This window comes from Neovison vison, chromosome 3 (assembly GCF_020171115.1).
Source record: "Neovison vison isolate M4711 chromosome 3, ASM_NN_V1, whole genome shotgun sequence".
NCBI classification, from domain to species: Eukaryota; Metazoa; Chordata; class Mammalia; order Carnivora; family Mustelidae; genus Neogale; species Neogale vison.
In genome coordinates this window covers 72,750,923-72,823,011 of record NC_058093.1, presented here as the reverse complement: position 1 = coordinate 72,823,011, position 72,089 = coordinate 72,750,923, and the positions used below count along the sequence as shown (strand labels likewise).

The 72,089-nt window shown below is 42.0% G+C and overlaps 1 pseudogene; it reads left to right on the top strand.

Annotated features, from left to right (window-relative positions):
* The first annotated feature begins 40,279 nt into the window (after window positions 1-40,279).
* LOC122903522 lies at window positions 40,280-41,746 on the top strand (annotated as a pseudogene).
* The last annotated feature ends 30,343 nt before the right edge of the window (window positions 41,747-72,089 follow it).

Below are 72,089 nucleotides of genomic sequence, written 5' to 3'. Positions count from 1 at the left end.
TATGTATCTTCTTTTCTTCCTTCCTCTCTCTCTCTTTCCTTCCTTCCTTCTTTTTAATTCTTTATCTGGTTCTGCATCTCAGCACAAAATATAGTTTAGGTTATTGTTTGATAAGATGGCTTCTGGTAAGATATAAATTGTTTAGTAAATAGCAATAAGTGTTTTTGTTTGTTTCCTGTGTATTTGATACATTGGGCGGGTGGGAGTGGGCAAAGGAAGTACGAGATGGATTGTGTTCCCTGTGGGGAGAGGAGATATCAATACTCATAACATCTAGAAGACAATTCGCTGTCAGTATAAAGCCAGATGTTTGATTTCTATATGGCTAGGTAATCAGGAAGTTTAAAGCAAGCAAACAAACAAACAAAAAACAAACAAACAAAAAACCCCAGTCCTTTTAGTTAAGACAGTCTTTCTGGAGGGAAGTATAACACATTTTCTAGCACAAGAAAAGGGAAAGCATTTGGGATTGAGAGAATGGCCTGAGCACACAAGAAGAAGGACCAAGAAACATGGATAGGGTACAGATGGGGTTCATCTGACCAAAGGGGAGGAACTTCTTTGCTGGGAAAGTCAGATGTGGATGCTACTTATGGAAATCTTCCACTACAGGAGGGGCACAGATTTGAGGCAGTGGTACTGAAGGTTCTTAATATAAACAGAAATTCATGGAAGGAAGAATATGTGGATTTATCTAGCAATAGTGTGCAAGACTCCCTGGAAGAGAAGATAGCAAGGGAACAGAATCGTAGGTATTGGACCAGATGTCCATTAACATTCCTTCTGATCCACCTCAGAGAAAATAATTACATGATTTTGTGCAAAGAAAGAGAGACAGACAGACAGACTTAATTGAAAATATCTAAGAAGAGGTGACATCTAAGTTGGTTTCATGGAGATGATTGGAAGAAACATTTCACACTGCAAGAACAGCATAAATAAGGGCATAGAAGGATTGGAAAGTATGGGACCATATGGAGAATAGCTAGAAGTTCAGTTTCTTTGGGGGTGTGTGTGCAAAAAGGAACCATAGGGTATGTTAATGTCAGGAGGAGTCTGGATGTTGGAGCCAAGTTGTAATTAATCAGATATAATTTCATCCACTTGCCCTCCTCATCTCCATGATAGGAACCCTCTTTCCAATGTTTATTTTATGTCTAGCCTATTTTGAACATGAAGGCTCGCTCAGAGGAAACTCACCTTCTCCCAAGAGAACCATGCCATTGGAGAACAATTCTAATAATTAGAAAACTCATTTTCATGTTGATACGAAACTAGTCTTTCAATATCTTGCTTCTGTGGGTCTCCCTTCTGTTCTTTGAGGCTTACGGGAGAAACCTGAGTGCCAGGAGTTCGAGCTTAAATCTGTGAGCAGTGTATTCTGGAGCAGTGAGTAATTCCTTAGTTTCACTGAAGCACTAGAAGCCCCTAAAGTTTTTTGAGTAGGAGAAGGTTGGGATTATATTTCTGTCTTGAGGAAGTCACGACAATGGTGCAGGAAAGAGAGCCAAGCTGGGAAGAACATTTGGAGACAAAAAGGAAGACAGTGTAAAGGGAGGGCTGGTAAGATCTCTAAAGCAAATGCCTAACTCAGGTATTGACCAAACCAAGGGATTGTCTTGGAGATTCAGTTTCTCATCTAAAAAAAAAAGAGGAGGGTTGAACAGGTTACGTCAAGGGATACTTCCAATCCTACTCTCTTGTGATTCTGAGCTTTTGGAATTTAAAGAGATATTTACAAGTGTAGGAAGAGTTTGTGTGATTGTAGGTAAAAACAGACAGGGCCCGGAAGGGGAATGGAAAAGTGTTGAATCTAAGAAAAGTTCCAGAGAAGACTCAGAAGGCCAAGATGACCGCTTGGCTGTTAGGCCAAAGGGAAAACAAGAATTAACTATAATTCAACTCCTGGGTTATGGGGCAGGGTGTTTCTAAGAGAGGGAGAAGAAGAAAAAGTCAAATCATGGAGGATATTCTAAACATGAAACAGGGGCACCTGGGTGGCTCAGTAGGTTAAGCATCTGCCTTCGGCTCAGGTCATGATCTCGGAGTCCTGGGATCGAGCCCCGCATTGGGCTCTCTGCTCAGCGGGGAGCCTTCTTCCTCCTCTCTCTCTGCCTGCCTCTCTGCCTACTTGTGATCTCTCTGTGTCAAATAAATAAATAAAATCTTTAAAAAATAAATAAACGTGACAACAGGAGGAGCCAATGAAAGGGAAGGATGGTGGTGATGGTGGAAATGGGAGGGAGGGGCAGAAATTGGGATGTGTTTTGGGGGTAGAGTTGATGGGATATAGTGATGGATTGGATAGAAGAAGAAGGAATATATTATGTTTAAATCTTGAAGTCACATTAGTTGATGGAAATTAATAGAACAAATTTAGATCTCTATCTCCAACTCAGTTTGACTAAATGACTAAATCAGTGGAGCCCTACTATGTGTGTTCCAGATTCATTCATTTGATAGACATTTGTGGAGCACCTACTATGCCCATGTACTATGCACGGTGATACTTATAAAATCTGGGGCAAGACAGGCACAGTCCTCTCAGAGGGCTTAGAGTTGTGGGAGACAGAAAACTATCAAATAATCACCCTGTGATTGCATGACTGTACATCATAAGAAGTGTCGAGAGAGAAAGGGTAAGTACATAGTAGTTTTGAACTTAAGAATGGATGGATCTAATCCAGCTTGAATAATCAATAGGGCTTCCCTGGGAGGATGACATTTGAGCTAACTGAGAGATGATGGCAAAGAGAACATCACACCCAAAGTCCTGTGGAAGGAAGAAACGTTATGATTCAAGAACAGAAAGAAAGTCACTGTGGCTGGAGCCCAGAGAATAAGTAGGAGAGTGGTGATGGGTGGTCAGCCAATGGTCAGATCATACAAGGCCTCATAGACTTTTGTACAGATTTTGGTCTTTGTTCCAAGGGTGATGAGAAGAAAGTGACACTGATTAGGTTTTTAAAAAACCTCCTTGGCTACAAGAATACTATATCCAGCTAGACTATCATTGAAAATAGAAGGAGAGATTAAAAGCTTCCAGGACAAACAAAAACTGAAAGAATTTGCAAACACCAAACCAGCTCTATAGGAAATATTGAAAGGGGTCCTCTAAGCAAAGAGAGAGCCTACAAGTGGTAGATCAGAAAGGAACAGAGACAATATACAGTAACAGTCACCTTACAGGCAATACAATGGCACTAAATTCATATCTTTCAATAGTTACCCTGAATGTTAATGGGATAAATGCCCCAATCAAAAGACACAGGGTATCAGAATGGATAAAAAAACAAAACCCATCAATATGTTGCCTACAAGAAACTCACTTTAAGCCCGAAGACACCTCCAGATTTAAAGTGAGGGGGTAGAAAAGAATTTACCATGCCAATGGACATCAGAAGAAAGCAGGATCCTTATATAAGATCAATTAGATTTTAAGCCAAAGACTATAATAAGAGATGAGAAAGGACACTATGTCATACTCAAAGGGTCTGTCCAACGAGAAGATCTAACCATTTAAAATATCTATGCCCCCAACGTGGGAGCAACCAACTGTATAAACCAATTAATAACAAAATCAAAGAAACACATCAACAATAATACAATAATAGTAGGGGACTTTAACACTCCCCTCACTGAAATGGACAGATCATCCAAGCAAAAGATCAACAAGGAACTAAAGGCCTTAAACAACACACTGGACCAGATGGACATCACAGATATATTCAGAACATTTCATCCCAAAGCAACAGAATACACATTCTTCTCTAGTGCACATGGAACATTCTCCAGAATAGATCACATCCTCAGTCCTAAGTTGGGACTCAACCGGTATCAAAAGATTGGGATCATTCCCTGCATATTTTCAGACCACAATGCTCTGAAGCTAGAACTCAACCACAAGAGGAAGTTTGGAAAGAACCCAAATACATGGAGACTAAACAGCATCCTTCTAAAGAATGAATGGGTCAACCGGGAAATTAAAGAAGAATTGAAAAAAATCATGGAAACAAATGATAATGAAAATACAACGGTACAAAATCTGTGGGACACAACAAAGGCAGTCCTGAGAGGAAAATATATAGCGGTACAAGCCTTTCTCAAGAAACAAGAAAGGTCTCAGGTACACAACCTAACCCTACACCTAAAGGAGCTGGAGAAAGAACAAGAAAGAAACCCTAAGCCCAGCAGGAGAAGAGAAATCATAAAGATCAGAGCAGAAATCAATGAAATAGAAACAAACAAACCAAAAAACAATAGAACAAATCAACGAAACTAGGAGCTGGCTCTTTGAAAAAATTAATAAAATTGATAAACCCCTGGCCAGACTTATCAAAAAGAAAAAGGACTCAAATAAATAAAATCATGAATGAAAGAAGAGAGATCACAACTAACACCAAAGAAATACAAACTATTATAAGAACATACTATGAGCAACTCTACGCCAACAAATTTGACAATCTGGAAGAAATGGATGCATTCCTAGAAACATATAAACTACCACAACTGAACCAGGAAGAAATAGAAAGCCTGAACAGACCCATAACCAGTAAGGGGATTGAAACAGTCATTAAAAATCTCCAAACAAACAAAAGCCCAGGGCCAGACGGCTTCCCCGGTGAATTCTACCAAACATTTAAAGAAGAACTAATTCCTATTCTCCTGAAACTGTTCCAAAAAATAGAAATGGAAGGAAAACTTCCAAACTCATTTTATGAGACCAGCATCACCTTGATCCCAAAACCAGACAAGGATCCCATCAAAAGAGAGAGCTATAGACCAATATCCTTGATGAACACAGATGCAAAAATTCTCACCAAAATACTAGCCAATAGGATTCAACAGTACATTAAAAGGATTATTCACCACGACCAAGTGGGATTTATCCCAGAGCTGCAAGGTTGGTTCAACATCTGCAAATCAATCAATGTGATACAACACATCAATAAAAGAAAGAACAAGAACCATATAATACTCTCAATAGATGCTGAAAAAGCATTTGACAAAGTACAGCATCCCTTCCTGATCAAAACTCTTCAAAGTGTAGGGATAGAGGGCACATACCTCAATATCATCAAAGCCATCTATGAAAAACCCAGTGCAAATATCTTTCTCAACGGAAAAAAACTGAAAGCTTTTCCACTAAGGTCAGGAACATGGCAGGGATGTCCATTATCACCACTGCTATTCAACATAGTACTAGAAGTCCTAGCCTCAGCAATCAGACAACAAAAGGAAATTAAAGGCATCCAAATCAGCAAAGAAGTCAAATTATCACTCTTCAAAGATGATATGATACTATATGTGGAAAACCCAAAAGACTTCACTCCAAAACTTCTAGAACTTGTACAGGAATTCAGTAAAGTGTCAGGATATAAAATCAATGCACAGAAATCAGTTGCATTTCTCTACACCAACAACAAGACAGAAGAAAGAGAAATTAAGGAGTCAATCCCATTTACAATTGTACCCCAAACCATAAGATACTTAGGAATAAACCTAACCAAAGGGGCTAAGAATCTATACTCAGAAAACTATAAAGTACTCATGAAAGAAATTGAGGAAGACACAAAAAAATGGAAAAATGTTCCATGCTCCTGGATTGGAAGAATAAATATTGTGAAAATGTCTATGCTACCTAAAGCAATCTACACATTTAATGCAATTCCTATCAAAGTACCATCCATCTTTTTCAAAGAAATGGAACAAATAATCTTAAAATTTATATGGAACCAGAAAAGACCTTGAATAGCCAAAGGGATGTTGAAAAAAAAGCCAAAGTTGGTGGCATCACAATTCCAGACTCCAAGCTCTATTACAAAGCTGTCATCATCAAGACAGCATGGTATTGGCACAAAAACAGACACATAGATCAATGGAACAGAATAGAGAGCCCAGAAATAGACACTCAACTCTATGGTCAACTAATCTTCGACAAAGCAGGAAAGAATGTCCAATGGAAAAAAGACAGCCTCTTCAATAAATGGTGTTGGGAAAATTGGACAGCCACATGCAGAAAAATGAAATTGGACCATTTCCTTACACCACACACGAAAATAGACTCAAAATGGATGAAGGACCTCAATGTGAGAAAGGAATCCATCAAAATCCTTGAGGAGAACACGGGCAGCAACCTCTTCATCCTCAGCCGCAGCAACATCTTCCTAGGAACATTGCCAAAGGCAAGGGAAGCAAGGGCAAAAATGAACTATTGGGATTTCATCAAGATCAAAAGCTTTTGCACAGCAAAGGAAACAGTGAACAAAACCCAGAGACAACTGACAGAATGGGAGAAGATATTTGCAAACGACATATCAGATAAAGGACTAGTGTCCAAAATCTATAAAGAACTCAGCAAACTCAACACCCAAAGAACAAATAATCCTATCAAGAAATGGGCAGAGGACATGAACAGACATTTCTGCAAAGAAGACATCCAGATGGCCAACAGACACACGAAGAAGTGCTCCATATCACTCGGCATCAGGGAAATACAAATCAAAACCACAATGAGATATCACCTCACACCAGTCAGAATGGCTAAAATCAACAAGTCAGGAAATGACAGATGCTGGCGAGGATGCGGAGAAAGGGGAACCCTCCTACACTGTTGGTGGGAATGCAAGCTGGTGCAACCACTCTGGAAAACCACACGGAGGTTCCTCAAAATGTTGAAAATAGAACTGCCTTATGACCCAGCAATTGCACTACTGGGTATTTACCCTAAAGATACAAATGTAATGGTCCGAAGGGGCACGTGCACCCGAATGTTTATAGCAGCAATGTCCACAATAGCCAAACTATGGAAAGAACCTAGATGTCCATCAACAGATGAATGGATCAAGAAGATGTGGTATATATACACAATGGAATACTATGCAACCATCAAAAGAAATGAAATCTTGCCATTTGCGACAACATGGATGGGACTAGAGCGTATCATGCTTAGCGAAATAAGTCAAGCGTAGAAAGACAACTATCATTTGATCTCCCTGATATGAGGAAGTGGTGATGCAACATGGGGGCTTAAGTGGGTAGGAGAAGAATAAATGAAACAAGATGGGATTGGGAGGGAGACAAACCATAAGTGACTCAATCTCACAAAACAAACTGAGAGTTGCTGGGGGGAGGGGGCTTGAAAGAAGGGGGGTGGGGTTATGGACATTGGGGAGGGTATGTGCTTTAGTGAGTGCTGTGAAGTGTGTAAACCTGGCGATTCACAGACCTGTACCCCTGGGGATAAAAATATATGTTTATAAAAAATTAAAAATTAAAAAAAAAAACCAAAAAAACAAACCTCCTTGGCTACAGAGTTGAGAATAGCTTCAAAGAGAATCTTCACATTTAGAGTTTCTAGGTGAATGCATCAGTTGGCTAAAGTCTGAGTCACATGAGCTGCCTTGGGGTGGGGGTGGAGAACAGAACAAGACTGGGGTTCCATTAGAAGGCAAGGAGAGGAAAGTGCACATAGAAGTGTGATGGATTATGGCCTCTTTCTATGTCAGCCCATCTGGAAAGACTACATTTTTCCCAATGGCTATATAACATTCAACTGTGTTGCTAGGTCATTCTTTAATACCACCTCCCTAAGAGTGGACATTTAGGTTGCTCCAATTTTTTCCTATTATACTACAAATTGGAACGTTCTCGAACATTTATCTTAGTTCTTATGAGATGCACAGAAATAAAAATTCCCAGAGTGTACAAACATTTTAAATTTTAATAAATGAGGGTAAATTTTCCTGAAAAATGCAAGTAGTATTTCAAGGTATGATCATGAGTTAGCATATAATACCAGGGTTAGGAAGTCAGGAGTTAACGGTAGCCAGTGAGGAGCTGGTACGGTGATGCAGGGATGAGGTACTGAGTTCCTGATCTCCCATGATGGGCTCTATCAGTGTTTGCCTCAAAGCCATTAATCCCCAGAGGGACAGCAATAGTCTTTTGGCCAAGACATCTTCTTGAATAGTAAATCCCTGAACTTCTGGTGCAGAGATAACCAGGAGGAGTAGGTGCCTTCTGAGAAACTGGCTGCTGAGAGCTACAATCCCAGGCATGTTCTCCTTAGTCCCTCCATCCTTTTTGACCTGCTTTTCTGTTTGATTTCCACAACAGCACACTCCACTGTTTCTCCTCTTCCTTCATGGTCCACTGTGTGAGCTTCAGTTTTTTCTTTACCTTGAATATTGATGCTTCTTAGACTTTGAATCTGGTCCCTCTTCTTGTGCATCTTCAAACCCTCTCCTTAGACAATCTCATTTCTTCCCATGTTCAGTATCTTTAAATGCTAGCAATTCCCCAATTTTTATTTCCTCTGAGTTTCAAAATCATATTATGTGCTGATCTAACTTTCCAAATGGAATACTTAATTTTTATTTCCAGTTTATGCCCTCCCTCATCCAGTCTTTCCCGTATGGGCGTATGGATAAAAGGCACTTCCATCCAACCAACTACTCAAAGGAAGAACCTTAAAGTTATTTTGGATTCTGTCCTTTTCCTCCCCTCTCAATACAGTCTGCTAACAAGCCTTGCTGAATCCACGTCCACATCGAATCAGTCCACTTTTCTTCTTTTTATTTTCCTACCTTAGTCCACCATCTCTTCTCACTTAAACATCTGCACTCTCATCAATTCTTCATGTAGCAGGTAGATTTTTTGCACATGTAAATCAGATTGGTCACTTTCCTCCTTAAGCAGTACTCCAGGCTTTCTGAGGGCTTTAGGACAAAAATGCGAATGAGTTCCCCTTGTCCACAAGGCTGTGCATCACCTGGCTGGGGCCTGTTCCCAGCCACCTCTCCCACCCCTGCCCTCTCCGAGGGCTTCACCACCGTTTCCCTTTCAGCAATCTGACCATGCCAAGTTTCTGCCCATTTCAGGACCCGTTCACCTGCCAGGAATTTCTTCCCCCAGTCTTTGCTTAGCCAGCTCCTTTGCCTCCCTCATATCTGAACATAAGTGTTCTCCTCAGATAAGCATTCCTTGGCCCCCTATGGAACATGGATCTCCTGTATTTGGCCTCTAGCTCAGACTTTTGTTTCCTTCATACTGGTCATTACAGCTTGCCATTTAATTTTGACTCATTGTTTGCCTTTTCTGCTCTAGAATGGAAATACTGTGGAAGATGGCACATGGATGTCTTGCCCACTATGGATTTCTCAGTATTCATAAGAAGGAGTATTTGGTGGATAATTGAAAGAGTCCAAGTCATTGTTCTTATTCCAAAACAAAAGTCTCATTTCCCTATGGCAGTGAATTACTTGCTCTTTGCTATATATCATGTATAGAATATGACAGTTGATTTTCCTACTTTTACTCTTCTCTTTAAGTCTCCAAAGAGAGAGCATCTCCTTTACCCACCTTGGCTGTGAATTACCCATTATTTTTTGGGCTTCACCAAATCAGAGGCTAGAAAATTCAACCAGATCTTTTTCCCCACACAACATAGAAAAACTACATTTCAAATGCTTTGTTGTGCCCTGAATTCATTTTTATTGAGTGTATTTTCTTTGACTCTGGCTCTATATATGCTTTACCATGAACACATTATTGACTTAGCTTGAGGGAGATGTACAAAAGTCTTCAAAGCCTAGCAGAAAAGAAAGCAGAGTTAGCATTTGTGGAGTGATGTTCCCATGGGAGCAGAGTGGAAGTTGGCCCTTTACCAGCCTTGAGGAAATGAGACAGTCCTATTTCTGGAGCTCTACATGTTCTTTCCCTGTAGCAAGAACAGTCCTTTCTCACTTGATTGCTGATGAGTACATTCACTGCTGCCATCCCTCCCACCATTTCAAGACTGGTCAAGCAGTAGGTGTCTGATGAATTAATCATGAGCTGTCAGCTATTGGCTCTTTGAGGCATTGAAATCTACTAAATTGAGTAGTTGGCAGGACAGCAAATATCAAGGGTTCTGTGACTTGTGGCTTGACCTCGTCCCACTTCTGGGGTCTCTTTTTCTTAATCTGTAAACCAAAGGTTTGTATGTTTACCCTGAACTCATGGACTTTCTCTCTCTTTTTCTCTCTGCCCACACACATGGATAGGGATGCGAGAAAGAGAGGCAAAATCCATCATGATCTCAAAGACATTTTGAAAGTACTGTGCTTACAAAAGAACTGTATGAAACCTTTCCAAACACAATAAATCTAGATTTTAAATTTTATCTTTTGGCACAACGTTGACTCCCACCTCAGTTTCAACAGGCTGTAAAATGTCATTTTCCTCCAAAACCAAAGTTCCATTGTTAGTTTAGATGTATGAGGGCTCTGATTAGCCTGATGTCATTGCACATTAAAACATTTGAAAAAAAATTTTTTGTCTTAACAATGGCCTGGCATATTACAAACTATTGTCATTAAAATAGTCTGGTATTGGAGTAGGTCAGATAAGTAGATCAAACAGGACAGCCTGAAAACGGAGCCATACATATGCTAAAATTTAGTTTGTGGCAGAGATTACATTGGTAATCAATGAAGGAGTAGATGGAGCCATCTGATGGGAGAAAATAAGATGAGAGTCCAGTTTTATTCCATGCACAAATATAAATTCCAAATGGATTAAGTGCCCAAGGTATAAATCACATAACTCTAAACCTACATGAAAAAAAAACCTACCCTTGAAGTAAGAGAGGTTTTCTTTAACAGGATACAAAAAAAAAAAAAACAAAAAACAAAAAACAAAACCATACACTATAGCGGAAAAGGTACTTAAATTTGACTATAGCAAATTTTAACTCTTTGATTTGGCAACAGACAAACAAAACCCATTATAAACAGAATTTAAATACAATTGAACAGAACAAATGACACTTTTAAGAAAAGTTTTTATTTAAATTCCAGTCAACTAACATATGGTGTTAAATGAGTTTCAGGTATACAGCATAGTGATTCAACACTTCCATACAACACCAGATGCTCATCATAGCAATTGCCCTCCTCAATCCCCATCACCTCTTTGACCCATCCCCCACCCACTTCTCCTCTGGTAGTCATCAGTTTGTTCTCCATAGTTTATTTCTTGGTCTCTCTCTCTTTTTCCCTTTTTCTCATTTGTTTTATTTCTTAAGTTCCACATATGAGTGAAATCATTTGGTATTTGTCTTTCTCTGACTGACTTATCTCAGCATTATAATCTCTAGCTCCATTCATGTCGTGGCATATGGCAAGATTTCATTTTTTATGACTGAATAGTATTCCATTCATCTATATTGCTTCTTTATCTGTTCATCGATCAATTGGGATGCCTGGGCTGCTTCCATGTCTTGGCCATTGTAAACAATGCTGCTATAAACATAAGGGTGCAGGTATCCCTCTGAATTAGTGTTTTTGTATTCTTTGGGTAAATACTTAGTAGTTGAATGCTGGATCATTGGTTAGTTCTGTTTTTAACTTTTTGAGGAAATTCCATACCATTTTCTACAGTGACTGCACCAGTTGGTATTTCCACCAAGAGTGCAAGAGGGTTCCTTTTTCTCCACATCCTTGCCAGCATCTGTTGTTTCTTGTGTTTTTGATTTTAGGAAAAGCACTTAGTTTTAACTTCAGAGGATTTATTGTGAAGTCATTTGTACATGTATGAAATAATATATGTATAAAAAAGTCGCTGAAGTACAACTTTTAACAACAAGAAATTCAGAGTAGCCTAATTGTCATTTGGTAGGAAATTGGTTAAATAAATCCTGATCCATTAATACAAAGGAAGATTCTGCATTAATAAAAAGAAAAGAAGTATAAACTAATAGAGAATGATCTTTAAGTGAAAAAAGCAAGATACCCAACTAGTGTTACTGGAGAGGAACATAGAAACTATTTTTTGCAAATGTATAGAACTTTTGGTTTTCTCCAAGAAGGCAAACTGAATGGGAGAGGAGAGAATAGATGAGAGAGAGAAAAATTTTCACTATGTACTCATGCATCTTACCCTATGAATATATTACCAATTTAAAAAAGAAGATTTATCTGTGATATATGTAATATGCAAAAGACTACTATGCACAGAACATGTAGGATCCTTATAAACTGGTAATGAAAATCAAATAATCTAATAGAAAAATAAGCAAAGGATATGATAAAAGAAAACTGTTATTGACAATAAACCCGTGAAGATAATTAAGCCTATGAATAGTCATGGAAATGAGAAATAATTATAACCAATACTTAGCCATTATTTTTAAACTGTCAAATTGGGAAAAAAGTTACCTGTCCAGTAGTGTCATATATTGGCCAGAATGCAGAGGAAGTGGTCCCATCACCTGATTTACTGATGTAAATCAGTATAGTCACTTTGGGAGTCTATGGCAGCACATAAGTGAAACGGTGCATAACATAGTCCCATAGATTCTACTACTGAGTGTATTTCCTTTGAAAACCCTTGAGGTGTGTACAAAGGGACATGTACAGGAATGTTTGTTGCAGCATTATAGAAAATGGTGAAAAACTGGAGAGAACCTAAATATCTCTCAATAGTGGATTTAAAAAATATGATGTATACATCATGAACAGGGGTTTAATTAACTAGATCTGCATATTTTAACTCAGATCACCCAAAACCTAATGTTAAATAGGAAGAAAAAACAAATTGCAGAAAATATAAAGAATGACATCATTTATCTAAATACAAAATACATATAGAAGGTAATCCTATTTGCTTCCTGCATGTGTAAGTATATAAGACATATATATTTTTAATAGGCTGGAAAGGTCCACACCAACTCATGAAAGTGGTTTCTCTTTGGGGTGTGTGTGGGGGGTTGGTGAACTTGTTGAGGTTGAAGGGGACGCAGTTTGGAATCTGAAACATTATTTCGGAAAGTATCCGATGTTAACAGTTATTAACTTTGGTAAGTGTGAATGTAAGAGTTTAACTTCGTGTATCTTTTTAAAAAGAAAAGATTTCATTTATTTATTTGAGAGAGAAAGAGATCACAAGCAGGAGGTTTGGGAAGAGGGAGAAGCAAACTCCCTGCTGAGCAGGGAGCCTAATGCAGGACTTGAGCCTAGGACCCTGGGATCATGTCCTGAGCTGAAGGCAGACACTTAACTGACTGACCCACCTTTTTGCATCTTTTAAAATTCTCAAAAAGAAAAAAAAAAGAAAAAGAAAAAAAAAAAAGTAGGGTGAGTACAGACTTTGTCAGGGGAAAAGAATCCTATAGTTTCCCTTTGAGCTTAGGAGAACCCAAGCAATACACCTTTCCCTTTATGAGAGAAAGAAATCCAGAGTGAATGCTTGGTTTCCTCTGGAAGAAACTTTTGCTGATGATGGCTTCTTTCCTCCCAACTTTTCACCCAGCCCTACACCAGAGACAACACCAAGAGCACTCCTAGGAAGGGCAGCTACTTCTAATTCTGGAAGGTTGGTTAAGGGCCAGTCTGCCCAAGTGAGATTGTATTTGAGAATAAGTTTCCGTGAACATGGTTTATAGGTTTTAAATTCTACATTGTGTATACATTATTACTATTATATATTATTAGAAAGCCTGCTGTACATGGGACATAGAAATATAGAAATAATAGAAAGTGGCTTAAGATGTGGAACCCGAATTCCAAAGATTATATGCATTTCAAATGACATTCTGAAGGACCGAACAATCCTCCCAGATTTCTCCAAAAGAAAGGAAAATGCCAAAAACTCTTCCGAAATTTTTCAGAAGAGACAATATTTCACTGTGACCAGTTATTAGTAGGCATATTTGGTAGTCACAGGCCTTCTGCTTTCAAGGGCTCTTTCTGTTGTACCTATGAATGAGACTGACCTTAATCAGCAGGAAAAGGACCCCCTAACTCATGTGATACAATGTGGGTTGGGAGTGGGAGCAACTTGAGTGGTAGGATACAAGGGCCATTGTCTGGGCCCCATGACAAGAGGTTGAACCCATGTGGACAAGAGGTCGACAGAGTCCTCTTGGGAGAGCAGATTTTGGGGTCCTTGGGCATTAAATAATATCTTTTTTACATTTTGATAGAATAGTAGTAACTTATTGCACCAGTTGGCTGCCTCTGAACTCTGCGGTCATTCCTTCCGTGACAGTGGTAGAACTACACATCCATTCAGTACTTCAGAAAGGAGACTTGCTTGTTTTGACACCATTGTTTCTGTGAAAGAGAAAGGAACCAGGTTGGAAGGGATAGTCATGAGTTGGCAGAATGAGTTAAGAATAACAACAGCACCAGTGTGCGTCACTTAGGAGAGGTAAAGAAAGCCCTGATGAAGTGCTGGAATTCACGGGGAAATGTTAGCCCAGCTCTTCCTCCCTTAGCTTGGACAGCATCTGTCTCATTTCTGTGCCTTCTGCGTATTTGAACGAAGCTTGCCCCCACCTGCCAATCACTTAACTTCCTATGATGCCCCATACTAAAAAAGAAAAAAAAAGTATGTTATTAAACGTAGGGATTCCTATTTGTAGAAACAAGTCTTTGCTTTTTTCTTAAGCCTTGATTTATTGTCTTTGGTTGTTTTGGGTAAGGGTGATGGCTGATTTTTAACAAGAAGATAAACTTACAGATGGAAATTCTTTCAAGCCATAAATACCACTCACTTGCCTGGTCCAGGGAAGTTCAAATAAAGACCCTGGGATTTAGCAGCTGCTGAATGTTTTCCTTCTTTTCCCATTGGCCAAGAAAAAAGAAGAAGATGTGCCCCGCCGTCAGTGGTATAGGCGCCAGGCCCTGACCCAGGTCTGGATACGTAAACCATTCAGAGCTTCTCTCGTGGAGAAAGGAGGCAGAACATGACAAATTGGTCTATGCCAGTTGACCTCTCAAGGGGAAGCATAACTTTGCACCACGATCTCGGATGGTTTCCTTATCTGTTTTATTTAGTATAAACACTGTCCTTCTTGAGTCCTCCCTGATTCTCCAAGCAGGCTCCAAGGATTAATTCTGGGGCATTGGCTGAATTCACCACCTCTGCTCTGCTCCCCAGTATTGTTTCCATCTTCTTCTTTCTTGGTCTCATGTGGATCTGGGAAGATACTAACTCTGAGGGCTGGTGCAGCGTCTTGATCTCCTTTGGGGTCTGCCACTGTAGGGAACACAGCATGGACTCCTAGGAGGTAAGCAGTACATGCTTGTCAGCTGGTTAATTCAATAGTCTTGTGCTGCATCCTCATGAAACACATGGGGGAGCTTGACACAGTACACGGTCAACACACACTGCACTGGCTTCGCCCCAGACCCACTGGACTGGGATGTCTGGGCATGGATCCCCAGCCCTGGAGCATTTGTAAAGCTCTGCAGGTGATTCTTGTGCAGGGAGAAAGTTGAGAGCTACTGGATTAATTAGACTGCTGCTTTAATTGGCTACATTCTGTTGGCTTCCAAGTTTAGAAGAAAACTACACGTATTTCTTTGAGAAACAAATATTCCAATGACTGGGAAGATGCTAGTGCTATTTTGTAGGGAGAGGAGAACAAGAAGGGCTGGCCAACCTCTGTGGTCCTTGATGAGACCCTCGGATGCTCTGTGCCGCAGTTTCCTCCTCTGTAAATTAGAAAGATGAACACTCTCTCTTAAGATTGTTGTAAAAATTAAATGACCCGTCCTATGTACAACTCTTAGAGAACATTATCTGAAAATCCAGTATGAAGAACAGGGTGATGTGTCTGTGGTTACTGTTGTTTTCCTCTTTGGTTAATGACTCCAGTCTCCTCCTAGACTAAGCTCCCAGGACTGTTTTTGGCTCCAGCCTCCCCTTTGCTCCTTCCATCTCATCCCTTATCAAGTCTTGGTCCTCCTATCTGCCTCTTCCTTTTCATTCCCACTGCCCCAAATCCAGTCCTCAGGCTCCTTCCTCTCTCTTCTGAATCACAGCTCCCCAATAGCCCCAAGGTCAAGTTGTGATCTTGGTGCTGCCAATCTGAAAACTCAGCCTAGTTCCTCATTGTTACAAAAATCCAAACACAAGCTGTGTGCCTGGGGTGGTTTAGTTAACTCTTCCCAATCCTGCTTTTCCTCACATGTAACTAGAGATCACATTCTACTCAGTAGGGTTGTTGTAAGAATAGAATGAGAAAATTCCTGTGAATAAAGCATTTAGAAATCTATGTGGCACATAACAGGGGCCCCATAAATGCTAGCTACTGCTATTACTATTATTACTTGAAAATTGCCTGCCAGCAGCTCTCTGGCCATCCTAGGTGCTGGCCTTATAGAAGTTCTTGCTGCTCCCAGACCACACTCTGAATCAGGCCTCTTCTCCCACTGTCCTTACCTTAGGAATGCCCATGACCCCTTTCCAAGTGCCTGAATCCTGTCAGTCTTTAAAGGATGTAAATCACTCCATCTTCAGACTTTGTTTAAAAGTCTGTCTTTGAAGAGAGGCTTTCTCAAACTTTAATGGACATCAGATTCACCTGGAAAGCTTCTTAAAACTCTAATTGCTGGGCCCAACCCTGGAGATCCTAATTCCATAGGTCCAGAGTAGGGTCCAAGAACTCACATTGCTAACAAGTTCCTGGGGGCTACTAGTCTGCTTGGTCTGAGGTCCACGCTTTGAGCACCACTGTTTTAGGGCCCTGAACACTTTATGACTTCTGTTTTAGTTATTCTTCAAGGAGATAAAGTTCTCAGTGAAAGGGCCCAAATCTACCTTCCCTTCTATCCAGAGGAGACCTGGGCTGGGACTTGAAGGGTGGAGAGCACTGCAAATGAGAAACCTACGACCAGGACCAGACAGTGGTCTGGGGGTAGCAGGAGGAGGGAGGTGAGGGTGACTGGGTGGGTTACTAAACTATAGTAGGAAAGCAGTCTCGAGAGAGGTGTCAGGCTGGATTTCAGCAGGTATGGGGAAGAACCTTGAAAGGCAGGCAGAGGAGTGTACATTTTGACCTCTGATCTGGGAAACGCAAGGGCTGAACTGCCTGGTGTGATGACAGTTCCTTCCCCTTGGTCGTGAGCTGCCGCAGAGCTTGGCTGGGCTCTGTATTCCTAGCAATGTGCACATCCTAGGTGCACAAGAGATGTTTGCTCTCCTAGCTCCCAAAGTCTGTCATTCTGTGAGTGACTCTTATCCACGAAAACATGGACTGAGGCTCAAGGCAAGCCAAGCAATCCCACATACCTGGGCTAAACCAGAACCTTGAGGGCCTTGTGATTGGTCCCAACTCCCACAAATTCTGGCCCATTCCTTCTCTGAAAACCATTTGTGGTGATCTGGAAGTTGCTTGCCCAAGGATCCAGAATCATCGCTGCCTCTAGAAATTGGATTCTTTTCTCATTTTCTGCATAAGCTTTGTTTAAGGAGATAATCACGAATGAGAAAGGAGGAAGTGCCCTCTCAAAAACAACAGCCCTGGGTTCCGTGAGAAGTCCTTGATTTTGTTCTGCAGGTTTTCTGCCATGCTTGCCTCACAGGGTACTGATGAGGTTAAATAATTAATGTATGTGATGTACTTTGTAAGCTCTAAAGCACTGCAGGAGTATAATTAATTATGTTTATAATTACAGGTAATGTAATTATAATTGTAATTACTTTGTGGGTGGAAGCAGAATATATATAAATCCCATGCCCGTTCTCTAGTAGGATATCCTTGGTGGATATCCTTGGTGAGATCATCAGTTTGTTGAGCTTGACTCACTTTCTCTAACTTTATTTTCAGCATTGAGACGTATGTAAAACTTTGGCTTGAGTTCAGTTATGTTTTAGAAAATGGGGGAAAAAATTGCATGGACTGAGGATGGGAGACTCAATACCTCAAGGCAATATTCCTTGGCACTTAGCTAGCAGGGAGATACATTTAAGGCAACTTTTTATTAATTTGCCTAGATACAACAATGATACTTGCACAGATACTGTAGTTAATCAGACATATACACATATAGTATATATATGTGTATATTCATGCGTTACTCCAAGTACCAGTTCCTTCCAGAAATCCACTAAAATCTAATAAAATCTAAGATGGTCATGCATTTGTTTGATCTCTGTATCAAGCAATGCTTACTAAGTCAAAAGTGTAATCTGTTGTATGATTTTATTTGTTTGGCAAAATGAATAAACTTGAAAGAAACACCAGGTAACAACTTCCTTCCGTTAACATGCTCCATCTTACAAAGGGATGGTGTTTTGGCCCCTGTTTTGCAGCAGTGTTTGTGTACTCCAGGGCTAGAAATTTTCATACCCTGTCAGTGAAACCTGTACTGTTAAGAAATAAGAGTAGTAGAGCCATTGTTGGTGTTTTTCCCCATTTGAAAAGTCAGTACAATGGCAAGATATTTAACAGGAAAAATTCTCCTGGTACGTTCCTACTTGAAATGGCAGGCTTCCACCCGAGAAGCTAACCATTGCATTTTGGAGTCTCTGACCTTCTGCTCCTGTTCCTATGCACTGTTAATTGTTGTTAATTTCTAACACCTCATTAATTATTTCCATTAAAGATGTGGAAGAGGGAAATGCCCTTCATTCATGGGTGGTCACACGAATAAACCATTAATAATTACAAAAAACTGTGTTACTTTAAAAGTGAAAAGTGAATTTGAGCCAGGTGCATGCAGGTTTCTGGGTTTCTGATGGCCCAGCTGGGACTCTTTGAAATCTGGCCACTTGGAGTGTAGTCGTGGCTGAGGAAGAAGATGAGTCTCCTTTCACTTCCTGGATCATTAGAACATTTGGCCTCTAGAACATGCTGTACTTTTCAGAGAACTTTCCTTACAACTTTTTCTTCCTTTGCAAAAGAAGCCTGGAGGCAGAACAGTTTTCTCCGGTGTGACAGCCCAAGTGGATGACATAGTCAGGACTTAGCGTGGCGTTCCTGACTCCCACACCCATCCAGCTGGCCAGACCACTCAGGGTGGCCAGTGCTGGTGCCATCTGACTTCCCCTCCCGCCTCAGGCTTTCATGGAGATGGAGCCGTGGCCGCTTCACTGACGTTGGGCTTCCAATCTCTTCCCCTCCCCCTGCCACCCCAGCCTGGATTGCCATTTAGTGTTGAGATTTTTATTTGGTGCTTGTCTTAAAGGCGTAGGTAAAAGAGTCTTCCCAGAAGCTTAAAGGTGTGTTGAGAAATAGTATAGTGGGAAAAAGGCATCAGATGTGCTCTCTAGGTGTGACTATCCAGCAGAAAATGTTAAGGCATAGACAGAAGATTGGGGAGTTGTAGATGAAGACCTATTTTATGTCAGTAGTGACATCCAGACCCCTTGGATTCGATTGCGAAAAGGTAGATTGTGGCAAGGACCATGTTGTTGAACATAAGGAGTCCGTAGAATTCCTTCTAGTTGCACTCCTTGTTTTCCTAATAAGATAATGGAGATCCAGAGAGAATCAGGAGACACTTTAGCTATGAAGATGGGAAATATGAGAACTGGCTTTCCTGGTTTCCTGCTGGATTCTGGTCTTCATCTGGACTGATCTCAAGAACAGGGCAATATCTCTTCTTTCCCTTCTTCTTCCCCTTTCCCTCTCTCCTTCTTGTCTTCCTCCCATGCTAGTGTACTGGGGAGATCAGAGCAGACAACTTTCCACTTCTGGAATAAACTGAAAACTATACCGGGTGGCTTGAGGTATCAGATAACTTCATGGACAAAAGGCCACGTTGGAAGTCTATAAACATTGGCCTGATTTTCAGAAACCATTTAACCTTTGGGCCCCCATTTCTTCTTATCTGGAAAATGAGGCACTTATATTTTAACTCTGAAGTCTTATTATACCAGTGGGATTCTAAGGTCTAAATTCCCCTGTAATTTCTTCCTATTGTTTTACCCATTCCTCTTAATTGCTGGACAATAGTCTAATGGTCTGTGGTTGACACCATTCCACATTTTATTTATTCCCTCTTCTATTAATGGGCACTTAGTTTGTTGGGTGCTTTTTTTCCCCCATTGGAAGTAATGCTGCAATAAACGTTTTTGTACCCATTTCTTTATATATATGTGTGTGTGAAAATTTCTCCAGATTTTCAAATTTACCGAATGCTGCTGAGTTAGCCTCCAAAGTGTTATACCAGTTTACCTATCTTCACTCCCTCCGCCTCTGTTCCCACAATGGCTGTTGTCACCTTGTCATATCTAAAACCAGCTAGCAGGACATGAGTTCCTTTTCTGGTGGATGTAGGTCCCCAACATCCCTGTTCCCATTTATTCCTCCACTACTCTCCCTCCACCAACCCCGAGGCTCTTTTCTTCTATAAGAGGTGAGGGGGCAGCGCCTCCTTATATCCATGTTTGCTCCCAACTCTTTCACCTCTGCATTAATAATAAGTCTTTCTTCCCCCTAGGGGTTACACTTTGAAATAGGCAAGTCAAGAAGAGAATTCTTCTGTTTAATGCCGGCTCATCCCTTCCTTGAGTTACAGAGCAGAGACATGTCCAGCTGTGTGATTAGGGGAAGAGAGAGGTCAAAAGGGGAAAAAGACATGCTAGAGAAGAAAATCAGGTCATATTCAAAAATTTCATTTTTCAACATAGGCATTGAAAACAAATTGTCTTTATTGAAAATTATAAAATCACATGAAATCTGAACTATCTGGGAAATCTAACACTTAGGGCCATGGTTACTATGACACTCATCATTTCTGCTTGGATTATGGGATAGCATTCCATTATTTGTGTCTGGGTCTTATATTTCCTAGAGGAAAGCAACGATGTATAATTAGACCAGCTAGATCGATGCCCAGGCAGGGAGAAGAAAAGAGGAAACCCAAAAAACATTTTTAAAGGGGAAGAGATTGAAAGAAGGAAAAAGTCAGGAGGAAAAGCTCCTGATTTTGAGGGGTGTATCCAGGGACACCAGAAGAATGTGTGTTCCTTTGATAAGAAATTGGAGGAGAATGTAGCTGGGGATGACAGGTGGAAGTTGATGAATTTGAATTGGGATATAGGGAGTATGAGCATCTCTTGGAGGTGATCATTCCAAGAGATCTTTTCCTTTAAAACTGCAGGCAGGACACAACACCACCTCTGCTGGGTTTCCATGGGATCTGCAAGGATGCCCTCCTCCCGTGTGCGCATGTTCTTGCCTACTCCACATTATAGTGACCCCCACTTCACGTGCCACACATCAGCTTTCTGCTCGCTCGGGGCTTTCATTCTCATTACAAGTCCTTCACAGCTGAACTTTGCTGGAGTGTGTGTGAGCATGTGCATACACACACAAGTAAGAGGAGAGACCCCGGATGCACACTTTTCCCCAGAGGGAAAGCTAACTTCCTTCCACATCCTTAGAACTGGTTTCTATTGACTTCAGCTGTGAGCATTTCCAGTGGGGCAGCCACATCACAGTGCTTTGTTGCATCCTGGGGAAAGTGAATGACCCCATGACCAGGTGAATATTCTACTGGTGGTCCCCAGTTGGTTTTGGCGGCAGAAGGACTCCCAGCTCCACCTTCTTATCCCTGTGGTATATTGTTACTCCTTGCCCCATTTGAAGTTTTTTAAAAAATAAATTGCTCAGCAAATGTTATTTCATTCCCCTACTTTCATCTCCCACTGCACTAAAGGCCACAGATGTCTCCGTCCTGACTGTATTCTCTGCTCAGCCCAGCTGGAAGCAAACAAAACAAGGACATTTCTACCCCGTTTATTCGAAACACTATTTTAAACAGACTTCTCTGAGTCATCAGTGATGTCCTGTTTCTAGGACAAGGAGTAATTGCTCTGAGCTCATAGTTGCTCTTTTCAAGGACTCAAGTTTAGAGGTTATGAAGAGCTATTCCAACTCAGTGATTTCCAGTCCCCTCTCACTTTTTGCACCGCTTTTCAATGTGTGATGGAGTGAGTGCCCATTCATAGTTATAGACTATTCAAGTAATATGCATTTTCAAGATTACAAAATGAAGATTCATTCATTCCTTGACTTATTCATTCAGCCAACATTTCTTGAGTACCTTGGCATGCTAAGGCACAGGTATTGGTGCTGAGGATCCAAGATATCCTGAGAGATGCCTTCCAGAGGGGAACTCAACTGCCAACAAGTGGCTATCACTAACTTGAAACAGAATGCCCATCTTTTGTGTTCTTTTCTCTATTTTTCTTCCTTTGTCTTTTATTTTATTTTTCATTTCTTATCTCTCATTCTTCTTTCCTTTTCTCTATTTTTTCCTTCTTTTTTATTATCATAATATGCCTTGTTATTTTCAAAAGGCCAACCTTATCTTCTCTTTTTCTCACTTACTTCATAGTACCAATATTTATCAGTAGTTGAAGGGCAAAGCACTGCTCTGACCAGTTCAGGGTCATTTGACAATTTTAGGCATCTGAAAGGTTGAAGAAAAATGTGTGAACTCTGGTAAAAGTGAATAAGGCTATCGGAAAAAGGATAAGGGTTTATGAATTGGAAAGAAAGACCATATTTCTGAACAAAACGTCAACCTCTGGATTAGTCAGGATTGGCTGGGTTTTGTGGTAGTAATAAATAACCTCCAAATGTCAGTGACTTCACCCAACAGAAGTTTACTTCTTGCTGAAGCTCCATGTCCAACATGGGCCTGTGGAGGATACAGCCCCACCAAATCATTCAGGAATCTGGGATATTGGGCATGCTGTCATGTCAGCTTGTGCTTCCAAGATCACTTCCACAGGGGAGGAGAGCACTGGAGGGTCATCCACCAATAGATGCTTCAGCCTGGAAAGGACCCACAGTTCTTCCACTCACAGCAACCAGACACATCAGATGGCCTCTCCAACTGCCAGTGAGCTGAGCCGTGCAGCCTTCGTGTGAGAGGAGAGAGTGCCTGACCCTCTGAGATTAGTAGTGTCTCCCTTAGCAGGCAGAGTCAGCAAGTTTGCAATCAAGACTGTGGAAAATCCCAAATGTCCGGCTGCCATGTCTGAAGGACAAATGTAGAACAAATAGTCAACCTGTGTTCTAAAGCGGCAGAGCTCACTTCTAGCCCCTCTGGTTCCCAAACGCCTCACCACCTCACACATCCTCTTCCACAGATCCTTGTATGTGAAGGCAGCATTTTTAATAAATACCCATGTGTGTCCTTTTATCCAATAAAATGTCAGTCTTAAATTACTAAGATAATTCATCCCTGAGGTTGAAATATTCCTCTTAATTTACTTCTTTAATTAAGGGAGGTGTGGGGTTTGTGAGGCTTGGGCCATTAGGAAGCATAACTGTTCTGAGCCAAGTCTGGGAGGCCATTCCTCGCCTGTGACAGTGTGATGGAGCGAGGCTGCCAGTAAGCCAGGGTGTCAAGGATGACAGGACAGCTCCATCTATTGTAGCCACCAACCTGAATACATAACAGAGTGCATCACCTCCCTCAGACACATTCTCTCAAAGTGAAATTAACTTTATGGGGTGCGCAATTGTAAAGTCTATTTGGATGGTTTTATGTAATGACCCAGGAGTTTTCAGACAAGTGACTTTTGAGCAGCTGTCAACTAGAGTTAGCCTGCAGCTCTGGACTTCCTGGGACGTCAAAGATCAAAGTCCTGAGGGTCGTCCATCTAAGAGTGGATACGTCCACTTGACTGATCCTCGATGGAGCCCAGTCTAAATGAAAGAGAAGAAAGATGACAAAATCAGCCCGATGCAGTGGCAGAGAGCTGAGACTCCGAGTCTAGGCCCATTCTGGGTTTACATCGTGGTGGCCCACCTATGAGCTTGTGTGACCTTGAGCAAGTTGTATAACGTCTTTAAACTTTAGTTTCCCATAAAATGAGAATGAAAATAGTACTTGCCACACAGCCCTGTTGAAAGAATTGATTGAGACGATGATGATCCTTAGCCTGGTGGCTGGCTGCTATCAAGTGGTCAGAAAATGGTAACTCTTACTGGTACTTGTTACCATCAGTATTGTTCAGGATAGCCAGCATGTATGACATTAGTGCCTTAAAATATTGTGCTGGACCCTGAGATGTAAGGGCAGAACAATGAGAAGAGCGAGAGACAAAGAATGACAAGATAACTAATATAAAAATATTAGCATTTCATTGTGGGCTTACTCTCTAAGAGGTACTTCTCATAGCTAGATCTTTATAGAACTGATCTCATTTAATGTTCACCCAACCCTCTGGTTAGGGTTGAAGTCAGTTGATTTGGGCAACACTGAAGCTGCGTGGACAAATGGAGGAAAGACTGGTCTGGCTGGACTGGAGCACAGGAGAGGAACGGCTAAGTGGAACAGGATGTACCTGGTGTTCCAGGGAAGCTCCACACCAGCACAGGTGCTCATTGCCCACGTGGATTCCAAGGTCATCTCTAATTTTGGCCACGTGGTCATTAGTGGTGTACTGTTTGACCAAGAAACAGAAGACGGCCTTGAGGCAGTCACCACACCTTTGAGAAGCTGGAAGACTAAAACACGTATTCAGGACGTGCTTAAGCGCAGCCTCAAATCTTGGGGTCAATTCAAGACATGTCCGAAACAGCAGCCAATAGCAAACCAGTCCTATATGCCAGCCACCTGAGGATAAAACTTCTTGGTGATCCAAGGTTGACCACTAGATGGAGCCCTGCCAGGAATGGTGACCCCTCAGGACAGTGGTGAGAACCCAAACCGACCAACCTCTCTGCCTCTTGCATCTCCCGTTAGTCTTCTACTACAAGGTCAAAGCCACAGTTTTTAACACACCTCTCATATGTTATTACCACGAATTCAGACAAAACAGAAAAGTATAAGGAAACTTGGAAACCTCAAGATTCTTCTAGACTTTTGCACCAGTAAACACTTTGGGAACGGAAGTTATCTCCATGTAAAATCTCCATTAAAATCACCTTGTGGGCTTATCTGAAATTAGCACCTCCAGAATTCTTGTTCTGAGTATTGGTTTAGTTTACCTCCTCGTGTCTTGATCTTACACTCGATATGTCCTTCTAATCAGATTAAAAAAAAGAGTTGAAGCATTTCTGGAGTATAGACCCACCTGTAATGTTATTTGAAAATAAGAGCTGGGCTTGGGGGTTAGGTTTTTCCCTTTTTATTTGTGTATGATTTAGTGTTCATCCTGCACTAGACACTAAAATGCATTGTTTAATTATCTGAGCTCAACACACCATTTTATAATTCATTAGTCAGTTGCTCTTTGCAAAAGCTTATTTCTTGTGAAACAAAAGTGAGAATCATGCAACTGGACTATTTATCTCTCTTTAGGGGTTGGGGTTAATATCTGATAGCTCATAACATCTTTATTATAATGCATTTATAATGATTTACTGGAATCATTCTATGGCTAAGTATCTAATGTCAAAGCTGGGATCTGGCATGAAATAAAATGCTGTATCCTTGGGTAGCTCTAGGGAGAAAAAGGCCTCAGCCAATATTTTCTGTGTAATTCTACAAACTGTAATAAGGGTAGGGGTAATTGCCTTAATGTCAATTAAGCTATTAATAATGCCTATCTTGTCATTCCTAAATATAGCAGGGTCTCAATCATACATTACTGTCCCCTGTTAAGACTGCACAGAAATGAGATCACAGCTCCTGTGGACCAGGAAGTCTGTCTAGCACCAAGTCTCACTCCTTTCCATAAAAGAAAGTCGAGATTGATTTACTTGTTTTTGATGAAAAATGGCTCCTTAGACATACATCTGTATTTGTCAGGGCAAGTGTTGGCGGTCCTTGTGAGCAGGGACAAGCCAGCCTTAAAAACTGTCCCTGTTCCTGTTCTGCTTCTAGGTGACCAGAGTAAGGTGCTCCTAATCAGAGACTAGTGCTCCGGGATCCGGCTCGCTGATGGCCTGTGGGATAGTCACTTAACAACTATCCCTGCATTTTAGAGTCAGGAGGCTTCAATCCAGCTACAGGGGGCGCTGTGCCGTGAGCTTGTTGTTCTCCGCCGGCTTAGATGCAGACAAGTTCCTCAAGGACAGATAGACAACAGACGGAGACGGTGTTACAGAGTAAAGGGGCTGACAGTCCACCAGCCAATTTCAGCAGCCAAGGTCAAGAGTAGAGGCGTATTTGGAATAAGGAGTAGATGGTGAAGTGTGGGGTTTTGGTGAACAGGGAGAATGTCACCAGCTCTCCCAGATCGGCCCTAAATCAGAAACCATTTATCTCACAGCCAAGAACCAGGACAAGACTCCTCCTCACTTGGCACTTACATTTCTCCTGGGCTGAGATTTCTGAGCAGCCACTTCCTTCTGCCCCCCCTTGGTGGCCCTCTTGGTGAAGTGAACTTCTACTTGATGATATTTAGAGCTCATTAATTCGTCCCGAGGAAGCTTATTGTATGGCAGTTTAATGACAGAAACCTGTTTTAATGCAAATGGACATGTAATCCCACTAAGCCCCTCTGAGGGTGTAAATTTAAAACAATTGCTAGGAACTGACACCAGAGTTTAATAAGATGGAGGGCCAGTTCCTAGATCCCGGTACACCCAGGAGACCCTGCTTGGACACCCAGCTCCAGCAGTTTTAGTGCAGCTGGTGGTTACCATGGCAATTGAAATGGTGGTGGGGGGTGGGGACTGCAGTGATCCCTTCTCAGGTGGTGGGGATCTCTGGCAGAGTAGCCTGAGGTGCAGGGGCCAGGCAAGTTCTGTGCGGGGAGGAAATGAAAGGTGAGTGGGTGTGTTCTGCTCACTGTTCCTCAGGCCAAAAGGTTGGGGAAGGTGTGACCCAGACCCAGGAGGCAGCTTTCTGTCCCAGGCTTCTTATAAATCTGAGATCTGGGCAAATCCCCACAGAAAGAGCACAGAATCTTTCCTGGGAGGCAACTTCTTCCAGGCAGTGAAGGGGGAAGCTTGCCTCTGGGGTGGAGACTGGAGCGGGGGAAAGGAGACCGAGGCGGGGAATTGTTTGTGAATATTTGCTAGATTATAATGCTGTTGGGTACTACATCATTCTCCAGAGAGCCCTGAATAAGGTTATTATGGGTGAAGTCATTTTTGTAATAAAGTTGGCTGTAACTCTGGGTCATAAATCACAGGTTCTGGTACTAAAAAAAATTACTAAACATGCCTCCGTTACCACATACTGTCCTCCTTTTAAATACTTTGATTTTACTACAAATCCTCCATTGACTGAGATGGGGGAAATACACACAATGAGCAAATGATTCCTTCCGTCCCCGGCAGCAGCCCTGCCGGCATCTGGGCCTCCCGGAATGATTTCCTGAGGTGTGATGTTATTTATGGCGTGCTTTCTCTATCAAAAAGGCAAACAGCATCCCGAGTGACCCCGGAGCATTTGCATCATTGCTTCTCTTGCTAATTGATTCATCCCCTGGCAGGGCCTGAGACACGGGCTGTTAGCTGGACACTCTCTCCCAGCTGCAGATCCTGTGGATCAAGGTGCGTAATAAGCAAAGATGTTAATTAAATTGTTAAATGTCAAAACCGCGAACCCGACACCCATTCCGAGTCCATTGGCTCTTCTGGAATGATTCTGTAAAATACCATCTCCTCCCCTTGTCCTTTCCTCAGTCTAAACTTCATAACCTTTGTTAAGTAAGGAGATTAAGAACTATTATTAACAACACTGATTGTTTAATTTCTTTCATAACTTCTTCCTTTCAAATAAGAGTCTGGCACAGAATGAAAAGGAATGTTGTCATATGAAGTGCATTTCAGATGTAATAAAGCAGAAAGGAGAGGGTGGCCCCAGTGGCAGTTGTAAGAGGGACAAAGTGTGGATCTCTATAGCTCAGTGGCTGCAAAGCAGAAAATGAAGATTGTAAAAACGTCACATAAAGAAAAAATGCACAGTGGATTCGTTTTGCGATGCCCATAATTCAGTAATGCCTTTAAGTAGCTAGAAGAAATATAATAAATGTTTTTCCACAACATTGATCATACTGTATCAGAGGAAATATTAGTGTGCAGGGAGCCATGATTATACTGGTAGTAATTCTCGGTGCAGAAAACTAGTAGAAGATGGGACCCTTTATAGGCCCAACTTTTATTGGCTGCAGTTATTTACCTTTAAGAATACTTCTAATACATTGTCCTATGGCTAAATATTTTTGCGAAAATTCAAACCAGCACTACCAGTAAATCAGAAATCCTGCCACCATTTTATAGAATTTATCTGTGTATTTTCCTGCAGACGCTCTGATATGTTCCAGAATACAAAACCAGCCAATTGACCATGTAAAAATTCTGGAATGTCTGTAAAACAGATCCTTCTTCTGTATCTGAAGCCAGATAGGAGCGGACAGCTTTATGGCATATGTGATTCCATCCAAATGCCACCTGTATATATATAAAACATCTCTCTAAAGATTAAATGGATTATTAGATTATATAATGCAGTAAAACTAGACCCAAAACTGTAAGCAAGGAAAGGGTATGCCTGTCACGCAACTGCTTTTTTTTTTTTTTTTTTTTTTGGTACTGAAACACCGAGGAAAGCTTTGCAAGGCAGGTTTTTTCTTTAAGGGGAAAAGAAGGGAATTGATTCCTCATGCCAGCCTCTTGCTCCTCGGACTGGCAGGAGCTGGTAATGCGGTGGCCTAAGCAGTCCGGGGAGGGAAGGACCACATGCTACAGGAAAGTTCTACTTTTGCTCTGGAGGGACCCCGGATCTGACTCGAGAAATCATCAAACTGGGCTTCCAGGGTGCACAAGACAAGAGCTGGCCCAGCCACATTCTTGCACAACTCCCAAGGGAGAGGTGAGGCCTGGGCACAGCCATTCCCGGTGCGTTTGCCTCGAAGGCCTGCCGTGAAAGTTTCTAGGAGAAGCAACAGGGCCGAGGAATTTGCCGTGAGAGCTGGGATAGGAACATGGCGTTGTTTTACTTCAGAATCTGGATAGGTGAGCTTGCAGTTCAAAGGCCTTGGAAAAGCAAACAGACCCGGCTACCTGCTCTGTTTCAATGCACGTCTCCCCTAACTCTCCCTGACACAATGGGAATCATTTCCCAGACTTTCTTTGCAGAGACCATCCCCATGCTTTTGTCCTAGGGCTCTTTGCTTAATTCAAATCACCGTTTTCACACACACATGCTCTTTCGAAGCAGCGCTGTTTCTATAATGTTCTTTCTTCTCTGCCATTTTGGCACAAGAGGTGTGGGCTTAGTTAAAGAGCAATTGGCATTTTTTATGGAGTTATGTCTTGATTTTCTCACTGGAGTTGGGTAGATAACAAAGAAGAGGTAAAAGAGGGGACCTTTAAGGTCTTCCCATCTTGAGGACTTAAGGAGGCGGGCAGTTGAAGAAAAAAACCCAACATAAGGGAGGCTAAGATTGAGAAACAACTTGCCACAAGATGACGGTTTCTCTGAAGGAGGGTCACCTGAGAAGCTGGTCAGCAGTCACTTGATGTGCTCAGCCGTGGTGTGGCCATAAGTAACTCAGAAGCTCAGGTGACCTGACAGGCTTCTGTCGCCTTCTTTCCCAACATGGTGGAGAGGGCTCTTTTTAAGCATCCTCTTACAAGTGGCCCTGCTGTAGGTACTTCCAAGCAGCAGTGGCTCTTCTTGGTCTTTTTTAATGAAAATTCTTATTGTTGTTATTTATCTTACTCAGTTAGTTGCCTGCCATGCCAGTTGAAAGAATGAAATTTAAAATGAAAAAATTGGGGGGAGGCTAATAGCTCTTTGAATTCCCTCTTTAGATGCATGATCATGTTAACGGGGCGTTTAGCAAAACTTACTAAAGATCTGTGGGTAGTCCTGTTTTTTTTTTTTTCCTTCTCCTTCTTTCCTCTCTTTCTTCCTTGTCATCCTTCCTTCCTCCTCTGCCCTTCCTCCTTCCACTCCCTTCCTTCCTTCCTTCCTTCTTTCCTCCCTTTTCCCCTTCTCTCCTTTTTTTCCTTTCCTTCTCTTTCCTCTCCTTTCCCTTCTTCATCAACAACTTGGAAAAAAATCTTAATGAATTTCTTAGAGCAGTTCTACAACAATGAAAATATTCAGGGTCACACATGCCTTCCCTGTAATATTTAACAGTGGAGTCAAGTGTAGCTTCCATTTTTGCTGGGTTTGCAGTAGCACAAAGTCTCATTTATGCTTGCAAAAATATCTAAGCGTGCTTAGGAGGGTCAGAGAGACCCTTGGAGAGTAGACCACTATAATTTTAGTAAAATTAAAAAGCAAGAAAATAATGATAATGGAACAACAGACTTTGGAACCTACTTAGTGAATAAACAGTAAATTTAGCTGCAGTGGCAATCTAACCTGAATTACTGACTTACACTGTGGCCAGGCACCATTTAACAATACAGAGTATTTGGTTATAATAGGGAACGTTGTGTATTTTAAAATGAGACATATTTGTAATTATACGTACAACCGCTAGATGTCACCGTTGCATACATCTGTCCCTAAAAACTTCCCACGTAGGCAATCTGAAACTGGTATTTTAAGGACTGTCATGTTACCTCCTCCGTGCTCTACCCCTTGATGGAGCATGGGCTACCATGCTAACATCTCTCTTCTCCTTCAGTGCAGTCATCCCGATTCTCAGTTATGGCACTCTACTGGGAATTCTAATTTATACAGGATGATATTCCCCAAACACAATTATCTTCTTTACTAAATTTAAAAGGAGTATGGTACTTTTATAATAGTTCCCAACATTGTATATTAATTATAACTAACACATTCTGGATACCAAATGGAATGAAGTGAAAACATAACCATAAAATACCCTGGATTTATAAAGTGTCTTTTTTTTCCCCCTGAAAGAGCTTATAGCAGTTTCCTATCTATTTGCTCATCTGTCTTCCCAACATCCCTAGGGGGTTACCTGCTTTAATGCTTTTATGAGTCAAAGTTGACCTGTGAAATAAATTGAATGAAGTAATTATTTACACTGGCATCCCAGGAGTAAAGCAAAAGCAAACACTGAAAATGTGTTCCAGACAGCTAATTTTAGTTTGCAAAAGTAACGTACTGAAATTTTGGTAGTTCTGGTTTTCTTTGTCAATTACTTTTATAATTCCTTAATTCACGGGCCCTTTAATACTTCTTTTAAAAAGTTATTTTAAAAAACCTGAGCCATCTAGTGTAGCTGACGTTATACAGAAGTGAGATCTAGAGACTTTCCTAAATGTGAAAAAAGCCTGGCTCAGTAGAAGTGTTAGACTAGACTAGACCAGCGTGTGTGTGTGTGTGTGTGTGTGTGTGTGTGTGTGGTGGGGAGGGTGGGGGGCGCGTAGGAAAAAAAAAAGAACAGGTAGACCAATTGGAACAGTACTTAGCTTTCTCTATGGTTAAAAATGATCGTGCGCTTCGGTTTCACTGTCTTTCAAAGAGAAAGAAATCTCTTTCTTTTTCTTAAAATCTTGGATTTGTTTTCTTTAACTTCCTCTAGTTCCTTTGCACTGGGGAAACCAGAACTGTTCTTAGAGGACTATTGGTCTAGATTCGGGGTGGGGGTGGGGGAGATACTCCATGTTTAGTGAACTAGCAGAGAGCTGTGGTGCCTGCCATGCTTTGATCCAAAATTTCAGTCATTGTTTCCACATTTAGGGGCTGGAATGAACATCAAAGAAGTGGGTGTACGGAATTTACTGAATGCCAAAGAAGTACAATAACATACAGAGGATATAAGCAAATCCCAGTGGCAAAATTTGCTGCCAATTCTTGCACATAATAGAGGCCCTAAAGTGACAGTCTATCTTTGACAAATGCATAATGATATCAATGCCAAGGGAAGGAACTAGCATGCTGAAAGGTGAATAAAAGAGTTGGGAACAATTCAGTGCACTTACACATTTCCTTAGTGTGTTTTCACACAACAAGGAAAGCAGATGACACAAATGCATTAGGTAATCATTGGACGGGGCTGCAAACTCACCAGCAGTTTGAAACGACCTGGCTCTTTTGGGATCTAGCTCTGAAGATGAAAATAAAATGTGATTAGAAATAATTCATCTTCTGCAGGGAAAAAAAAAAAAAGGAACAAGTAAAGTGAAAATAGCTTTCTTGTTCTGTCTTGGATAGTTCCAGTTTTAAAGCCCATATGTTGTTTGCTATAACTTTTTCGCCTCCCAGGGCCAATGCATTCCAAACGCTTCAGCTAGTGCACTGCACCGAGGAGCCTAGAAAGTTAGGGCTCATTTGTATCCGCAGTCTTTGTTCAAATATGGATTAATTTTGGTTAATTTCAGTAGGTGCACATAAAGTAAAATGCATAGAACTGAAACCATTGAAATCAGGCCATTGTGTGATCATCTAAAAACCTACTTTTCAAGCTCCTTTAAGTTTTATTTTTGAAATAAAAACAGTAAAAATGACTGTAAAAAGTTTCCAAAAGCGTTGACATCATGAGCAACTGCTAACCGAGGCTATTCCCAGAACAACAGTGCGAATTTGGATAGAATTCTAGAAAAGCTAACTGCCCTGCAGTGCCAGCTATAAATATTTCATTCAAGAGGTGATTCCAGAAGGGTCCCGGGGTACATGGCTCTTGCCTCTGGGGCCAGGTATCTGTGTAGATGCCTGTTGCATTACTCTCGCCTGGGCTAGCCTGGGACAGCAAGGGCAGACTCTCGCCTTCTGCAGCAGCCCTTTGACACTGAAGGTGAGCGTGTAAGGCCTTGTGTCGGCTGCTTTCAACAAGCAGTCCGTGTGGGAATGTTTAGAGAAAGAAGTTCCAAGACATCACAGAACACAGCAAGTGCCTACAGGGTTCATGAATGCAGTCTGGTAATGAATTGAGTACAAGTGTGACCAAGGGGTGTGTGTATTTGAAATTCTCCTTGGTAGAGCAAGACATTGTGCCAGTTGCAAATAGAGCCACCATTTCTGTCCTTAGCATCGACCGATCAGAGCAGATTACGTATCTACACCCAAACCACTTCCAGCGCAGCCCTTACCTACTGTTTTTCAGTGCTGCTTACAAAAGTTCTTCTGCAGCCTTGCACTGCATGATCATGGAGCTCACGGAAGGATCCTGCTCTGTTTCTTGTGCATGTTAAGTAAATGCAGTGCTTTTCATTATTTCAAACTCTGTAAGGCCATGACTGAGTGCCCAGAAAATGGACAAACAAGTATTCAACTGGCTGGATGAACCATGGCTTTCTGGCATTAAAAGTGCAATATTTATGAGTTAATTTAATCATAGAAGAAAATATTGAGTAGGTGACTGAGTAAAATGATGACCGTGTATTATGTTTTTGCCATGCAGCTGGATAAACATATTCAACGACAGACCTTGGCAAGAACTGCAAAGATGCTCTTGACAATGGCATGAATAAATATTAGGTGCTGCCTCGAATTCACTGCATTTGAGGTCTTGAGCAAAGCCAGATGAGGTTTAGCAGGGAAACGGAGAAGCAGCCACGCATGCACACGGGGATTATGTAAACACTGTAGTCTTTCTCTGCTGCCTGGGAATTGCTCTAACATCCATTTTCATCTACATCACTGACAGTTTTTTTTTTTAACTTATTATCTTTGCACTTCTAGGAGTGTACTTTAGCATGAAAAGCCAGCTTTTGGGAAGCCCGTGGCAAATTTTTCAACAACATGGACACGGGGAGGAGAGAGATACTTTGCATAGACTACAGAGAGCTGACAAAAAGAATGATTCTATTTTGTAGTGACCCAATCCAACCTATATAGACCACTAAATTTAAAAAACTTCTTTAGATGGCTTCTTAAATTTCTTTAGAATATATGGCTTCTGATTCCAAGAAGAACCATAAGGAAAAACAATGTTTTGGAAAGATATTTTGAAGGGAGGAGATTGGTCACATTAACAGCCTCTTCATGGAGCATTTGTAGCCAGTGCTGAAGGAAGCAGCGTGGGAGAGAGCGTTACAAAAATAGCGAGTTTTCCCTTGTAGAATTGTTGTTTCACTGACAAAGAGAAGATCTTTTCCCCCAGTTTTGTTGAGATATAATTGACATATGAGATTGTATAAGCTTAAGGTGTCAGACACGTTGGCTTGGATATTTCTTTTGGGAAAAGACCACCACCAGAGCATTGGTGAACACCTCTGTCCTGTCACATTATTGCCGTATTTTTTCTGTGGTGTCAGCGTATAAGATCTATTCTCTATGCAGCTTTCAGGTATACACTGCATATGGTTAATTACATTCACCAGGCTGAACTAGATCTCCCCAAGCTTACTCTTCTTGTAACTGCAGGTTTGTACCCTTTGGCCAACATTTCTGTATTTCCCCACGCCCTTCCCCCGGCAACCACCATTCTACTGCCTGTGTCAGTAGAATGACACAGAATGACTTATTATTATTATTATTTTTAAGATTCTGCATGTAAGTGATAGCGGGCAGTATTGTCTTCTCTTTCTCTGTTTGACCTATTTCACTTAGAAAAATGCCCTCAAGTTACATGTATGTTTTTGCAAAGGCAGGATTTCCTTCTTTATCTTAGCTAAATATTCCATATTTTTTATATATATATATATATATATATACACACACACACACATACTACACACACTCTCACACACACATGTATATATGTATACACACACACACAGAACATCTTCCATCCTACTTTGATCAACATGTAGGTGGTTTTCATGTCTTGACTGTTGTGGATAATGTTGCAGTTGACATGGGATTGCTGATATCTTTCCGAGACCTTATTTTCATTTCCTTTGAATACATACCCTGCATTGCGTTTACTGGATCATATGTAGTTCTATTCTTAATTTTTTGAGAAACCTCTATGCTGTTTTCCAAGTTTCTGTATTCATTTACATTCCCACTAATGGTACACAAAGATTCCCTTTTTGCCACATCCTCACCAACACTTGTTATTTCTTGTCTTTTTGATTATTTAAAGGTGTGGGGTGATAACTCCTTGTAGTTTCCATTTGCATTTCCCTGGTGATTAGTGATACTGAGCACTTTTCATGTGTCTGTCTATTGGCTATTTATATATCTTCTTTGGAAAACTATCTGTTCAGTTCCTCTGCCCATTTTAAATTAGATTTTTTTTGTTTTGTTATTGAATTTTATGGGTTCTTTATATCTTTTGGATTTTAACCCCTTATCAGATATATGACTTGCTGATATTTTCTCCCACTTCATAGGCTGCCTTTTCATTTCGTTGGTTGTTTCTCTTGCTGTGCAGAAGCTGTATAGTTTAATGTAGTCCCAGTTTTAAGTCTTGCATTTGTTGCTTGTACTTCTGGTGTCATATCTAAAAAATTATTGCCAGAACCAGTGTCAAAAAGGTTTTCCCCTGTGCTTTCCTCTAGTTTTATGGTTTTCAGTTCTTCTATTTTAAGTCTTTATTTCATTTTGAGTTAATCTTTGTGTGTGGTATAAGATAGGGGCCCAGTTTCATTTTCCTGCATGTGGTTATCTTAGCTTTCCCAGCACCCTTTATTAAAGAGACTCTGCTTTCCGCATTGAGTATTCTTGACTCTCTTGTCAAATAACAGTTGACTTACATGCAGGGGTTTATTTCGGGCTCTCTCTTCTATTCCATTGCTCTGTGTGTCTGTATTTTTGCAAGTACCATACTGTTTTGATTGCTAAAGCTCTGTAATCTAGTTTGAAATCAAGAAGCATGATGCCTTCAGCTTTGTTCTTCATACTTTGGGCATTCAGGATCTTTTATGGTTTCACATGAATTTCAGGATTGTTTTTCCTATTTCTTGAAAAATGTCAATAGATTTTTGATAGGGATTGCATTGAATTTATAGATGATTCTGGGTGGTATGAACGTTGTCTCTTATAGGCAACAGATAACTGGGTCTTGTTTTTTAATCTATCCAGCTACTCTGTGCCTTTTGATTGGAAAATTTAATTCATTTACATTAGAATACTTCTTGATCTGTAAGGACTTATTAATGCTGTCTTACTGTTTTCTGGCTGCTTTTTAGTCCCTTTGTTCCTTTCTTCCTTGCTTGCTGCCTTCCTTTGTGAAGTGGTGATTTTGCATAGTGGACTGCTTTGATTCTCTTCTCTTTATCTTTTGTGAAGATACTGGAAGTTTTTACTTGGTCCTTATCTTGAGGCTTACATAAAACATTTTCTAGATATAACATTAACAGCCAAACTTGGATTGCATGCAAGAACTCTACCCTTTTACATTTCTGATGTCACAATTTACCTCTTTTTATATGGTGCATTCATTACCAAATTATCATAGTTATAGTTATTTTTAATACTCTTGTCCTTTAAGAAAATTTCTGACTGAGGTCTTTGCTTCTTATTTTCTGGAGCACAAACACTGTGTCTAGAACAACAACAGAGGAACTATGGTATCTGGGCCACAGTGTACGTGCCACAGACTTCTGCTAAATCTTTAATTTCCTAGATTGCTTTTTATTCTTTGGTCATCTTAGCATTAAACTATGAGGACAGAATGCATCAGAGAGGCTAGCAAAGCCTATGAGAAAAGAACCCCTAAATGGGTGTGGGTATTCTAGATCCTAGGTCTTGTCGTGTGACACTGGCCAAGTCACTTTGCTTCTCTGTGCCTCTGTTTTTTCAATCTGTAAAATTATAAGAACATTTTCTTGCCCAGATTTCAGAGTCTGATTGTGAGAGAAAAACTAGAGCATCTAAAGCATTAGTTTCTTTTGTTATTAAATCACTGTGCATTTAATTGGAACTCTGATTTATTCCTGAAAGGATTTCAGTTGCACTTAGAGAAGTTAAAATACAAACCTAAGATAGGATCATGACAGGGTGCCTGGGTGGCTCAGTCTGTGAAGCATCTGACCCTTGGTTTCAGCTCAGGTCATGATCTCCTGGAGGTGAGATCCAGCCTCACCTCCAGCTCCAGCTCAGTGTGGAGTCTGCTGCTGATTCTCTCTCTCCCTCTGCCCCTCCCCCACTGCCTCTCCCCTTCTGTTCCTTCCCACCCCTGTTCATGCATGCTCACTCTCTCTCTCTTCTCCCTCAAATAAATCAATAACTAAAATCTTGAAAAAAAAAACACATACGACCGTGACTACAACTAATACTTCTCAGTATAGCCAAGCAAATATGATGACTCACAAACTTAATTTGTCCTTATTTTCTTTTGAAGAAACCTCTCAAAATCTAATTTTTTAAAACAAATTTATTTATTTAGTTTAGAGAGAGGGAGAGTGCACTCAAGTGGGAGGGAGGAGGAGAGGGAGTGGGAGAGAAGCAGACTGCCTGCTAAGGGCAGAGCCTAATGCAGGGCTCGGTCCTACCACCCTGAGATCATGACCTGAGCCAAAATCAAGAGTCAGAGGCTTAACTGACTGAGTCACCCAAGTTCCCCTCAAAATCTTATTTTTAAAAGGAAATCTAGCTCATCTCCCAACTGCTCTGTCTTCCTAGTAACATTCTTAATTGGACACATTCCACTTTGACGTGCATTTACAAATAGATGACTGGAGTGCTTGAGCCGCGTGGGGGAATTAGAAGTCACAAGAGGGCTGTTTGAACACGAAATTACCATAATTTGATAATGGTTTGGATTTGGGAAAGTGAGAGAATAAAATGTCAAAAGATGACTCCCAGACTTACGCAGATATTGAGAGAAGAAAGATTTAGAGGAATAATCGGGAATTCAGTTTGGGATATGGTAAATCCAGGAAAAGACCATAAAGGCATCTGCGCTGGTAAAAGAGCACTGAGCTTAAAGGCAGATGACTTCAGTTAGGGTCCTGCCTCTGCCCCAGTATGTATGAATGTGGGGAAAAAGACTTATTCTTCCTGAGTTTTGGTGTCCTTATCTATAAAGTGAACATACTAATATCTTTCTCATTACTTTGTTGGGAAGGTAAAATGACAATTTTTAAAAAAATGCTTTATTTTTTTTAAGTAATCTTTACATCCAACTCAGGACTTGAACTCATGGCCCTGAGAATAAGAGTCGCTCATTCCACCAACTGAAACAGCCAGGCACCCTCATTATAAAATGAGGGCATTTTATAAGGAACTGTCCTATTTCTTGTTACTATAGAGACATAAGAAATAACACAATGAAACAAGTTTGGACATTTTCTCCTGGAAACATCCCCACTAATGAAGAGATACCTTTTTCTTCTTGTCTTTTCACTAACTCACATTGTGTCTTTCACTGAGCTACCTTGGAGGCCCACTTTTTCTCTTCCCTATCTTCAGGAGGATGCCTACACCCATAATCTCATCTTGAAGGGCACAAGGAATTAATGTGGAGAAAGTCTCTTGAGATTCATGGTTAACTAGGGGCAGGAATCATGGCTCTGGAATGCTATGGGCTTCCAGGGAATATTAATTGGTAATTCAGCATTACCACTTAGGTTTTAAACTGGTGAGAAGAAGAAGAGATTTTAGTCAGTCGGGAGAAAACATCCCCATGCCTGCTCATGTTGGGTTGGGAACATCCATTAACCCCACAAAGTCAAGCCTCAGGTTATCCCTAAAACCCAAGGAAGGAAAAAGGCCATGGACACATGAGAGAGAAGCTAATGTTTCCCCTGCTTAAGTTTCCTCAGGGTGAACTCCTTGATCCCTACCTACAATGATGTACTGAAAATCTGTGTGTGGTTAACTTATTTTGACCACTCAAAAGCTAAATAGTGAATCTGGCTGCCAACAGCAGTGGGATATCTTTGGATATAGCAGAGATCACGGGAGAGGGCAGAATTCACCCACCTCACACAGAGTCTAAGAAGGCTCATACTTCAAGGGCAAATAGATTCCATTTGTGGAATACAGACTTCATAAAATTTGAACATTTATTGAACCTCAACAAGGGGCAAGGAGTACAGAAATATATAAACTGTGCCTCAGTCTTACAACCTATCTGTGGGGAGAAAACTAGTAAATGAAAGACTTGGTACTAGATAACCTTTCTGTACAGTGAAGCAAGTTTTGTGGTGGTGTTGTATTTGCCTCTTAACGTGTATTTTGTGAATCTCTGTTTCCTGCCTGAGAACTTCCAAGAGCAACAACAAAAAATAAAAACAGAGGTCCAAATATCTCCATATTTTCCAAGATGGAATGCTGTTTCTGTTAAAAAAAATTTTCCAGCTGAGCTCTATGGCCAGTATCTGAACATGAAATTCTTATTTCCTGGGAGTTCTAATAAGTGTCTCTAGTATATTTGGAAGGATGTCTTGAAATACCAGAATAAGAGGTCAGTCATTAGCAAATTTTCAGATCCATGCAAACTGGCTTGATGCTATGCTTTCCAGTATACGTGTATAGGGAGGTGTGCATATATGTCACTCCAAAGAAAAGAACCACTTGTCATCTGGTATTCGTAGAGCATTTAGGACAGTAGCTACACCACAGTAAGTGCTATATAAGTCTTGACTGCTGCTGCTTCTACGACTAGCATTACAACACTGTTAACTGTTGGAAAGACTAAGGTGTATGCAGTGATCAGGGGTCAACTCGGCTGGTTTCATGAGATCTACCAACCCCTGGTGCTTCTCACCCATGAGTGACCCTTTGCCTCTTTGGGAAGACCATCTTTCTAGGTCCACATTTTTGCCATTGGCTGACTCTTGGGAACTGTCAGAGTGCCAAGGAAAGCTTGGGGTTGTGGTGAGTGGGGGGTGGTGCATCACTCTAAGGCAGTGCTTCTCAAATTATGTAGAGTGAAAGAGAAGTTTTTTTGGTTGTTTTTTTTTTTTAATTTGCAATCTAACAGAGCCTGATATTTTGGAAGGGGCAATAAAAGTAACTAAAAATGGAATAAAAAAAACCAATACACACAACACCCAAGTGCCATTTTTTTTTATTAGATTCAACAGACATAAACTCATCCTGCCAAATGGATTTCAACATTTTAAATGCTTTCTCTCGATTCTATGCTGGTCTCCTCTCTGAATGGTAACCAAGATGGCAACAGCGGGCCCCATTTTGAATAGCAATATCTTAAAAGACAGTGAGGAACCCCCAAAGGCCTGTCATTTTCTTGCTGTTTTCCTTTTGTGGAGCTCAGAGGGCTCTCACTGCAGCAGAGGACACTACAGGTGTGCAGGCCTTTGGGAGAGGTGATGCATACAAGGTGACTGAGAGAGGCCATCGGGGGAAGTTGGGTTCTGCTGGGTGCTGGTCATTGTCTCAGCAGGGGATTTATGCACAGCTAAGCAGTGGGCTGTTCAATGCAGATGCACAGGTGTGGGAACAGTTTGTGATAGGCAGGTTTATGGCATATAAACACATTGTATGATATACTGTAATCAACTCTATAAACAACTTTAAAATTGTCTATACTTCATATTTCCAGCATTTGGTTTTGTTAATCATATGTCTTCCTGACAGCAATTAAATAACCTTGAGAGGAAATGTACACCTGCTGTCTCCCCTGGGGAAAATACATCTCTTTGGTGAATGACATAAGTTCTCTTTAAAGCATAAGTGAAGACAGAATTGAATTTGGAGATATGTCTCCTTTCTCTCCTGTTTTCTCTCTAGTTGAAATGGAGGGCTTGGTGTGATAGAGCTGGTCTTTTTCTGGATCCCTAGTCTAAGATTCTACTTAAACTGGAACATTTCACTGAGGGGCTAATTAAAAACAAGAGCTAAATGAGGCTGAGACGAGTATGGCAGTGAGGAGGTCCCACAATCACCTCCTTGGCCTGCACCCCCACTCTTCCCAACCTCTCTACCCCAAGACGCTCCATTCTGTCAGATTTCCTTCTGGGAACACCAGATTGATCCTGTTTTCCTTCAAACAAAAGAGAACATAACAAAGCATTTGCTTCGCTTGGGTCAGGTTCCACACAAAGTCCACTCATTAGGATTGATGAATTAAAAGTCTCTCTTAATTGACAGATGTCAGGCCAGGGGGAATCCTGGGGGCTCAGTGTGGGCTGGGCACCACTACAGCCTGAAGTGGCCAAGTCTCAACTCTGGATCAGTTGGGTGATGCAGAATTTGGGGAGTTAGTGCCCCAGAGGCATGTTCTCCAGCTGGCCTGGGTCAGTGAGTGGGATGGGTACACTGGATGGGCGAGGAGCCGCCCCAGGCGCAATAACTACCAAGCCCCTCGGACTTAGGGCCACAGTTCCCCATGTAACTCTTCCACCTCCACGAGTGGGCTGAACTCGTCTAAACCATGTAGCCAGTAGGTAATCCTGACCACAAAGTATCACAAAGACTTCACCAACTGGCCAAGGCTATGTCTTGGATCCAGAACTCTGAGGACGTGGGACCCCATCCCCATCATGTTCTGTTGAGTTGATGAGTAGGGAACAGCTGTTCAGAAGAGGAACATGTGCCCTGAAGTCTTTCACTCACTCTTAGAATGGCCCCATCAACTGTCTACTTGGTAAGAAAAATGGCTTCAAAACACAGTGTTTTGTCAGTGTGAAAACAATGCCAGAGCTATTTGACCTTGTTATCTGGGCCCTGACCTGTTGATCTGATGGAGAATGAGAATGTCCTGATACTTATTGGAACTCTATCTTCAGGGATAGCTCTGTGAGGGATGAAGGGAAATGACCTGTGGGGTTGGAAGTGTTCCTGTTACCATGGATGATACTACAACTGTCAAGGCAAATTCAAGCCAGGGAGGTCACTATATCACATGTGGGAGATACACACCACATCCACAAGGCATCCTGGGATTATCAATGGGACAGGGCCTTGTCTGACATCGCAAGGGAATCTGAAATCATTTCAGAACTGGTTTAGACAGTAGGTTTGGGAGGCAACTATCTTCTCAATGTTAAACCCACTAAATATGGACTGGTTGTTCCCATCTTCCAAGAAAGCCTCTTGGTGCTGGGAAGTGGTTAAGCATCAATGGGGAGGCTGTCTATGCATCTAAACAATGGAGGTTGCAATGGGAAAATAACATAGTTTCTATGGTATACCTTAAAATGATCAGCTATGTATGCCATTTTACTGAACTGGTAAAAAAACGAAGTCTTAACCCCCCATAACTATTTGACTACAAAGGTAGGGGTGCTGGGAATCCAAGAAGATCAAGATGGTCTACAGATATGGATAAAATTGTCCTCATTTCTCTGACCTCACCACCTGCTCTCCCAGTTGAGTTTGCTTAGACTGTGAAGCTGATGATACTTGAAGTTCAAGAGAAAAAGGACACTGCTTGGTGTTGGCTGCTTCGATTTTCCTTGAATAGTACCATCACTGTAATAAACCAACTTCTCTTCCCTACCCAGAGATGGCTTTTCCAACACATTTCAATCAAAGGAACTGAGCACATTACACCGAGTCTCAATGAACCAAGGATCTGAGCACCACTGATAGTATACCTCACTCTGGGAAGCAAAAGAGAGGACTGAACAATTAAGCTCTGAGTTCATTCATTCCTACCTTTGGAAATTATCTACAATGGGAACTTCCCTCAATAATCTGTTTGATAAGCCTACTTGCTTACTCTAGGACTTTAGTTTGAGAATAAGTGAAGTCACCCTGTTCCCCATGAGAAGGGTTAGCAAGTTTGGCAAACTCAACCATATGCTATTTATTTAATGTCAATTGTCAACCAACCTCTTCCTCCCCACAAGTGCAGGAGAGCCTAGAGGGGAAGGAAAAGGCTTCTAGGCTGCTAATGTTCTATCTTCAGAAGTTTCTGAAGAAAACTAGTAGCTCTGAATTTCAGTCTGTTTACAGGGATGCTATTTTTTAAAATGGATGTGATTTGCTAAACTGTGGAAAGAACCAAGATGCCTTTCAACGGATGAATGGATAAAGAAGATGTGGTGCATATACACTATGGAGTATTATGCCTCCATCAGAAAGGACGAATACGCAACTTTTGTAGCAACATGGACGGGACTGGAGGAGATTATGCTGAGTGAAATAAGTCAAGCAGAGAGAGTCAATTATCATATGGTTTCACTTAGTTGTGGAGCATAACAAAAAGCATGGAGGACATGGGGAGTTAGAGAGAAGGGGGTTGGGGTAAATTGGAAGGGGAGGTGAATCATGAGAGACTATGGACTCTGAAAAACAATCTGAGGGGTTTGAAGTGGCAGGGGGGTGGGAGGTCGGAGTACCAGGTGGTGGGTATTATAGAGGGCACGGATTGCATGGAGCACTGGGTGTGGTGAAAAAATAATGATACTGTTATGCTGAAAATAAATAAATGAAAAAAAATGGATGTGATTCTATTCTGCCTTTTAAAATATGATCGAGGGCGCCTGGGTGGCTCAGTGGGTTAAGCCTCTGCCTTCAGCTCAGGTCATGATCTCGGGGTCTTGGGATCAAGCCCCGCATTGGGCTCTCTGCTCAGCATGGAGGCCCCCCCCGCCTCTCTCTCTGCCTACTTGTTTCTCTGTCTGTCAAAAACAAAAAAAACAAGAAACTTAAAAAAAAAAAGGTCAAATAAATACATACATTTATATGTAAAGAAAAATTACATATCTCCCTATCATCTCTTTCTCTCCTTTCTTTTTTTCCTTGCAATTTTGATGTTGTTATTGTTGAAGAAACTCGGTGTTTGTCTTGGAGTTTCCAATAGTTTGAATTTATTGTATTACTCTGTCATTGTAACCTCTAAATTGGCAGTTAGATCTAGGGGCTTGATAAGATTCAGGTTCAATTATTTTGTCAAGCGTATTTCTTATACAGTGTTTTGCACTTCTATTAAGATGTACATAATGTCAGACTTTGGTCGCTAAACAGTGTACATAATGTTTGATTGTCTCTCTTTGGTGATCTGAGCAGCCATTGGTGGTCATTGCTCAGATCCACTAATTCATTAGGAGGTCACAAAATGGTGATATCCTGATTCAATTGGTCTTTATTCATTTGTTAGCTGGAAAACTTCTATAAATAGGAAATTCCCCTGACTCTCTGGTCACTCTGAGACCACATATTTTTTGTGTGTTTGTTTTGTGTTTTAGCTCAATGAATTTGTTCCCTAGCATCCTCTAGAGGGGAGTCTAAATTTTTGGTATCATACTGAACTTACGAATTTGAATATACTTGATTGTTTCAACCCATTGCATTTATCAACCTCCTGATGCCTAACTCTTTGATCAGTTAGATCCTCTTTAAGCTGGTAACCAAATCCTTTGGGAAGAACCCCAGTAGTTTTTCATAGCTTCCTTGCTTTTTGGTATGACAGGATATTCCAGACTCATTTAATGAACTTCCTGGAAGTTCATGAGGCCTGGAATCAGCCTCGAGTCGGCCATCTTTCCAAGTGACTTGGTTCCTTTGGTGGGGAATAGTATTTAGAGACACAATTAAGGTTCCAAGAGTGCCCACTGTCATTGGGTTAGCCATTGTTTACAGGCCTTTCCAGTGGACAGAACTAGAAAATGAGTCCTTTTTAAACATAAAACACATTATGAATCAGAATTGCTACTGCAGATTTATTTGCAGAATGAGAGGGTTTTACTTAATCTCATTGATCCTACATTTGTGTCTGCTCTCACCCAAGCCGATAGTCCCAGTTCCCAGTGACACCAATATAAAAACATTGTTGCTTTCTCTCACACTACAAACACAATAGTTTCAGACCACCACCAATAACCGAAACAACAACTATATGATTAGTGAGTCAATAGTAAATCTGTTGAATTACTGTATAACCTAGCAGAGGGATAATGCTAAATTATAACTTAAAACTTAAAAGCAATAAGTAAAATGACTGACACATATGATTCTGTGAAAGTAAGTGTTTTACATGTAATCCACATGAGTTATAACAGGCCCATTTTGCAGATGAGAAAACCAAGACTCAGAGAAATTAAATATCTTGCCAAAGTTTACAGTTAATAAATGGCAGAGATGGGATTTGAACATAAGGAAATTCCAACTCGTTGCACACGGAGCCACCTAGATTTCCATTCATTCTAAGCACATTCAGAAAGTCAGAAAATAAACATTTTCTAGACCCCACTCATAATTGAGAAATAAAATCTTATTAATACTTCTAGGCCCATATTATTATTATTATTACTACTACTACTACTGCTACTACTATTATTATTGGTTTGATACAGACTTCATGTTGAATTGTAGGAGAACTTTAAAGGCACAGGAGTCTTGGGAAAGAGACTTCCGTGTGTTTTAAGTATAAAACATCAGTATAGTATGACAGTGAACATGAAAATTTTATATCTCTTAGTTCTTATTCTTGATCAGGACTCTGTTACATTCCTGCGGCCTCTTCTTCCTCATATCCCTGTACAATGAAACATCATCTCAACCTTCAGAATCCTGCTTTAAATATAGAAAATTGAAAGAAACTTCAGATCTTTTAGTTTATTATCAGCAGACAGTGGCCTTTGTTTTATGGGAACTGTTCAAACTGCTTGTTGGGCTTATAAAGATAGAAGGTGCCAACCAATGCACAGTTTCACTTCTTGGTCGGTACTTGGTGTTTGTGCAAGCTACGCAATCAGTTACAACCTTGATCCCTGTCCTTCCCAGCTTTTAATTTGTTCACATTTTTTTTTAAAAAAGATCTTATTTATTTATTTGACAGACAGAGATCACAAGTAAGCAGAGAGGCAGGCAGAGAGAGAGGGGGAAGCAGACTCCCTGCTGAGCACAGAACCCGATGCGGGGCTCGATCCCAGAACCCCGGGATCATGACCTGAGCCGAAGGCAGAAGCTTTAACCCTCTGAGCCACCCAGGCGCCCCTAATTTGTTCACATTTTAATTATTCATTTCTTTCTAGTGCATCTCATGCCTAGCCAATAAATACTGAATTTCTCTTTCTGTTTCTTCAAGAAAACTTTTAAAGCCAATTATGCTCTCTTTCTCAGTCAGGAGCATGGCTATTTCTAGGGGTTTGTGAGAGCATTGCCATTCATCTGTTCATTTCATAAAGATGTATGAAGCCCTGATTAACATACCAGGCATTATTCTAGGTGTTGGAGATACAGAGAGGATAAGGTTGATGTGTTTTTACTCTCAAGGAACTTACCTTTTTAGGAGGAGACAGAGGAAAAGCAATGAACGAATAAAAGCCAGAGAAAGTCAGAGAAAGACTTATTCTGTGAATTAACATTAAATACAATGATGTGGTAGAGACTGGGATGGGAACTTCCTCCACTTGGACAGTCAGAGAAGTCCCTAAGTTTTTTTTTTAAGGTTTTATTTTTAAGTAATCTCTCTACCCAGTGAGGCTCGAACTCACAACCCCAAGATCAGGACTCGCTCATTCTGCCAACTAAGCCAGCCAGACACCCTGTCCCTGTCTAAGATTTGAGCTACATGAAGACTCAGGAAGAGAGATGTCAAGGCAGAAGGAACATGTCCAAAGGACCTGAGGCAGGAATACATTTGGTGTGCCTGAAGACAAGGAAGAGCACAAGAGCTGGAGGGCAGTGAACTACACTGAACCATGTCCGAACCTCCAAGTATTTAAGAATTTGCTTGTTAGTTCATTTACACCCTACCTTGGTCCAAAAAGGATTTAAATAGCTATTTGAATGTTGCCATTCCTCAGAGTGCCTATAGATTTTAGAAACATAAAAATGAATCCCTTAGCAGGTAAAGTATAACAGATAAATCTGCAATGGGACATATAGACCATCAGTGCAAGATGTTTCCTTTTTTTTAGCTCACACACCTTGAAATGTCATTTAAAAAATTATCTTTAAAGAAAATTGTTGCACTGAATTTAATTTCAGATCAACAGACCCATTAAATTCTCTAATTAATCATGGCACATGCTATTTACCAAACTCCTGTAAAAACAAATTTCTTTTGTACACATTACAAAGAAATGTTACATAAAATTAAGCACCAAGTAATGACTTTAATTTGCGGTTAGTTAATAATACACAGATGATCACGCGGCTGTAAAGGAAGCCACTTGGGATATTAACAGATATGCTGGCACAGAGGAATTAGAAACAGGCCGACTGTGAGCTCTGGGTGGGGGAATAAAGAAAATTCAAGAGTAAATGGATGTTAGATGTTTTGGCTTCCAGTAATGGGCAGAGACCCGCTGAAGGCCTTTGCCCAGAGAAGCCTATCTAAATGACTTTCAGGTTTCTTCGTGGGTTTCTAAACTTATTTTTACCTCTTTCCCAGCAAAATGGTTTTAGAAAATTTAATGGAATTTTCATTTCACATGAGCTTGGCTGAATGGCCTTGACTAAAAGTTCTTTTTTTTTTTTTTTTAAGCTTTTGGAGAAACTATAATTGTTTCAAGTTCTATGAGCCACTTTAGTAGACGAATTTCTTGGTGCTTAATGAGTCCAAGCTAAGATACTCAGACTTTATGTTTTTGGAAATAAATATAAAATAGAGTCAAGTCTTTATATCTAAAGTAAATCAACATTATATTTCTCTGAGGCCTATAGGTTACATAAGCAGTCATACAAACAGACATGCAACAATGAAAATTCTCTATCTCATGTTGTAGCAGATGGGATGGAAAACCAATGGCCCAGAGGACTTGTGATGACAATTTGTCTAGACCTTCTAGAAAGAAGGAATGGAAAATTGTCAGGGGACTGAAAATAGCTTGCCTTCCTCTTACAGAACAACTTTTCTGATATTTTCATGATGCCATTGCTCCTATCTGAAAGCCATTGGAAAGGGATTTGCACAATGAAAGATTCATAGCATCTACTCTCGAGAGAGGATCTCAATGGCCTGAGAAGCAGAGACTCCTAAGGGTCATTCAGGGCTCCCACCAATTCACAGTGAGACTCTTACTTGTCCCTTCATCTGTCCCTATGCCTCCTTTGTTTGGTGTGTGGAATGGATATCAAGGAACCATGTACTTGATGGTCGTGTTTCAGCTTTCTAAATAGGTGACAAACAGTCCCATCATCTGTATTAGAGGTGATATCAGTCCCACATTACTTCTCTCAGGCACCTATGGTTGTTCCCTATTTTCCAAGGCACTGGGTCAAATCATTCTTACCATTCTTGCAGCTTATGGACCAGGCTGCAAAGGAGGTGGTCTCTTTGACTTGATCCCGAATCTGGGCTCACCATGGTCCTCAACAGGCTTTGGGGCAGTAAGATAATGTGACACAAACAGACACACACCCCGTTATGAAACTAATGATGAGCTGAAAATAAAAAGGAAGTTTAAAGAAGGGAAGCCTCAGAAAGGGATTGATCAACAACTCCAAGGCAATATCCTGCTGTGCTCATGTTTTCTGCAAATATTGACTCTGAAAGATTAAACATGTGACTAAGCGCAATGTCATTGTCCCTGTGAAAGTGACTTCCATGGGTCTATTTCAGACCAAAGGCAGTGCAGAACAATAGAGGTGAGGGGAGCCCAGAGATAGTACTGGGGCTTTCCTCCCCTGCAGGGAGGGGCAAGTACTATGCGTGTGGTTACCATTTATGTGTGTTTAACTTCCGCTCCATCACCAGTGATAGGAGTGTGGCGTATCACACACATAAGTAAATCTCTACACACACACACACACACACACACACACACACACATTGTTTGAGCTGGAAGAAGAAAAGGGTGTTAGCAAAGGATCTTTGTTCTTCTTCTTTTGACTTTGCAAAACCATCCTAGACTTCCCCAGAAGTAGTCTGGGACCTAGAAAGAAAGCTGTTCAGATGGCAGGAGAGCTGGACATGGGGTGAGATTGGAAGAATATGTACTGAAGGTTCTGGAGCCTAGGCAGTTCCAACAGCATGGACTACAAGTCAGAGAAAAAAAAGGAGTGATTTCTTTTAAAACCAGGCAGCACAGGTTCTGGACACCGGGGTCTCTCACTGGGGGAGTCCTGGCTCTTTCAAACAGGATCAACTGGAAGCTGACCAAGAAGCCAAGTGGTAATGCTTTGATGTGAAATATTTGTATAGTACGAGACATGTATTCTTTCACATAACCTCTCAGAGCAGACTGTCTCAGACTTGGCTCCATGCTGATGGCATGTTTATTGGTCCTGTAATTTGGATTTGGTACGTGGTGGGTTGGATGATGGGTCAGCAAATACTCGCTCCCGCCTCCAACTCCAACCCCTCTGAGATACCGTGATGGGGGAGCGTACTTCCCCACTCCACTGATGTTCCCCACGGCCCCGTGACTTGTCTTGCCCCATGGACCATTAGCAGACACGACACCAACAGAGATGGAAAATATGCTCGTGCAGCTGGGCTTCTGCCGCAAGAAGAAAATACTAAGGCTCATTTGGTGGTCCAGAGAGGATGAAGAAAACATGTTGAGCTGATCTGGACCCAATCTGTGACTTGAAATCAAGACCAACTGAAGCGAGCCTGGATCAGCCAAATCCAAATGTTTGAGTGAGAATATGATGATGGCTCTTTCAAGCCACTGAGATCAAGGGTAGTTAGAGGTACAGCAACACCATGTCACCAGAATGGCTGTGACCGAGCAAGGAAAAAGGGCAAGGAACGTCCCTTGTTCCAGTGTTTACGGGGCACAGTGGATGAGCGTAATGCTGAGGTCCCCAGTGGGGGTAAGTGCTCCATGCGGGCCCTGCCCTGGACACTCAGGGGCGCCATGCTCCTGCCAAACATGGGTCAAGGTCAGAATTTAGCTGCCGCTCCCTCTGGCCACACAGGAGGTGTTAAAACTGTTCTTAGGCACATCCGTGTGACAGCAGGGAAGATGTCACCCCCGTGACCCCAAGAATGGGTCCCCAAAGGAGGACATCGTTCCATGAAGAAATGAGGAGAGACTGGGTGCTGATTTGTGCCGTCGCTGCTCACGGTATAAACAGGGCTGTCTACCCGGCACTAATCCCAACCATGGGAAAAAAAGTTTCTCTTTTTTTTAAGAGAAAGATGGGAGAAGGGCATTTTTAGTGCAGGTTGTGGTTCTTTATGACACAAACTGCTCAGCCCAAGGGAATGGAAATGGATGAAGCATATACAGTCAGATAATGAATGGAGTTGGGGCGAAAAACTGTAAAAGAAACTGCTTGATTTTATTTTTCTATCCATAATGATGTTTGTTTTTACAGTGGTCAGTGGTGCTGTTCTCACTGACATTGAGCATTTGCAGAAAGAGAGCAGTCAGCCCTCTGTGATATCGAAGTGGGTATAATAAGATTTAGTATTATTAATTTATTTGCAAAATAAAATTTCAATTAGATACTAATTGCATGAATTTCTAGGACCACCATTTATTAGACGAGGGAAGTCAAACTACTACATTTGCTGGTCCCCGGGTAGAACTAAGGAGACATTACTTTCATCCTCAAGGAGAGTGTGTTGGCCAGATTATTAATGGAGGGGGGAGAGAAGACAGATCGAATGGCAGACAGTCCTGTCTGGCCCCAGCTTGTCACGTGCAGACATACACCAGGTAGTTGCACCTCCCTGGGCTTCCTGATTGCTGTGCTGGAAAAGGTCCCAGATGTACTGTGAATGAGGCCTGCGGTAACTGAGGTCCCGAGCTGCTCATCAGTCCAGACCTCAGCAAGAGCAACCTGGAGGCTCTGTTGGGCAGGCCCCATGTTCCCTACCGATGGCTAAAACCATGAATTTCTCTGCGATGCACCGAGCACTGCCAAGAAGGTGCCCTTGGCTACCTACCTCAGCTCTCTGCCACAGAGCTCAGTGCTGCCTACTATGGGCAAAAAGGCTGCAGAAATGCCGGAGATTTCCTGTTGTAGCAGCCTGCGGAACAGGAGGGACTCCCGCGAGGGAAAGTGCAGAAGGTAGCCCTGCCTCTATTTCTTCACATATCCTGGTTCCTTAGGTGCATTTGCACAGGTCTGCCCTTTCAGTGGAGTTCACACAGGGGGCCAGGCGAGGGCTTGAGCGCTGTGTGTACATTCTGCACGTTCAAGCCCCTTGCTCTTCAAATACTTGGAATGGAGAAGTTTGACTGGATTTGAAATTCATTTCCGTTATCACAAGAAATTTCAACATCTACATCGGTCAAAGAAAATAAAAAAGAAGAACTCTTAGATTCTTTAAAGATAATTTCTACTGTTGTAAATTTTTGAATGGCTGTAAAAAATGGCTTTAAATTTTTTATCACCTACTTGTGTGAACAAAGTTTCTCATCAATGGTGACTATCAAGAATTTGAAGAGATCATTAAAAAGACTTGATCAGGACTTGCTTGTAGCCATTTCAGACATAAAACTTGGTATAAAACAGTTATGTGCATGGAAGCAAGCTCAACTTTCTTATTAACATTTTTGGAAAAGATTTTATTTTGAGATTTTATATGAATTTAATATTTAATATCCATCTTGAATGCTCTGTATTTTATTTTTATTATCATAGTAATAAAATACTTTTAAAAATGTGATCAGTGTTTTCACCTAGCCTGTACTGGTGTCCTCAAATCCCCAGTTCATTCCAGCACAATGTACAAATATTATACCATGTCTTAGCTTCACATAGAGGTTAGAACACTTGGATGTTAATCCTCATTTGCTGCTTTCTTTGACCAAATCACATGAGCAACTTGGGCCTCATTTCCCCTATCTGTAAAATAACTGGATTGGGTGAAATTATTTCTAACGTTTCCTCCAATTGCCAATTGCCAAGTTACTTTTAATGATCTGTCTACTAGTAGGGTCGTGTCTAGGCTTTCTCATTAGGATACATCTTAGTAATTGGTCAGTGGTTTTTCAAAAACTTTAATACCAAATGGTCTTGCTACAAACCAAAGGAATTTGTATGCATTACACAGATAATGGAATTGGGTACTAGTTTGTGACCAAAACATTTATTAGAAAGGAAAATTGAGCCAATGCCTTGACTCCAAAGAACTCAAGGTGCTATGCTAATGCCACAAGCCTATTTGTTCGAGTTAAAATTTCTGCAAGCATTTGCCTCATTCCTTTAAGTTTAGGAACACAGCACAATTTGAAGGAAGCCATAATATGATATGACATGACGTGATGTGCTGTGATAGCAGTGCAGGCTCTGTTGGTGATCAGAAGGTACTGCTGATGTGGACTGTGCCCACGCCAATCACTTTTACACCCCAATAATACTGCCCATTTACTTCTAAGCCATCTCTTTCCACCTTTGGAAACAACTCTCTCAGATTGAGAGTGAGGCTGAGGATCTGAAAGACAGTCACTAGTTGTTAGTCAACTTGCTCTGAGCTAGAATTCTACCTTACTGGCCTTCTCCTCCCCAGTCCCCTGCCCCTTTATGAGCAGACACAGATACTAATACTAATAACACTAATACTACTAATAATAAATGAGCCAGATACATTCAGCATTCAAAGCCATATAAAAACCCTACAGTAGACCTTAAAATTCACATAGTTTAGGAAGAGGTCTGGAAAAGTACATTGCTGGACATCAGAAAAATTTGAAGCATGGAAGCATCCATTTCAAAGGAAAGGACTCAAAGAATAATTGAACATGTGTGATATGATCACACATGGACAGCTTTGCACAGACCATTGACTATGTCAGTGCATGACCTTAAATGCTCATAGGCACTCCTAGAATTAGAAATATGTGCAGCCTGGCGAAGTCTGAGTAAGAGAGAAAGTAGTATGCATGTCTCGTGATGCCTTATACTCCCTTCTGAGCTGTGTAGCCAGTCTTTCAGGGAAGATCGAACATCCAAAGCTATGTGAAGAAATGATCTAACACTGTCAGCTTATTTGTCCTGTGGATTAGTGTCAGCGTCACACAAAACAGGCACTCCACGGTGGCAGCGGGAGTTCAGGGTTTGGTCTTTGGGTGAAGAAGATAAAGCAAAAGTCAGGAATTAGTGAGGCCTTTAAAACAATGGGGTCTCTTGGGTTGCAGCAAGAACTCAAGTTGCATAATGGAGCATTTAGTAAAGATGAAAGACACCATAGAACACTGTCTGTAAAATTCAAGAGCCTATATTGTAAACATCTAGGAAGGAAATCCCATTTATTAAGCACATATGTAGGGCACTGTGGTACATGCTTTCACATCCTTTGAGCGAACTGTTACCATAGTACCATTCCCATCCTAATAGGTGAGGAAATAGGACTAATGGAAAGGTTACAACATTTGTTACAAAATTTGTTGTTGACTGTAGACATACCCGTGATGGGTGGGTCTGTTTCTTGGCCTAATTGAGGGGATATTTTCGAACATCACAGTATCTTCCGTATTAGCTCCGTGGCATACCACTGTTATAGCCATGTTCCTTAAAATCTTGAGGATTTTCGTCTTAGTATTTCTGATCTAAATTTAGTCACCCAAGTATGAGGCACTTTAAGTGTTTCCCAGGCATTTATTTGAAAGGGAAACATTTCTTAATAAGTTCTACCAGAAAGCCAAGAGCAATTCTCTATAGGATTGGGGGTACCTCAGTGATGGGGGTGTATCCTCTGGGTTCCAGAGCTGCCAAGAGGGTCACACTGCTACAATATTTTTTTCCTTCCACTTTTTTGTCTGCATTCTCCTTGATTGACTCTTCATGTGATGATTTTGGGATATTTATTGTAGGAGGAGTCGAAAGATAATTCAGTCTTCCCTCTAACAAGATTGATCAGAATTTGAATGTATGTTAATGATAGGTTAGAAAAGTTACTTTCAGCTTCAAAACTTACTACTACAAATGGTCTACCTGTGAATTTCTACTGTAATTACATTCCAAGAACAGGTAATGCTCCAAAGAGAAAGTAAGGTCCTGAAAATGAGCCTTCTAGTTCATAATGTGGCCAGAGCTGACCAGAGGCAGAGTCATAGCATAGCTCGAGAAGCTGAAAATTCAAGCTGTTTTCCAAGGCACAGGTGCCGCCTGCAGGAGAAGGCCATCACTTGAGCTAGGAGACAAAGAACATTGCCTCAGCCTGGGGGTCTCACTCCTCTTGCCTGTGGTGGTCCTGGGGCTGCTGGTAGAGCTGGCACGCTGGGCACAATCTCTCTGTCCTCCTGTTCCTTAACGACAACTTCTTCTGGTGGGCCACCTTGAGCCTCCTGGCCCAGCTTTGCCTTCAATGAGAAGTAATTGAACCAAGCACTGTTCGTTACCATCTTTGACCTGGTCTTTATGGCCACCTGGCATCCCGACCTCTGTTCTCAGGTCAGTCCTGATGAGGAAGAGGGAGGGGAGGACTTGGAGCTGGAAAGTGGGGAGGGGGACTTCCCAGCTTGATCAAGTCTCTAAAAGCTATGGCCTGCAGTTAGAAACCCCTCCTAAGCACAAAACTGCAGAGGAATTTACATATATGGCATTGCCATAAAAGGCTGAAGCAAAGAGGCCCTTTCTAAAACCATCAATAATAAACACATTTTGATCAATCATGCTGGAAGAAAGACTGAACTACTTGTCTATCCTTTTTCTAGGAAGCATTACAAAATCGTTATTATAAAGAGGCAATCAAAGAGTATGAAGGCAAGAAATGTAGGGAAACCAGCATTACAGAACTCTATCAGTTCTAATAAACCAATAAAAATATTTTTCTGTTTTTCAGTTATTTTTCTGGATTTGGGGGAAATTTGTGGTATTCATTAGTGTTATAAAATTTCTGATTTGATGCAATTTCTTTACCCGTTCAAATTAATTTTTCCTATCATACCTGGTCTTACATTCATCTTTTAAAATTATTTTTCTTGAAGAAGGTCCCATAAATTGAAGCTTTAGGTGCCGCCAACTGGGATCAGTCCCTTCTGTTCACTTCTATTAAGACCCAGAAAGGATGCCTAGCATCCCTGTGTCCTCAAGACTGGTGTCTCTGCCAATAAGGATATTAGGTGCCTGGTAGGGTTTCATAGAAAAGACATGGATCAGAGTGGGATTTGAGTTCTATTTCTGGATTAAGCCTTGTTCTAATTATGTGCCCCTGGGGACAACACTGTAGTGCCCTGTGTAATGCCCTATGTAGAAGAAGGCATCCAATGAAAAGGAAAAAACTATTGCTGTCATGCTTTTTCCTCCGGCGAGCAGCGAACTGAGCTTAATCTGTAGCGTCTTGGTGAAGCTTTCCATCTAATGATGCTGTACCCACATCACCTTTGAGACCAGTTGAAAACTGTCACATGTCTTTTTCCAAATTTCCCCATGTGGAGTTGGTGACTTTCCCTTTTTTCCTTTTCCTTTTGTTATATATGGAAGAAGTAGAAACACTCATTTCTCCCGTTTTCACTTCTCTTTTTACCTTACTCAACCCATTTTCCTCTGCGTCCTCATTAGCCTCCCACCCAGTCAGTATCCCAGATAATGATGGCCGTCCATTACCCTCTTCCAGCTCTTCCAGAGACCTGTGAAACATCCTAGAATTGGGCTGATACTCCCCTCCCCCAGATAGAGCAAGAGATGAGGGGAGTCGGACAGAGGACGGCCTTGTTCACATTTGGGGAGTTCCACTAGCAAACAAGTCCACAGTGCTTTGTGCTCCCTGCTGGTCACCCATTGGGATCACCTGTGCCCCTTTGGGTCCTAAAGAAGAAACCCTTGGCCTGTATTCTCTTCCTTGTCACATCCTTACCCCATCCCAAGGTACTTCGGGCTTCTGAAATGTGTAGAACATGAGCAAATGAAAACGGGGAAATAATCTGTAAGGTCAGTGGCTGATCAGCCACACTTAGATATCTAAGAAAGGAGAATAACACCCTTCAAGGTGTCATCAGCCAACGAGAAGAGCAATGAGTTGGTCCCATTTGGAATTTTTCTGGGCCTCTATAAATTTGTTTCTCAAGGTAAATCACCAGTCTGTCTAGCCACATTTGTTAACAATGCATGTAACTCTTAACGGCATCTCAAAAGCATACTTATTCTCAATTTCGCTTCTCATTCGTTTTTATGATGCTAGAGAAATTCAGATTATATAGGCTTTCTTTGTGCTGAGATGGTAATTTTATATCACTGTAGATTAATAGCATTTTTAGTGATATTTGGTATCACTCATTTGTCTCCGGTGGTCGTAAAGATATATATTTTTTCTAATTTGGCTTTGCCAACAAATAAAAAATAAGAGTCTTTTTCTGTTGAATGAGCGAAAAAATCATTCTGATCATGAAGAATTATTCCCTTTTAACATACCCACAATCCGCTGTCTAATTGTTTTTGTTATTGCGGCAATACAGTGTCTACAAGAATGTGTGTGCGTGCCTGCGTGCATGCATACAGTTCAACCTGCAGAAGAATAGATCCTGGTTGCTACTTGACCTTGACTTTGAGACTTTGAGTTCTGATTACTAAGCTTCCAACTTCTCTGTTGAGAGAGCCTGTTTGTCCAGGCATCTCTGCTTAGGAAGACCGAAACCTCCCGTTTCTTTCCCTTCCCTTCCCTTCCCTTCCCTTCGCCTTGGAATTTTGCAGAGACCTTTACTTTGTGAGCATCTTGATGTGTCTGGAATTCTATTCTGAGAACCGGTCCTGCAGTGCTCACTCGGAGCAAGTACCCATTCCAGGGACGGTTATTACGGAGTAGAAAGGCAGTCAGACTCGCTTTAGCTATCAGCTTTTAAGAGCTTCCTCCATCTGCTAAAATGTGCACTGCAAAGTTGCACATAAAATGCTGATTAGTACCTCTGTGCAGATTCATATAATGATCCACTCTCTCTTGGTTTACATCACACTCTCCTAACTACCTATTCACCTGTTCTATTGGAAAATTTTAATCATCTCTCTGACATTAGCTTGGCAATTTCAGCGGCCACTTCACAATCTTTCAAAGTCTTTCTGCTCCATTTCATTCCTATTTCTTTTCTGCTTGTGTTAATTATTTTTGCAGCCAGCATACGTGTTTGTCAATAATGCATTACATTTTCCATGTGTCAGTTCCTCAGCCCATCAAAGAACCCTGCCTTTTACATTCGGAATCTATTTTCGCCTTTCCCTACTCAGCTCATTTTGCTCTGGGCCTGCCTCTACTCCTCATTCCAAATCCTCTGGAAGTTGCCTGAAACTTAGCACTTGCAAAGCAGTTCCCAGTTTAATCGGGTCTGGGGCTCCAAGGAGCTTTAGGTTGGAGCCTGCAGTGGGCTGCAAGGTGTCTCAGAGCCCTTTGACTCCTTTGGGACCTGAGATCATTTCAGAGCCCTCACTTTCTGGGATGCCCACTTCTGGAATGTGCACAAGACAGTTCTCCCATCTTGAATCAAGGACCAGGACCTAAATCCCTCAGTAAGCTTGAGGATCATGAAAACCAGTCCTGACTCTAGTGGCTCCATTTCCAATGTGATGATTTTGCTTACTGAAAAAAAAAAAAAAAAGAGCCCTCTCTCTAGAAAAGAAATTTTTAAATTTGTGCTTAGTTGACACCCACTGTTCCACTAGTTTCCGGCGTAACAATGTAATAATTCAAACTCTCTATACATTACGCTGTGCTCACAAGTGTAGCTCCTATCTGTCACCATACGACCCTATTAAAATATCTTTGACTGTATTCCCTATGCCGTACCTTTCATCCCTGTGACTTAGTCATTCCATAACTGGAAGCCTGTAGCTCCCACTCCCCTTCACCCTTTCTGCCCATCCCTCAGCCCCTTTCCTCTGGTGACCATCAGTTTGTTGTCTGTGTCTGTAGGTCTGATTCTGCTGAAAAAACTTTCTCTTACGGCCACTCAAAAAAACACCTAGCATAGTGCTGGGCACATACCAAAGCTCCGTAAATACTTAGACAATCGAATGTGTTGTGAAAGGCTTCAGACCCACAGGCAGTCATTTTGGGGGATGTGGATGGGAGGCATGTTGCTCCTTTAAAAAAAGTCAGTACCATTCTCCCCTCTGTCCCAGCATAACCTATTCCTGGGGATTTTCCAGTGGTTATCATTTCCTTTTTCATGATTACTATCACGGCTACCTACAAGTCGCCCTAATCGCAAGACTCTTTTGTCGTTGCTTCTGAGAATTGACTGGCTGGTTCCCTCTCACAGGCCAAGGAAGCGCCATTTTCAGAAAACTCCCTGCTTCTCAGAATGAATGCCCTTTTGGTGAAGGGCACATGAAGGGAAGTTTCTTTTCTTGCTTTGCTTTTGTTTCAGATTCCCCTGGGGGTTACACATATCCTGTTCGAATTCCCCGGTTCCTTGGGGAAGCACTCAGCCTGTGACGGGAAGAGAAGGGACGTGGGCCCCAAGCCCCATGGACAGGGAGGGAACGGAGGCTCCTCTGGGTCTGGGCTGCCACTTTGTTTCCTCCTCTGCCCAAGTACGTCACTCGTGTGCACAGGAAACTTCCAAGTGCCACACTGACCCTTGGTAAGATTCCATTTCTTACTTCCCATCTCTATGACCTTCAGTTGCCAGCTCCTTCTGGTATTTTTAACCGCCTTCTATCGCCTGGGAGCCTTCTGTCTCCATACTGCAGGAGAATGTTGGAAATGGCCAGGCCAAGGAAACACTAGTGTGGGGAGATGGGGATGCGCCGAGGGATAGGAACAGAAGCTCAGACTGAGAAACAATTAGGTCTTGCGTGCTTCAGGATTTGAGGTTATCAGGCATTTCTTGTATTGTTAGCTCTTTTTCAATAATCACAAGTGGTTATTTTCTGCTAATTGTCCCACAGGGAGCAAAACTGAGTTTCAAATATTTTTTGTTTTCTGTCTGGCAGTCTGGTGGATAAGCAGAGGCATTGACAGAGGTTGACCCAGGGAGGAGACAGGGACAGTAAAGTCATATTTCATTCACCGTTCAGATAATCACCTGGTCGTGACCGATCATGTAGAAATAGATGCCTTCTCTCCAGTAGGTAGCCTCTCTCTCTAGATCTTTCTGGAAATACCTTTCTTGAATTTAAAGACCACTTCTAGATGTGACTTTCCAAGACAGGAGACCTCTGGTGGAGTCTTTCATTCACACTAATAAGAAGGTGAAACATGGTACCACCTCTTGCCTCAGTGATCTTGTATTTGAAGTGGACACAGGACGGATGACATGCAGCTTACCTCTTCCACTTCGTGTCAAGCTCTGATATCTGAGTCTGGCAAAGACATTGCCTTCCTCGGCTGCTCCCTGCTTTGCCCGGCTAAATAAAAATGAATTGTTAGTTTTACTTGGTTTACTAACTCCATGGGTTGGGATAATCTAATAATTAGGATAATTTTGTGAGATGAAATGTGGACAAATTCTCTGTACTTCTTTATGGGCAATATCTACAGTTAATCATGCTTTGAGAAAACATTTCCTTAGAACGGTCATTGGAAAGGGTTTTGTTAAGAAAATTTGAGAGCTGGGGGTGGGGAAGGGGTCCCTATATCACACCCTCTGCTGAATTTAAAAAAAAGACAGGCTTCCATAAAATCCAGTTAACTCTAGCAAGTGATAATCTCCCCCCGTTTCCACATGTGTCAAATTGGGATTATGAAATTACCTGTCTCATGGGCTTCTTGGGACTGCTTCATATAACTTTTGGAAGTACCTGGTACATAGTAAGTATTCTATAAATGTTAGCAATCATTATTACCAACTAATAAAACTCCTAGTTGCTCTCACAACATATGACCCATTAGGGAGAGGTTGCAAACTAACAGGCCACAAGCAGGTTGCAGTCGTGAACAGAGTTGCAGAAACTTTTTAGCTCTGCATTTTACAAGTGAGAGATTTTGCACACATACCAAACAAACAAACAAACAAACAAAAACTACTTCCAATTTTGCTTTACCATGAAAGGACCCAGGGTGTGAGGCATGTATTTCTTAAAGGCAGCATGGGCTGAGCTGAAGGACCCTTTTTAGAGGGCATGTCTGGCCAGTTAGCAAAATCCCCACTGTGTCCTTCTGGGCTCCCAGCAAGGCCACTTGGCCCATGGAGCATTGCATTTCCTTCTCCTGTCTTAGACCCTACCAGGCACTTTGAAAAAGGTGCTGATATTTTGCTTTACATGAAGCATAAGACGCGTGGTTTGGCGACATTACCCACATTTCTGAGTTGAGGAAACTAATAAAAGAGAAGGTGACCCACTGAGTTTCTGGGGACCAGGACTCAAACCCAGACCCCCTTCTTCTGCAGTGTTATGTCGCTTCCCCAGCCTGGTGCACAAACTCCTTCCCAAGTTTTCTGCAGAAGCAGCTTGTCCTCTGTCAGTTCACCAATTGCTGTGGCAACACAATGTGCCAGTGTCGAATGGTAAGTTAAAATGTGACCTAAGGTGTCCAAGGAATGTCCTCTCCACTCCACTAATAAGAGACAGGTCGTCTCTAAATATTTGCATGGAGTCTGGCTCCCAAGATAATTCAGTGTCCGTGTGGCTCTGTTTCACCTCTACTTATTTCCATTACCTTGCATATTAGCTATGTCAAGTTGATGCGCCTGCCATTCCCCAGGGTGGCTATTATAAATATGGTGTTACAGTGGGATGCTTCCAGTCTTCTGGAACCTCATTTGAACTAAGCAAGTTCTCTATAATGATCATTAATGATGTATTGCTTGCATATAAATGTTGGATATTAATCTTTTGTTTACTTTCTCTATGCCATCAGACTTTTTAGAGGTTCTTTGTAACATGCTCTTAATTGATGATGAGCAGTAGTTTCTGCATTTGGGAAAGAGTGATTTTTTTTTCAGCTGACAATGCACTGTGGCCGGTGAAGACTTACTCTCAGAGTCCTGACTGAGAGACTCACTTCTCTTGGCCGAAACGGCTGCCCAGAGCTCTTGGAGTTCACGTATAACTAGCGGCAAGGTGTAATATCTCACTGAGCCAAGACTGTCCATTGGCTCATATGTCTCATGAGTTGGAGACAGGAACCTGTTGACGCCAGGAAGTCCCTGCACAATGACTGGGATGCACCCAGTCACCAATTCTGGAAGGGAGGACCTGGTGGGTGCTGGATACATTCTGGTCCTTTCTCACAGGACCTGAATTGGGCCCACGCCGTAGTGGGTCTGAAGGCTTCATCTGGTTTGGATCCTTTGATAAATCCCCTTTTGCCAAGACCCAGAACTCAGGTGCTGGGTTAAATCTAAAAGGGTCTCCCGTGACTTGGGATGGATTCTTCTTTCTGTATTGAATTAGACTGGAAGAGATGCCTGCAGTTTGGTTTAATTTGACTTCATACTAGGGGATCGCCCAGGAATAGACTGGCAGGAAACGATGAGACGTGAATGTTCTTTGTGGCACGAGGTTACTCAGTAAGACAGGGGCTCAGGAGTAAGACAGACCTGTATTTGAAACCCTGTTCTGCCACTTACTACCTGTGTAACCTTAAGAAAGTTTCTTTTTTGTGTGTGGCTGTTGTAGATTGTGTGGTTCCCCTCCCCCAGGGTTACTGAGATATAATTAACATATAACAGTATATAAGTTTAACATGTATTTAAGGTTTCTTAATCCCTCTTTAAGCCTTTTTTTCTTTTTGTTTAATGGAAAGATTAATGGTACTCACTTGATGGGGTTGTTATGAGAGTTAAATGACTCTGTGTGTGTGTGTGTGTGTGTGTGTATGAAAGCCCAAAATCTAGTACAAAGCAAAAAGCAAGTGCTCAGTACAAAGTACAAAGCTGTAATAGTAATTTTTTTATTACATGTCATTATTATTGTTATTTGTGATGACGCTGATGTTGGCCCTGCAGAGTCCTCTCCTGTCGTTACTCAACCTGAAAGAGAAAAGCTATTTGCTGGGCTGTGTACATATCCCTGTTCCACCTGTCTCTGTTATCAGAAGTTAAATGTGACAGAGGTAAAGGAGACTTTGCTGGGGTTAGTTATGAGCAGGATGAGGAAATGGCCCTGTGCCCAAACCACAAATTCACTGCAGGTCTTTTATGATAAGGAATGCACATTAAAACCTGTTAGATGCCGACATGCTTATGACATGTAGACTCATGTCTGAGGAAGGTGTGGAGGATCTCATGGGAGAAGCCAGGCATAGACACGGAGGATGCTGAGGCAGGCATGTCATGGTCAGGGGTCATGTGGAAGTGGGTAAGTCCCATGGTTGCTCGGTACCAATAACTGTGGTCATGGGTGGGATGTGTAATCTCTGTCTTTTCCATTTTCATCATCCCTCACTTGAACTTTGTGAAAAGCTAACACCATGTTCTCTGCCATTATCCTTTTCCTGCTCAAGTTCATTCTTCCACACTGCTGGCAGAATGATCTTTCTAGAGCACAACTCCAATTATGTCCTCTCTGTCTTATGGTCTTTGCTAGGGCCCAGTGTTTACCCAAGTAAGTCTAATGGCCAAAACTAACAGCTAAACCCCTTAGGCCTTAGGCATACTATTGCCAATCCCTTGAGCCCCAAATCCAGGAGGAGTTGGTGGTCCCACACTAGAGGACATTACTGGGAAGAGGCTGGAAAACTCAAGGCGGGCTTATCACCACTCGCTCTGAGCATTCACCACCCAGTGGGCTGCAGTGGAGAGAGATGAAAGGAAGACACACATGTGTTTCCCTTCTTTGCTGGAGATTAAGTGTTTTCACAATTAAGGAGATGTGTGTGGTTTCATATGCCTGAAAACTTGTTCGATCCCCAAAGTTGAGTCTGGAATCCTCCTGAAGCATCGCTAGAGAGGACTGGGGACTTCCCTTTTTCAATCAATTCCATTTTCCCTTTGGAAATAAATATTCATCTCCTTGCCTGGGTGCCCATAAAGTACCAGCCTTCTACTGTCCTTTAAGTACACACTTGTATTATCTGTTTGGAAGTCTGTGTGATTCTTAGGAAAGTTTCTGTTACATACAGCTTTTTCATGTTTTCTGAATAGTCACTTGTAGTGATAGTAATAATAGTAGTAATAGTCACTCACTTGTAAATAGAAGTTGAGGCAACTCATCTTCAGATTTCTTTAAGAAAAACTGAATTTTTCCTTGACAAGTAAGGCAATGAGTCCTTCAAATTCCAGAGGACTTTCCTTAAAGGCAAGCAAGGTCACTTTTGCACAGATAGAATGTACAACACCTCCCTGTCTTGCACCATTGTTCTTAATCTCCTAGTCCCCACAGCAGCAAGCTGGAGAACTCTGCCTCTCTCTCTTGGGGATTTAGATTTTCTTGGAGGACTAGATCCACGGAGATCATGCGACAGCCTGCCTCAGGCCCTTTGACTTTGCTCCTGACGGGGCCACCAGTATCTGACACGTTCCCATTTTAATTCTCAAAACCAAGAAAGAAGCATTCTATCTAGCCCTTCCTCAATACTGATCTCACAAAAAGTAAAGACTGGGAAAACTGTTTTTTGTTTTTTGTTTTTTTTTAAGAAATGATCCCTGGTATTCTCAGATTTACCTGCCTGACACAAATCAGAAAGCCTCTGGTCTCTGATTTTCCATTGAGCCCAAAGCATGTTGGCTTCTGCACAAGTCAAAGACTCTGGGGAACGTGCACATCCTCTGTCAGCATTGACTGTTCTAGTACCAGCTTTTTGTCAAAAAGACTTATTTACCACAATTTACTTACAAAAATATTTTGTTTCAAACATCGGATGCTGAGCATTTCATGAACATACAGGGAGTAGCTACCTATTTTTCTCCTCGTCAGAGAACTCATGAGCGTGAAAGTGTTCCTTAAAGACTTGCTGGAATTGAGAGAACCCGCTGGTCCTCCAGGCAAGTCTTCCATATAGAAAATCATTGGTTTGTAAGTCTGATCAATTGAGAGTCTAGCAAAATGATTGGCTCCCCAGATTATTAACCTGCGTCCCAAATCAGCTTTCTTAAATACAGGACTACTTCACCTCCTCACCCCTGTATGTCACCAGAGATACAACCCGAGAAATGCTTGTCATAAAAGCCTGTACTCAGCAGCATTTTTCTTCTGAAGTTGCCAGTGTGCAGAACAAAAATGGAAGTTAGTGATTTCCTACAGCCCCAAAATGCTTTCTCCTTCCAACAGAAATGCTGCAGCACATTGCTGCAAAATGTGGACTGGGACTCTTGAGTATTTTACAATAAGTGAACAATGGCTGCGTCATTTAATTTAAGAAACACAGCTAGCTAAGCACTTATTTATTTGTGCAAAAAATTCAGTGGGCTTTTATCATGCTTGTACAAGATCCAGTTTTCTGAAGACTCCGTAAATCCATAAATACCCTTTGACATGATGGGCCATTATGGCTCTTAAAGACTCATTGCCGTCTGTTGGATCAAACTCTTGGTTCATGTTGAAGCCTGGGAAGATTTATATGTCAACCATTCCAAATCATATCTCTACTTAAAACTCACTATCTTAAGAATGAACTGTAAACTATTTTTGCCTGCTGGTATGAAGCATTATTCCCAGCCAAAAGAGTGTTAGAGACATTTCAACTCTCGAGGCTCACATCTGTACACACCTGCAACCAAATATCTTTCCCTTTTCTTCTCCTTGGGGGATGGAAGTCAGCTTGGTAGATAAGCCTCAGAGTCTCAGACCTACCACTTAACTCCAACTTGACCTGAGCCACATAAATCACTTAATCTTTTAGAGAGATGAGTGTTGGAATGAAGAGTTGAATTTCTTACCAAAGGTCATTTATTAAGTTTCTGCTCATGACCAAAAGGAGAAGCAGGGCAGTGCCGCCTCATTAAAAGATTCAGAAGAAACCTTCAAGAAGCCGGGAGTAGTAAGCAATGTCATGCGGGAGTGAAGATTAAAGAGAATGAGAACTCTGAAAAGAATCTTGGGTTCCAACCTCTCCCTCACTCCTCCAACCCAACAAGGCATTTGGTCTTGTTCCTTTTACCTCCGTGGTGTCTCTCTGGCCCAGCCCCCACTCTCCATTGCTTCTGTGATAACCTTAGTTCAGGCCATCAGCACCTCTCCTTGGACTCTTGCTTTCTGTTTGTCCACACTGCAGAAGGCATTGCTTTGTAATGCGCAGAACTAATCATACGGCAAACAGGATCTTCCACAACTGAAAGGGGCTCCTGCTCTCCTGATTGCCCCACTTCCTACCATTCCCTGAGAACATCTTGGCTCATTCCTATCCCTCTGCCTAGAATATTGTGTCACATCTCTGCTCCCACTATTTGAAATCCCAGTCTCCCACGAAGCCGCCCCCCCCAGTCCACCTAATGAAAATACATAGCTCCTGCCTCATTTGCCATGTCCTCAAAGCACTATTTTTGTAAACTCAAAATGATGTCTTGTCTTGTTCTGTGGATTCATCTGTGTACATCTGCTTTGCCCCATAATTATAAGCTCGGTGAAGGCAGAGTTCATATCACCCAATATCTAGCACAGGCCCCCATAGGTAGATATGCTCAGCAAACATGCACTGACTAAATCAGTCTATGCACACAGGTCAGTAGACTTGGCATTTTTTTGATGTTTGAAATAGGAGAGTTAATGGAGTCATCGAAATAGAACTCAGAGTTGAGGACAGTAAGGTGAGAGGAAGGCTGGTGAGAAAACAGAAGTCTTTTGCAAGATATTATAAAAATATCATATGCATGTATAGGGTTTTTATTTATGGAGGTTGATCTCATGTCCTGCTGGCTTATGTCTTCCTATTTCCCTTCTGTCTATAGCCTAAAGAAATGCTCTTTCTTATCATTCTCCTATCCAGCACTGTAAAATCAACCATATGCAGCAAGGTCCCTGCTGATCTCAAAGCCTTAGAAATCTCAGATCTGTTGAGGTAATAGGATTGGCATTGAAGTACTTCTGTAGCCCGGTTTCACTTCTGCTCCGCCCAACATTCCTGCTGGTACATTCGGACATACCAGCTGTTTTCTCAATCCTCTTTGTCTTCGGGTCATTTTGGAATTATCTCGAAGTCAATACAAGTCTTATTTCATTTTCATCTCATTTTTCCTCTTTCTTATTTTCCCAGCAAATTAACTTGCATTTTTTTCTTCCCCCTTAAAAAAAATTGAATGCCAGCACCCGAAGCCATTTATATTCACTCAGACCCTTCTGAAGAGATCCTTTCTGTGTCTCAGTGTCACTGATTTCCTGTGAGCACAACACCTTTTCATCTGTACCCCTTCAGGCACATGTCAGGACACTGCAGATCCTCTGGTCTCTAAGGGTCTTCAGACAGCCTTGGTAACATCCTTGTGATGACAGCCTAGGGTTGTCCTTGCTTTGGCTTCCTTCCTAATAGCCAACCTTTACCCTCTTTTACCCATTTCCACACTTTCCCTGTCTATAGCTGAGACTGACCTCTCAGTGTATCCATCAACTACTGGGTAAGTTGCCACATGGTTTTGTTACTTATTGTCACAGAGCCACCTTCTAGAATGGCGTCCATGTGACTCCCCCATACTCACTATTCGCCTCTGATTATCCCAAAGGATTTCTGTTCTTGAGCTGAGGCTCAATGATGGAGACTCCTGCAACATCTCGTGGAGAGCGGGACCAAGCCAATTCTGTTTCTAATTTGATCTGATTCTAGGACTTTCCGCCTCTCCTCCACGCCCACTGTGCCAGCCTCTGTGTCTTTTTCCTCCTACACGCCTTCTGATGCTTTTCTGTAGTGACCTAGCAAAATCCTCCTTCCCCTTTCCTCTTCGCACCTCAAATTCACTTAACCTTGCCTACAGAGTTATTCTTGGGAAGAAGAGCTAAAAATTGTTGAGCTATTCCTGGGAGCCAGCCATTGTACTTTGCAAGTTCTTTGGATTACTTCATTTGTTCTCATCACAGTCTCGTGATGAAAGTACTACTACTTCATGCCCACTTCATAGAGCAGAGAACTGAGGTTTAAAGGAGGGAAATAACTTGCTGGGGTTCCACAGCCAGAGAACAACAGCAGTGGGAATTCCGCCTGTCCACACGTGCGGTAGCCGGCATGTTGGGGGGCTGTGCTCTGGGAAGCCGGGGCAACCGTGTTGGGGGGCCATGCTCTGGGAACCGACTGCAGAGGCAGCAGGGTAGGACAGAGACGGTGACATCTTGCCTTCAGTCCACTACGTCCCAGACAGCCTCCCTGGTAGGGTGCCTAATGACAGCTACCATAGAAATGACCTTTCTCCACACATGTTCAGGCTACTTCCATCTGGTTGGGAGACAGGGGTAGCTCCCTGCAACCTTGGCTAATTCTGGACAGAGCCCTTCTTTTTTATTTTATTTTATTTTTTTAAGACAGTGAAAGAATGAGGCTGAGCAGGGGTGGAGGGACAGAGGGAGAGGAAAAGAGAGAATCTCAAGCAGACCCCACACTTAGTGTGGAGCCCAAGGTGAGGCTCGATATCATGACCCTGAATTCAAGACCTGAGCAGAAATCAAGAGTCTGATACTTAACTGACTGAGACACCCAGGTGCCCCATGGACTGGTCCCTTCTTCAGCCAAGCCTCACCTTGGAGCAGGTGACACATCAGGCATCTGGCAGCAAGCACTCCCCATGGCCCAAGCCGCCCTTGGAGAAACAGCATTGAAAACATACACACTTCATAACAAGACCCCCTGCCGGCACACACTTCCCTCCTAGCTTCCTAGAAACGTACAACCGTCCACGTCACCCTCCAGCCTTGCCTGCAGTTTAGTGGTGCTGCTTATCAAGAACTGATGAAAAATCTGCATATAGTAAAAATTGAATCCAGATACAAATGAGATTCCCCGCAAATTCTTCCCTGTCATCTTTCCCTGCCTTTTTTTAGACTGTTTTTTTTAAACACACTACTTTTATTTCCCCAAATGAAATCTTTGAAATCAACTGAAATATATGAGAGTGAAAATGACACGAAGTATTATTGCCATTATCTCCATCAGCTCTGCATAGGAAATCATGAGCCACATACCAGATTGGTTTTAGTTCCAGCTCAGCTGTTAAACTTCAAAATTCAGGATCTTTTCTCTCTGTAAACCTGAGTTGCCACCACCAACGCCCCCAAACTATCAGAAAGGTACGTGAAGAGCAAAGGTGACAAGATTCTGATTTTTTTTCAGGTCTCAATCTTGGATTTTTTTTTTTTAATATATTTTTTTAAAGATTTTATTTATTTATTTGTCAGAGAGAGAGGGAGAGCGAGCGAGCACAGGCAGACAGAGAGGCAGGCAGAGGCAGAGGGAGAAGCAGGCTCCCTGCCGAGCAAGGAGCCCGATGTGGGACTCGATCCCAGGACACTGGGATCATAACCTGAGCCGAAGGCAGCTGCTTAACCAACTGAGCCACCCAGGCGTCCCTCAATCTTGGATTTTTAAAACAACTTCCCTTTCGATGTTTTCAGAAATTCTTGACATTTATATAGAGCTTTATTTATTTAGTTTTTTTTTTAAGATTCCATCTATTTATTTGACACAGCGAGAGAGAGAACACAAGCAAGGGGAGTGAGACAGGGAGAAGCAGGCCTCTTGCTGAGCAGGGAGCCCGACTCGGGCTCCCAGGACCCTGGGATCATGACCCCAGCCAAAGGCAGAAGCGTAATGACTGAGACAGCCAGGCGCCCCTGTATAGAGCTCCCCGCCCCCACCTTGGTATTATCAGCGGCGTGGTCGACCTTAATAGGATTTGGTACCTTAAATGCTATCACCTGGGGACTGAGCACCACTGCCCTTGTGTTTTCAAGGAATTATTCTCTCATGACCTCTCATCCGAAGCCCAATTCTGAAGCACAGCACCATGCGCTTAGATGGCGATGGGGTAGAGGTAGTTAAGCTTTGATGGTAGAGGCAGAAGACATGACCAGGAAAGAGCACGTCTGGGCATTTGAGATTGGAGTGGATGGAAGGACACAGCCAGTATGAGGAAAGAAGGTAGACGGGAGCCGTGAGGTGGATCTCCCTGATGAGGCCCTCAGGATTAGCTTTTTCCCAGAGCTCTGGGTCCTTCCTCTCCTCACTTGGGCTGGGCCAACTGAGCTTCTCCTTTTGATTCTCTTTCTTGCCCTAGTAATCATTCCTGGCTTCTCACTCCTGCTCTGGTTGTCCTGAGTCTCTCCTGCTCTCTCCCTTTCTGCCCAACTTCAGCTTTCACCGTGCAAATGGGACCCGTTCATCTGGGCTGCTGGTTCCAGGGCCCTGGGCATTACTAGCTTGATTGTATTCCTATTCTGTTAAGGAAGGAACAGAGGTTTGTGTGTCTCTAGAGGGTTGAGCTTGGAATCTGACTCTTCGACTGTGAACTTGTGTGCATTTACTCTACATCTGAACGATGCAATCAGGGGCCTGTGTCACCGACTTGCCCTTTACCATTGAGAGCCTATGCTCTTGTGCTACAGGGGGCTTACGTGCAAGCTAGCCCTGCGACCCTGATGTCGACACACGGCTGTGTGGAGCGAAGAGGAGGAAGAGGAATGTAGGCTCTGTACAGGCAGCCACCTGGTCCCTGGTGGGCCCCGCCCCGTGCTCAGAGGAATGGACAAATGAATGAACCAGGGAATGAGTGAGAATGGCTGAGTGGATGAGGGAGTGAGTGGTCGAAGAATGCTGTCTGGAAACAAAGGACTAGAAGGTGGAAGCAAAGGATCTTGTGTCTGAAAACCATGCCCCAGGTCCCTGCAGCTGCCGCTGCATCTCCAGGCCACCCCGGGGGAGGCCACACGGCGGATGGCAGCTCTTGACCCTCGGACACGGTGCAGAAGCTAGAGACCCCATAAACAGGCTGCACTGCTCTGTGGCTTAAGATAAATATTCATACTTAGTACTGGTTCTAGGGTATGAATTTTTAGACTATAATTCTTTAAAATTGATTATAGTTTTAAACTTAATTGGGTGAAAATATTTATTGGTGGGGGAGGGGATGCAATTACCCAATTATGAAAGCCAGAATGACTCCTAGGAGGGACACTAAAACTATCTTTAAGTACTGAGAGGATTTTATTACAGCAACTCTTAAGACAATAATGAATGTTACATGCTCCTCAGTCTTTTTTTTTTTTTTTTAACAATAGAAAAGGAACACACAATATTCAAACAGAAAGCATTTTGCGTTTGTGGAGGAAGAAAGGAGAAGGGGCTCCATGCCAACAAATTCTCCTTGCAAACCCTCACCACCTCTGATCGCTTTTTCTTTGAACATTAAGAAAAAGGGTGGGTGGGGGGCAGGGAGGGAAACTCTAGCAAGGTTACAGACAATGAAATGGAGATGTGGGAACTAGTATTAAAAATATGTTGGCATTTTCCCAAACAGGGAGTGCTGACAAGTATAATCCTATTACCAAAGTCACATCAGCGATGGGGTAAATGAAATCAAAACCTCATCTAGTCCCACCAGAGCGGCTATTTGTCCACAAAATTCTCATTGCGTGGTTTGTGTCTGTCCCCCTCCCCAAAATCGTACATAGTAGAAAACCGTGTTAAGGAGGCTTTTAAAACACATCATTGAGATTACAGCACCTTTTAAAATAAACAGCACGGAATACCAACACAGGTAAAATGTCATTGTGAGATGGGGATCGGATATTCAACGGTGTGCTTTATGGCTTTCCAGTGTGTGATAAAATCTGTTCACCAGATGTACTATTTGTCTCCTGTGTAGCATACTTGAGCATCCTGTAGGCCTGAGGCCCATTTATTTCATGTAATTGCCTTTCCTGTGCACACCTTAGGGCACCCTAATTCTCCATTTTATTTCAGGCACTGTACAGGGTACCATCTGCTAGTTGAAAACTCATCCCGTTTTATTGCACCACCACAGCGGCTGCATTCAGTGGTAGCACAGGCTCTCGGTGCAGACAGACTTCTTACTACCAGCTATTTATTTTTGCTCGAAATAAAGTAGACTTGAGCTATCAACATGCAGGATTCACACGTAGATCACCGCTGGTCCATACGAGCTTGACAGAGGTTCCTGGGCAACCTGCAAACTCAAGGCTGTTTGGAAATTGCTGGGCGCACAGCTGTTAACTTGTAGAACTGGGATTCTAAATTCTTCGCCTACTTCTGCACGTAATGATATCTTTTTAGTATCTCATTTGTATTATTTCAGTTCAGATGAGCACCAAAATAAATGTATTCCATCACATCTGGAAAAGTACCGCAGAGAAATCGCTTCATACACAAAGCTGCACACCTCATTACGAGGTTCGTCACTCATTTCAAACCCAGCCTTACCGCTGTCCCTCATCAACAGCGGCTTTTGTTTCACTGTTGTTTTCATTACATTGTTAAGTCATTTTTCCAGGGAGTTTGCAAGATCTAGAAAAGGCAAGTTTGGAAATAATATACTCGGCAGAAGGAAAATAAATCTCAGAACCTCGCAGCTTCTCTGCAGCAGGTTCCCGATGAGAGCGCCTTCTCTCAACTTGTGCCCAAATTAGATGGGAAGTGGCTCTGCTCTGTAGGGGGATTCATGTGTTCCCCCCCACCCCTGCTGCTGCGCCCACACTGCACGAAGCCACTTTAACAAAGGGTCCCTGGTATGCAAATAACACACCCCAGCTGCACGTTTCTAAATGAGTCATTGTTCACCTGCTGGGTTCTGCCTCACCAGATCCCTCTTGCTGCATGTGTTCTGCATTCCCCATTCCTTCTCCCTTCCCTCCAGGTCCACCGAAGGTCTGTGGCTTCTGGAATGGCATGGAAGGCTGCAACGGGAGGGGGCCAGAAGGGGCGGTGGGACGAGGTGAGTGATGAGTTGGCTTACCAGCCACTGCCGCCTCCTGACATGTGTTATCTCGGTGTTTCCCGGGGAGATTACCAGTCTTTGGCCTGAGATACGGAAAGACTTCCAGGGTACAGGCTGCTACCTGGCACCAGTCACCTGTGTAAACAAACAAACCAATCAGGAGATGGTGCCATGCCTATGGGCGCCTCAGCCCTTCCTTCTGGTGTTGGTTGACAATAGCTCCGCCACGGTTGGGACTGGACGAATACCGATGGGGGTGGATTGGCTGCCTGGAGACCCGTGTGCGGCAGATTCTTTACATGTTTTGCATTCGTGGCAATGACAGATGTAGTTAAATGCACCTGGCTGTAGCTGTCTGCTGTGATCTAAAGCCTGCTTGAATGAAAAGAATAACTCCCTCTGTTATTTATTGTTGGAAGCAGAGTTTACTTTGCTGTCTTTAGCCTCCGAAGAAATCAGAAATGCCAGTGTGAGAGCAAAGTGATGAGTTCTAGGCAACAGAGCAAAGAGTCGTTGGTTGGTGTCTTATAAATCAGTAAAAGAGGACCAGTGACCAAATAGATTCATATTTATTTTCCTGGAGTTTCCCTCTTCTTTGACTCTCAGGCAATCTCCTTCTATAAAAATGTTAATGCTGGTCTGAATATGAAGGGTAATTTTTTTCCCCCACAGCTCTGTCAAACATATCTTTCCAATAATTAAATGTGCATCCTTGGGCTCTAAGAGCAGTCTTGTTGAACAAAGCAACCGCAAATCCAACTAACCTTTGAAGAATGAGGGTGTCAAAGTATAAGCAGATGTTTTAATTTGCACAATGCTGAGATTTTTTGGATGCCAAATGTTCCTAAAATAGTTATTGTATCTAGACAGAAGAAGAAAGATACACTCGGAAATAACCTGCGAGCCTCTTTGTCACAGCGACAGTTTCTTGTTTAGCAGAAGTGATTTTGGAAGCGTTGTTAGGAAAGCTATATGTTAATCAGCATCTAACGAGAGAGTATCGAAACTCTGGGATTATTATACACGAGGAGGATAAAAGAGGAGAGCGTGGCAAAATTTTCGAGTACACGATCCCACACAGTAAGTTAAATGCAGGGTAAGATAAAAACATTCATGCTATCCCTTGCATTTGCATTAAAAGTTTCTCAAGTGATTTAGGGGATGTGTGTGTGTGTGTGTGTGTGTGTGT